Consider the following 72089-nt stretch of genomic DNA (forward strand, 5'->3'; position numbering starts at 1 on the left):
AATGCCTAGAGAATGCTTTTGAGTAGTGCCAAACAAAGGATTTCACATTCTGTCAATACATATTGATTTGCTTCATTGTGCTTTGTCTTTGTCGTGTTTACCTCTTGTCTATTCTTTTCCTTCTCTTTCATCTCCTACCTCTACTTTCTTCTGTCTCTAATCCCCAGTGGATACGACCTTTCGACAAAAACCCCTCTGATATTGGTGAACCCGATGTGAAAGGTCGTCAAAAGAATGAAAGACAAGATGGGAGAACCTTCGAACACAATCTCTAGTGATGTTTTGCAACAGTTGGTGCAAAATATGAATATGCTTATGCAAGTACAACAATAACAAGTGATACAAGCTTCTGCTCAAACAAAAAGTGTTGTGATGAATGCTTTGCAAGTAGTTGAGCATGAGGTGAAGTTATTCAATGGCAAGAATGTATCTGCATATGTACATAACTATGCTCAAAAGATGAAAATTTTCGGAGTCGGTCAACTCGTATGGAGTTGGTATTTTGTATGTGTTATTGTACATGAACTAAAAGCGCGGATTCCTAAATTATACATGCAAGATGTTGACTGGGTAGCTTTCAAGAAGACACTCACGGAAGAATTTTACATTGAAGATACCGGTTTGATTACGTACAAGACTTTTCAGGAGTGGGTTTTACAACCCAATAAGGGTCTTGTGGCTACATAATTGTTAAGAGAATTTGAAAGTTGATTTGAGCAGTTGGATCTTGCAAAACAGCAACCTCTTGCAAGTCAAAAAATTGAATTGTTTCTATAGGCAGCTGATCTTGAGCTTCAAGAGAAGCTTGATGATTTGCTAGAGAATTAGACTGCAGAGACAGGTTTTGAAACAAAGTGGAGACATGTCAAGGAAGTTTTTACTGCACTTGTGAAGAAGCATAGAAGAAGAGAAAGATTACATGTCTCTAGCTACCCATTGTTATGGGCAAGATAGTTGATGTATCGAGTAAGCCACCCACTTGTGTGGATAACCCTATGGCTATACCTGCTATTTTTTCCTCTATTAGGGAATATGTCTTAGGTGAATTGGTCAAAGACATGCGGGATCTTCAATTGAAGGTTGCAAAATTGGATGAAAAAGGACAAGAGGAAAGGGGACCGGCAGCAGCCCCTAGGCCAAGAAAAAGATATATGTGGTGTGATAGTTTGCAATATGAGAGAAAGGATTGTGCTGCCTATTAGGAGGCCTTGGCACGACAGCTCATCTTTTGGAAAGATAGCAAGATCCATGCACAAGAAAGGGGATTGCCTCTTGCTTTGAATTTTGGAAAGGGAGGTATGCTGAAGTTGTTGGAAGATTTGTTTGTCTGAAATGCTTATGCAGTGGTACATGCTTCTACTTTTGGTCTACAGTTGGATAGAATGCATGGCCAAGTGATGGTTAGTCCAAATGTTGAAATACAAACACATGCTTTACATGCAACTGAAACCAGTTATGTCACGAATGTTTTTCCCTGAACCTTCCCAGTCTATTGAGGCATCCTCATGGCATTACTACAGAGGTACTGAAGTGTTCTTTTAGTGCTTTTATTCAGTTCTTAGGTTGTAGTCAACCACGGCAGACATAGCTCAAACCCTTGGAGCTTTTATCTTGCTCTCTCTTACATTTGGGCACTTGAGGCTTGTTGTGTGCCTCCCTAGGCACCCCTTGGAGCCTCTAACCACTTTCATTGAGGCCACATGGATGCACAGTAGAGTAGAAGTAGACATAAAAAAATTTGCACCATTTTTTGGTAGATCTGGATAGCATATTATAGTAGCTCACCTACTCCTCAGTGATGGCTATGTCATGCTTCTTCGGGCTTGACGATGCACTTAGCAATGGTCTCTAACATGTGTTGAAGCCTCCTTGATCATTGGCATCAGATTTGGGTCTAATTTTTACATTTCCAAGAATTTTTATAGTAGTCCCACAGTCATGTTATGCAGAAATAACATTGGCATCTAATGCTATGCTTGTTTGGGCACTTTTACTTAACTGTTTTGGTACCTATTAATGTCCAATTATTTGGGGGATGCAAGGCACATGTTATCCCATCATTTTAGACTAATTTTCTTGCTAAAAATACTCAATTTTGAGTAGTAAATCACTGCTGTACAACAGTGGGCTATAGCCTATTACTTCGTTATGCCTATTGGTTTCAGGCTATATCTTTCGGATATGCAATGAAGTATTGACCTTTGGGGTATGACATCAAGCTTGTCTTTGGTTTTGGATCTTTATTTGAGCTTGAGATCAACTTTGGAATGCATAACAACTTGGATAAATATCATTCATCCTCATAGGTGCCACCAAGGATATTAGCTCTACATAATGGGTAAATATCATGCCTAACCATGTGCCTAGCAAGCATCACAAATGGAAGACATGAGCACATGGCACACCAAACTACACTATCATATCAAAATCAATATGATATAAAGCACATGTGGGATTGTAAAAGGTATCGACTACACTATTCCCTAATGCCCATCTAGATAGGTACATATGAGGAGGAGCAGGATAAAGAGCCATACTAGGCTCTATGTGATGGTATGCTCCATCTTGGATGTACATATGGCATGTATGTTACCTATGTCTGACCGGTCTTAACATGATTGGCCTATCCCACTACTACATGCTAGTTACATTGTTTGGAGTCGATTGCTACTAGTGCCTTGTCTTGGCTTGCATCTGGCTTTCCAAAACTTACTTGGGATATTTCTTGGCTTGCTAGAGTTGTATTTGGGATACAGCTGATGTCTTTGGATGTTATACTTGGAGGCTACAGAGCTTATATGCTCATGATGTCTTATAGATGTCTGGTCTTGGAGCTTTCATCACTGGTGCTCTTATATGCCTTTCTTGAGCTCATTGGCTTGATCCATATTACTTTTGTGCCAAAGGGAGCATCTTTGGATACTTGACAGACATTGAGCAGGTGGTTTATACTATTGAGCTTTGAGTCTTCTAAGACTGGGATCTTCTTCACTTGGATATTGCATGGATGATATGTCGTGGTCCGCATACATGTACTTGGGCTGATTTGGGATTTGCACTCCCTGAGGATACACCTCTTTGTGTCAGGTCTTGCCAGTGTTGTGTACACTTTTCCCTATTACACAGGGGGTGTGCCGCTTTTCTAATGGATTTTTTTGACATGCTTGGGTGTTTGCGTAATATCTGTATTATTGTCATATGCTAATTTATGCTCGCTTGATGCTGGTGATGCTTTGATAGCCACTGGTTGACTTGGTGCATTCATTTTGCCTACAGTTTGCTCTCATTGTACCTAGCTATAATTTATTACAACGAGCAATTATGTATGGACTGATGTGGAATTTTTCATGCTCAATCATCCTGATTTTATGTAATTTTAATGGTACTTGGTGGGCAGCATCATTAACTATAAGTTCATGGTCATTTTGCCTTGTTTTCATTGCATTTTGGTTGTTTACAACAGAAAAAAAACAAGCAGTTTTGACTTGTTTGCATTGTTTTGGACTGCATTATGGATTCTTCTTCCACTGACAGTGCTATCTTCAACATCATTAAGCTTGATGGCATGATTTATGCCTATTGGAAGAGCCAAGTTTGGCAGGTATTGGTGCAAAAATCACAGATAAAGCCACTAAGGATCCAGTTTTGCTTGGGACTCTAAGTGAGTCATGGGATATATTATGCACTGCCTTATGTGCTCCTGCTACTACTTTGAACTTACATGATGTAGAGAGTACTCTTCTATAGTAAGAGATCAACTGTAAGAACTTGGATGCCTCTTGTGTGTCGCATGCTTTGACTATTCGAGATAGAGATGATAATGGCAAGAATGACCATGGGAATGGCTATGGTAGAGATTCACAGAAGTCTAGGTCTAAGTTGCGTGGTAAGTCGCGCAGCAAATCTCATGGGAGAAATACTAATGTGACACGTCATCATTGTGGCAAGAAGGATCATATATGTCCACAATGTCATGAGTTGTGCAATGATAAGCGGAAAGAGAAGGGGAAAGACAAAGTATAGGAATAGTCCTTTGATCGCAGCATTATGCCTACAAAATCTAGTGTGAAAATTGAGGAGATAACTGTCATGCAGACTGATGATTCCGATGGGGAGTACATACTTGCATCTAGTTCTTGTGATGCTACGTCGTTGACTGATGTTCACTCTATATATGCGCAGTGTTGGTTTTTGGATTCTGGTACTTCATTTCATGTTACACCATGGTGTGAGTGGTTCCACTCCTACCACAATGTCTCTGTTTCAGTTCGCTTGGGTGATGACAGGTCACTTGCTATTGTTGGCATTAGAGATATTGTAGTTCTCTACTAGTAGTACTTTTCTATTACAAGATTACGTCATGTACCTGCACTTACATGTAGTCTTATGTTTGTAGGGTAGCTTGATGATGTTGGGTTTCATGTTTCATTTGGGGATTTTGTGTGGAAGATCACCCGTGGCAGACTTTTGCTTCCTGGAGGTGCCAAAGCTAGCAACCTCTATCCTCTTATAGTTGATGGATCCTCTGTTGACCATGTTTTGTCTGTGGGTTCCATCCCACATGTATCTCTTTGGCATGCCTGTTTGGGCCATATGCCCTTGAAGGGAATGAAAATGCTTTTTGGTTTTTGCAGTACTTACCGCCCGTTGACTATGCATGTTTTGATTCATGTGAGCATTGTCTTTATGACCAACAGACTAGGAATACACATAAGATATCTGGTAGGACAAGCATGAGTGAGCCCCTGGCATTGGTACATTCAGATGTCTATGGGCCCAGGCCCTATCATTCTATGGGTGGTGCAAAGTATTTTGTGACATTCATTGATGATTATTTGTGTAAGGTCTGGGCTTACCCCACTAAGCTAAGTCAGATGTCTTGGCTGTATTTCAGAGATGGCTTGCATTTGTTGAGAACCAGACTCGACATAGGCTGAAATGCCTTAGGACTGACAATGGGGGAGAATATATGTCACATGCTTTTGAGCAACTATGTGACAAAAGGGATATTAAGTGTCATTTGACCGGCCCCTATACCCCACCCCAGAATGGTTTGGCTGAGCGGATAAATAGAACCATCCAGGAGCGTGTACACAGTATGCTTAGCCATGCAAGCTTACCACAGAGCTTTTGGGCTAACGCAATCAATACAGCTATGCATATCATAAATAGATTACCTTCTAGTGGTTTGTATTTCGAGGTTGCAGAGGAGGTATGGACTGGAACCTCCGTCTTATGTGCATCTACGTGTCTTTGGATGTGAGGCATTCTGCCATGTGCCCAAAGACAAGCGTAGTAAGTTGGATCCTAAGAGTGTCAAATGCATTTTCCTTGTTTATGGGGATGCAAGCAAGATGGGTTTTGCGCCTCTAGGATCCTCAAGCACAGAAAGTCATCCGCAGCCATGATCTAGTCTTCCATGAAGACAAGATGCATAGGTAGCCTGAGAAGGTGGTAGAGATATAAAGGGTTATATTCCAGGAGAAGCCACAAGCTCCTACACAACCAGTTGGATAGCCTATAGAAGGAGTTGGTATACATGTCCAGGGTGTTGGACCCCGGCCCCGTAGAGCCTGCCGTGAGATGGTCTACTAGAGATATACGTCCATCTGATAGGTTTGAGCCCTTGATGCATTATGTCTTGGTTATAGATGCAGGAGAGCCTCTCACCTATGATGAGGCTATGTGCAGGGGTGATAGTCACTCCTGGGAGAGGACTATGCAGTCTGAGATAGACTCCCTATACAAGAATATGACTTGGGATTTGGTTGCATTGCCTCAGGGCAAGAAGACTTTGCCATACAAATGGGTGTACAAGCTGAAAAGTACCCCTAGAAACCCCAAGCTGGCTTATAAGGCAAGACTTGTTGCTAATGGTTTTAAATAGGAGCATGGAATTGAATTTGATGAAGTCTTTTCTCCTGTGGTCAAGTTGACCACCCTATGCTTGGTTTTGGCCTTAGTCCCACAGCTTGACTTGCACATGTATCAGATGGATGTCAAGATTGCATTCTTGCATGGAGATTTGCATGATGAGATATACATGGAGCAACCTAAGGGCTTTGTAGAACCTGGCAGGGTGCGCCTAGTGTGTAAATTGAAGAAAAGTCTTTATGGCTTTGTAGAACCTGGCAGGGAGCACCTAGTGTCAGGGGCTTGCAGAGAAGTTAAAAACCGGCTCAGGAGTTGTTGTGTGTATGAACTCCAACTATGTGAAAATTTAGAACTTTGGGAATATAAAGCTTTAAACCTTATAAAGCTTTAGGCTTTAACTCTTAAGCCTTAAAAAAAAACGTTTTTTGCCTAATTTGAAACAACTAGGACGTCAGTATGTGTTGGACAGTGCCATCGAACGATAGTTCTTCATCCTGCTGCCACAGGGTCGTCAATTTCCAAGTGTTAAGATTTTTTTTAAAGCTTAAGTATAAGCCTTAAACACTAAACAAACTAGAATTCTTTGAGAAGAATTAAACTTAGCAATGGAACTTCTCGGGTGGTCCTCCACCTGTAGAGGTTGGTTCTTCGCGATTCAATTGTGTAACAGGGGGTTCTTCATTGCCAGAAACACGCTGGTATTGATGGATTGTCGTGCAATTAACTATAGAGCTCAATCGTTCCAGGAGATTTGCCTTTACGTGAGATGGTAAGCGATTGGAAGGCCTCGATCTCAGCTTTATTCCGATACCACTAGTGTGCAAATCGGATGTCGTATGCGTATATAGCAAGCGCTGGAACGTTCCCAAGAACAAAGAACTCTACTTTTTGCTCAAAAACCAAGAGAGAAGACTTGCACGACATGAAACAAAAAGACTAATTAGGTACAATCTCCCCGATGCCTTATGTGAGTGCTACACAAAGCATGTATTTAATATATTATTTATCTCCAAGCTCAAAAATAGCCCAAATTTACAATTAGCATGCTTTAGCTTTTGTGTTAATAAAACAGTTAGGCGTCCCAAGAGTCTGGCTGTGCCCAAATACAATGTCCAATAATGAATATTTAAATCGTGCACCCATGCGCATACAAAATAATAAATATATATCAAGCGCTTTAATAAATAAGCATGTCAAAATAAATATTGGTGCCACGTCTAAGATGCACATCCATCAAAAATGATAATTTCTTCTAAATAATTTGAATACACACGCTATCGCCCAGTGCTTCCCAGCACCGCCGCCACCTACTCTACACATCAACTGAAGCATTCACAATTGTTAGAAAATAATAAAATTAAACCGACAAAAGAGAATACCTAGCAGTCTTCAGCTACAAAATAAATAAATAGGTTGGAACTTTGTCCTAACCTTAATTTAATACGAGTGCACACTCTAAACTCATAAACATCCATTAATTTAAATATGTATTTTGCGGAATCACCCACTTGCACATTAAATTAACGAGACACTAAAAAAGGACATGCGTCCCCATCGACTTTTCGCACAAGGAATCTACCTTATGTACGAGGCCCGATAAATAAATATAATTTTACAGAATCCACCGCAAAACCTCATGGAATTCACCATGGAATATGCCTCTTGGCATCAAATGCATCCTTTTCGTTCGTATTTTTTACTAAATTTTCCTTATTGCTTTGCTTTGAACAAGGAAGGAGACACTACAAGATATAGACCTTATAGCGACGTTTAAAGCGACGAAAATACAAACAACAAAATTTGCCCCCGTCGTCGCAAAAAGCGTCGTTATTGGCGACGCCATAGAACCGTCGCTATATGCGTTGCTATATGTGTCGCAACCGTCGCTATATGCGACGCATATAGCGATGGTTACAGAGAATCTGCGACGCTGATACCGACGGCAATAGCGACGCGTGCAGGTATTTTGCGACGCGAATAGCGACGGTAACAGAGAAAAAAAAAATTTTGTGGCAGGGCAGCCATATAGCACTGTGTGTTGTATGAGAGCCATACAAAATAGTTTCTGCACTGCTTCATACAAAGCGTTTGCAAACAAAAAGAATGTATACTGAAATTGATACATGAAATAAATACATAATTGCATAAAATGCGATTGGTACAATCATGAAACGATATCACTAATACATAGAAAATGTCTACATAGATCAGGCGACTAAAAACTAAAGGTGTGTGAGCTCTAAGGATCCAAGGGCGAGCTAGAAATCCTCGTCCCCCAAAAGCTCGTCCCGCCGCAAAGGAGCATCAAACAGATTCTGCAGAAAAAGAAACAACATATCAATCCACCATACAATAATGCATTCAAATATCTCATGGTAACTACGGACAAGAAAGATGAGTGACTTACTGGGCCGCCGCGTCTATACAATCGGTCGATCAATGATCTGAGACCGTGCTTCTCCGCATATCGAGTCTCAAGGCCTTGCGGATCGCGATTTGTAATGGAGTGCTGCAAAGAAAACAAAATGCTAACTGTTAGAAACATGATTGTCAGTACAAAGAATATCTCAAAAAAACAAATAAGAAAAACAAAAGAGAATCTTACAAAGTCCTCCAAATATGTCCTGTGACCGCCACTCCCAAGATGATGTATCGATCCGGCCTCGATTCGTGCCCTCGCCGCCTCCCGCTGCTGACTCCAACGTCCTGGCGAATTTGTAGTCTCCTCCCTCAGTCGGTGCCAGTCGTCTGCATCTAACCACTCGGGCTTTGGAGACCCACTCTTGATTGCCTTGCGTGCGTTGGATCGTCTATGTGACATGTATGCACGCATGCAATCCATCATCCAGCCCGTAGAGAATCTATCCACTGCGGCTGGCACCGGGAACTCCTCGTGCAAGGATGCTACTATGTACTCCTTGCTCCCCTCCGGTATGTTCCTCCAATGATCCAGGACGTTGTGCCGAAAAACTTGTTGGCACAACTCCCTCATGCGAGCCATCACCCTCCTCCCCTCATCATTCATGATGATGGCTCCTGACCTGCCATCCACTAGGTATCCATAATCCCTAGGAGTGTGCCGTGTATGGGCCCTCTCCCATCTCCGTCCACGCTCCTGGGCATATCCAGGAGATCCTTGAACATCCAGTGTACCGACGGGGGTACCCTCTCCCGGAGTGCCACACAAAGGGGTGCCGCCAGAGGGTGTGCCACCAAAAGGAGTGCCACCAGAGGGGGTGCCACCAAAAGGAGTGCCACCAAAAGGCGTGACATCTGCCGACGGCTGCGCAAAAGCCGGAGTAACTGGAGTGGACGTCCCCACAGGTGTGACAAATCCTGGCGGTGACCGATCTCCAGCTGAACGACGAGACGGAGACACCGCGTCCGTGTCTCCACACCAGCACCCCCCTGATCCTCCTGCAGTCGCAGTCCCTCCCTCTCGCCCAAGTCACGAGCGTCGAGATCGTCTACTCGAAGCTGAAGCATCTGATCGCACCGAAGCTGATCTAGCAGAGCGTCCTGACGAAGAACGAGACAGCTCCTGATCTGCTATCTCTCTGAATCTCGCGAGCTGATCTGGAGACATACGTGCCATCATCTCCTGAAACTCCTCATCGCTCATCCCTCGACTCATCCTGAAAATGTCGATACCTGCACAGATAAAAAACAATGTTAGAATAATCAATTTAAACTATACAAAGGACATTAATAAAATCATTTTTGAAAAATCCCTCTTAAAATGCATATCTTATTTACCTATATGGAAGATCCAAACAACGAATTGAGTAATACAATTCTCCAAGAATGAAGTATTCTATGGTCCCATGTTAATCTCCTGACACAACTCTGCATACACTGGAAGGTCGATAGACATGTCACCGCAAAACAACGAGTCTGTCTCGTTCTCAAAAAATTCTACGACTTCTGTATTTCCATCATTGTTAGCCGATGCAGGCTCCAAGCTTGCGGTGGCCTCCACCCCTTGTAATTTCGATCCCTCTATTTGCATATTTTCTTCATCTATGCCTGGAACATCGCTTTGATCGTACACTCTCGCACATCGAGGAGTTGAAGGTATAACATACCACCATCGAGGTTGTCGGGGATTTGGATAGAAGATTACCTGTTCACAAACACTTACAAACCGTCTTCAAACCATTGTGACATAAACCATGTCGTATTACAATTAGCAAGCAAATGCCTAGTTGCACATGTTCACAATGGGCCGGCAACACAAAGGTGTCGCGTAAATCCATCCATTTTTTTTCGGAATGTATTTCGAGAAATCCACATGGACCTCGTCGAACTGTTGCGCCAGCTCCTCCAAGTACCACTTTGAACCACTGCACGTCGAATATTATCATGGAGAAGCTACGGTAATCCACCGTAATAATACTTTGCAAATTCCCAAAATACTCGATCTCATCCACAACCGTGTTCGGATCCGTTGCTCGTCGCCGGCTCTCTTGCTCAAACCTTGCCATGACACCACAGTCCATTGTGGAGCGCATTTTGTCAATACGCTCCACCCGAAAATGCCGTCCGCGCGACCACGCTGCACTATATATTTTGTACTGTACATTGAAACACTCAAATTAGATGTAGCAAGCAAATTTAGATACGACACATTCTAAACCCCTCATTACCTTTGGACTACATCCCCTCGAGAACTCCCACTCCTCCATTGAGACCTCTGTCCCTTCGCTGGATGCTGCGGTCAAGGCTCCATGCAACCATCCTGTTGACATAAACCGCGGCATCTCCTCCATGCCTTCGGGATATCGAATCGGTCGGTGACGCGTACTGCGTCGGAATTCGGCTCGTGCTTCCTCTCGATCTTGCCTTGCAATCTGGTACTTGGCGAGCCACGTCTCCATGGAGGCATGGTGCAACATACAAAAGCGATTCACCTTCTCTTCCATTGAGGCATCCATTCTTTTTTCTACCCCATTTCCAACCACCACATCTCCAGTCAGCCTATCATCGTCCTTCAGCGTCCATAGCATTTCATTGTTTGGTTCCACCGTTGGTAGCCATTGTGAGATATGCACTAACGCCTCTGACACCAACCAACCTTCCGCCATGCTACCTTCCGGACGAGCTCGTTGTCGCACAAAGCCTTTCAGGGTTTTCATGAAGCGCTCCAGGAAGAACATCCATCGCGTATGGACAGGTCCAGCAATCTCCACTTCATCCACAAGATGCACAAGAAGGTGAACTTGTATCGTGAGCATGCTAGTGGGCAGGTATTTCTCAAAGAGACAGACCATCTCAACTGCTCCCCGCCTTGCGGATTCAATAGAGGACGTCTTAATCTCTTTCTGTGAGATCCATTGCACCAAAGTCGACAGCTTGTAAATGGCCCCGCGAATTTCTGGAGTTAGGCATCCCGCGATCGCGATCGGTAGGACAAACTGCCAAAAATGAGAAAGCATTATGAATAATGGTCACTTTTCAAATTTCAAAATGTCCACGCTAATTAAAATCCATTCTGTTCACAAACCTGACATATCTTATGCCAATCATGGGATTTTAGCCCAGAAAGCTGGTCATCTTTAGAAAATGCGGACCTGAGAGAACGCATCATACCCATCGGAGTGCGGATAGACTTGATTACTTGCTTCACAATGCGCTCTTCTTTGGTAGACAAAACCCAAGGAGCGCGAGGAAGCTGCACTCCCCCTTCAACACTCGACTGCGGCCAAAGCGCCTCCATCTTACCTACCTCCTTTAAATCCATTCGTGCCCCTATAGTGTCTCTCTTTCCTGTGATGTGGTCCCATAGCAAGCTGCCCACATTTTTGAAAATATGCATGGGATCCAACAAGTGGTTGACCTGTAAGTGGGTCCAATATGGCAACTCGTAGAAAACTGAGAACCGCCGCATTCCATTTGGATGTGAATCCGGGTTTACCATTTTCAGCTCGTACCAGCTTGCAGCGTTCATACGTGCTGGAGATCATTGCCTCCATCTCAGGCTCCAAGATTGTAGGCAAGTCGGGAAGGTTGTCTGTCTCCTCTGGCATTGACGGTATAGATGGGCCTTGCGAGTGGTCGATTGGCTCCTGCAATCCATCCATCGCACGTCCACGAACTCTTCTAATTGGCCGCAAAGGGTGCACTCCCCCTTGGGTCGAGACATCACCCCCCTGGATACAAAATTTACCAACAAGACCCAATCTTATTGTGTATGGTTTTCAATTAGCTTGAGAGTACAATGCATGAAAAATGCTAACTTCAAATTACCGTACCGTTTGCTGAAAGTCTGCAATCGCCTGATCAATGATCTCAGATTGAAACTCGCCAAATCGTCGTACGTGTTCTATAGACAATCGGCGTTTCCGTCTAATTGCCAACTTGCTTTGAGAGCAAGGACATGGGACACGCTGATTAAGATACGACTCGCGGTCTTGAACAATAGGACCTTCTTCGTTTGCCATCTTATCTACATTACAGCAAACAAGGCTTAAATGGATAGCTTTATGGAGATGTACGTCAAGTTGCAAGCTAACCATAAACCTTGCATTGTATATAGTAGTCGAGAGATTATCCGATGTTATATCTCGGCCTTGTATCATGCTCAACGATTTGTTTGTCCCGGTAGATAATTTTTTGTTATATCTCGACTTTGAGTATAAGTAATCCATTTTAAAATTAATGCGCGCCATCTATGAAAATTTATAACTATAGTAATAAAATTTATTTCAATCAATTCTACTCATAGTCATAAGACCTGAGAGAAATTATCCTATACTCAATTTAAGGGTTTCTTTTTCCATAACAATAATTTTGGGTTCATTTTGATGAAGTACATGGCCGTATGCAAAGCACATTGCATACCATTATCAATACGTATATTATCTTAAATTTTCTTCCCTTCCCTCTCCCTCTCTTTCTCTCCCTCTCCCTCTCCCTCTCCCCCTCTCCCTCTCCCTCTCTCATTTCCCTCTCCCTCTCTTTCTCTCACCCTCTCTTCCTCTTCCTCTCCCTCTCCCTCTCCCTCTCCCTCTCTTTCTCTCTTCTCTTTCTCTCCCTCTCCCTCTTTCCCTTCCCATCGTATACTCTCATTTCCCTCTCCCTCTCTTTCTCTCTTCCTCTCTTTCTCTCACCCTCACCCTCACCCTCTCCCTCTCCCTCTCGTTCTCTTTCTCTCCCTCTCTCATTTCCTCCCTCCCCCTCCCTCTCCCTCTCCCTCTCCCTCCCTCTTTCTCCCTCTCCCTCTCTCTCCCTCATTTCCTTCCCCTCCCCCTCCCTCTCCCTCTTCCTCTCCCTCTCCCTCTCTTTCACAATAGTTCCCTCTCCCTCTCTATCTCTCTTTCTCTCTCATTTCCTAAACAAGCAAAAAATATTCTCTTTCTCTCCCTCTCCCTCTCTTTCTCTCTTTCTCTCACCCTCACCCTCACCCTCACCCTCTCGTTCTCTTTCTCTCCCTCTCTCATTTCCTCCCTCCCCCTCTCTCTCCCTCTCCCTCCCTCTTTCTCCCTCTCCCTCTCCCTCTCCCTCTCCCTCTTCCTCTCCCTCTCCCTCTCTTTCTCTTTTTTTCCCTCTCCCTCTCTATCTCTCTTTCTCTCTCATTTCCTAAACAAGCAAAAAATAAAGTGATTTAAACATCCTCCAAGCAAAAGGGAGAGGGAGAGATACAATGCACTCTCCCTCTCTTTCTTTTTCTATCCCTCTCTCATTTCCTTTCCCTTCCTCTCCCTCTCACTCTCTTTCTCTCTCATTTCCTCTCCTAAAAAAGTAAAAAATAAGGTGATTAAAACATTAAACAAGCAAAAGGGAGAGGGAGGGAGAGAGAGAATGCATTCTCCCTCCTTCTCCCTCTCTTTCTCTTTCTCTCCCTCTCCTATTTCCTCCCCCTCCCTCTCTCTCTCCCTCTATTTCTCTTTCTCTTTCTTTCCCTCTCCCTCTCCCTCTCCCTCTCCCTCTCTCTTACTCTCTCGTTTCCTCTCCTAAACAAGCAAAGAAGAAAGTAATTTAAACATTAAACAAGCAAAAGGGAGAGAGAGAATGCACTCTCCCTCTCTTTCTCTCCCTCTCCCTCTCTTTCTCTCACTCTCTCTCCCTCTCCCTCTCCTTCTCTTTCATTTCCTCTCCTAAACAAACAAAAGAGAACGATTTAAACCTTCAACAAGTAAGAGAAAGAGAGAGGGAGACTCACCAATGAGATATGGCGAGCGTGGGCGGCTTCTCTTTGCAACGAGGGCTCCTCCTCTCCTTCACGAACAACGACGGTGGCGGCGGCGGCGGCGGCGGCAAGTCTCTTCCTCCTCTTCTCCCACAAAGCCTTGGCTCTCTCCCTCGCTCTCGCTCTCAAAAGGCGAAGAAAACAAAATGAAAACGGCGCTCTGGTTTCGGCCGCGCTTTTTTTCCCTGCGGCGTCGCAATTAGCGTCGCTATATGCGTCGCTAATAGCGACGCATATAGCGACGCCTATAGCGACGCCGATATCCGCCGTCGCTAATCGGCGTCGCTATTGCCCCATTCCCTTGTAGTGAGGGCTTGCAACTTAAAACTGATATTCTTCTGGGGACACCAAAGTGAACCACATGGCTGCTCTCAAAGTTGTCCTAGCTATCTTCTTGTATCATATCATTTTCTATTTTTGAGTGCTCCCATCAAAGGTATATAATGAAGCTTATTAGGAGGAAGAGAAAAACAAACACAACTACTTTAGTGGAGAATGACTCACTTGTTGAGAGTTCTAATGAGTTGTCCCTAAGGCCCCTTAATACATATGGCAGTACTTGGGCATTTTTGGAAGCCACACAGACCCTGTTCAAATGTCTATTGTCCCACCGGTGTTTAAGCCATGGTAGTAACACAGCTAATGCAGGTCCCACCCATAATCGTTGGACTTTCTTAATAGATTGTCGAAGGGGAGGCTCCTCTTTTTTGCAATACCCTATAGGGTGGGCACCTATAATATTTAGATTCTCCATGTCAATGGGGGCAAGATAGTCGTCTTGTGGCATGTTTTTGACCTCTTCAATTTGACTTTAGGAGAGTGCAAAAGGTGTATCCTAGGGGTACTGCAGTAATAAGGTTCCAACCCACTAAAGGGGCAACTCAAGTTTGTCACTTTGATTATTAGAAAATAGAATATTTGTTGAATAATTGTTTGATAGGTCCATATGACTAGCCAAATAAAGTGGATTATCACTAATACATGTGGGTGGATCTTCCTTTACTTGTAGAGATTTTTCCCTCTCTAGAGGTCAATTCATTTTCTTCTTTTGCTGTCTAGCTATATCAAGAGAGCGGTTAAATTCAAAGGGTCCCTTTCTAGTGTTAGGAATATTCATTCAATCGTCCATTTTTCATAGATTGGTATTAGAAATACTTTGGTGCCTACCTTTATTACGAGAACATACCAAAGAAATTAGAGCAGGGGTTCCTCATATTGTATTGAATTAAAATCTACGAAGTATTTGGGGTCAAAAGTCTACCACATGGGTAAGACATAGTAGGGTGAAGGGAGATTCATGAAGAGGAGTAGATAAAAGAGAAGGGGTTTAACGAAATAGAAGATGTAGAAGAATACTCATAGAGGTGAAGCCCGCCAATTGATTTCTGCATCCTAAGAAGATAAATCTCTTCTAGACAAAAAACGTGCATTAAAAAAATAGCTTCCTCTCTACTGCTTAGACCTCCAATCTGATGCTTTCGCTTGCTCTAAAGGGGGGGTAAAACACCAAGACACTTGGTTAGAATACTGCTAAGTCAGTGCTTCTTCTTCTCCCAATTTCAGAGTGTTGTTTGTTGCCCTAAACTATGATCGCACGTCGTGTAATTTTTCCCATCCTTCTTTTGCATAAAATCCCCCAAAAATGGTTAAAAGCCACTTACTTTTTCTTACATGTCATCTTGTTCTAGAAGTTGTCTATAACTTTTGGATATTTACAAGAAATAATATCAAAAATATCAAAAATAGTCTAAAATTTTCCAAAAATCTACTATTATTAAACCATCTACACTACGGATACCGACACTAAATTTTTGTGAAGAGCCCTTGCTCTTCTTTGAAAGATATTTAAGGTATGCTTTCTATTGGTTTTCTTCAAATAGGCATTGGGCTAAAATTAGCCCCTAAATTTTACCTTCAGTAGAATTATCTTATTCATGAGATATATGCTATTGTGGATATTGATAAACCTTAGAAAAGACCATAGATAGTACATTATCTAATCATGGTTAGGTATGTAACGCATTTCCATAGTTCATGAACTTAGTTCTTGATTTTTGAAAACTCCTCACGATGTTTGATAAATTTACTCATAACAATTCAAACTTACACAATGATTCTTAATGATTCCTTTCCATGTGCTAATATGACTCACAATTTAGTCTCTTTCATACATACAATGGACAACAATGATGCAAGGTTTCTACCTCATTGTTAACCAAAACTAGCCAAGCATTGTATCTACAATTTGCGATAGCGATGCAAGGTTTCTACCTTGTCATTAACCAAAACTAGCCAAGCATGCCAAAACTTACGAGAAGTTTCAAAATGTTGCTTTCTGGCAAAAGTTTCCAAATGCACACATTGTTCCACAAATTGAAGAAATGAACCTTTAAAGGATCGTGTGAAAGGATTTTAATGAAATGATCATCATTTATTAATATTAATGGAAGGTGGGGAGCATGTGCCATGTGGCAACCCCCACTCTCCCCCACAAATACATTTAGCAAGTGGGGGTGGATGCCACGTGTTGACCATTTGCACCCCTACTTGCCCTCTCTCTCTCTCTCTCTCTCTCCAAACTTTCAAAAACTGTAGTTCAAGATTGACGACTGCATTTTACGCACCCTTTTCTCATGAGCCCTAACCTCTCATAGGGATGGTTTGTCTGAGACCAAAGACTATAACAACCACGTGATTTTCATGGAAGAGGATCTCTATATGCTCCATGCATTGAAGGCATGCACATGCATAGATTACTATGCGGCAACCCTAGGGTCTGTGATCTCCACTATGTAAGCTCAACCATAGGTACAAAAGTGCCTCGTGGTGGCAAGAGGACAAGCATGTATGGCATTAGATATGCTTTTAATAGGATAATATGGAGGAAGATTCATTTTTTTGTAGAGTGATTCTATAAATTTGATTATAGGAGGTGGAGCAAAACCATGGGAATGGCAATATCTTTGACATGGGGGGAAGCCATGTATGCACTAAGAGGTACAAGTGCAAGTATGAGGCAATTGGGCAAGTGGAGCCATGGATCCATGATGGAGGGAAGAGGAGGGTGGCCTTCTTATATAGTAGGTGTGTATGGTGGTGGAGGAAGAGGACACGGTCCCCAACATCAATACCTTCAAGGATTTTTAAGAGTGAAGGGTTGGGTTAGCAAGTTTAAGGCTACGACATGATGGAGGGTGAGATGATAAGCACACACCTCTTTCTCTCTTTGTTGCAAGTAAGCTCCAAGTTTGAGGATAGCTGCAGTGCTCCTCTCTCTCTCTCTCTCTCTCTCTCTCTCTCTCTCCACCATAGATTTATTGACAACCTTGCCAAATTAGCCCATGGCTAGGGATATGACAGTACTCACTTGGTAGCTAACAATGCAAGGAAGGAGCTAACATTTGCCAAATGGTTGGAATTGACCCGGCATTGGATTGTTCCTCTGTCTCTCTAGGTTGGTGGCACTATCTTAGCTAGCAAGGGTTTGCTTGATCGTGGTAGAATTATGTTGATTGTGTGTGCAGATGGCTAGGGGGACTATGCAAGAGGGCTAAAATATTCAAGCATCACTTATACGATGACGGGGCTGTCGCATAGGTGACTTTATCATCGTATAAGCAACATAATTTTTTTTAAAAAAACTTGGCATCGCATAAGCGATGACAAATGTCTGGCATCACTTCAGTGAATTTTAAAAGCGACGCAAAGAGCAACGTTTACACACTTCTTTGTGTTGCTTGAGTGATGCTACAAATTCATATTAACCGCGAGAGATCATTCGACAAGGGATTAGTTCCATGGGAGATGATTAAACAAGGAACTTCATTCGACAAGCTAGGAGCTCCGTGGGAGATTATTCGACAAGGGAGTAGACAAGCAAGTCATCATCCACAATTCTCTCTCTCTCTCTCTCTCTCTCTTTCTCTTGCATGGAAATAATCAAATTCACTTGTTCCATGATTTTGATGTTCATTCCAAAAATCATATTTTCTAGTATGAAGAGCCTTTCCCATCATTACATATCGCAACAATAGCATCCACAATTCTCTCTCTCTCTCATTCTCTTGCATGGAAATAATCAAATACACTTGTTCCATAATTTTGATATCCATCCCAAAAATCATATTTTCTAGCATGAAGAGCCTTTCCCATCATTACGTATCGCAACAATGCCAATGCTTGTGTCCATCAAGGCAAGACATGTGATGAGACTGATAATGATACAAACTCCTGTAGCATTGATAGAATGTCCAAAAGACACTACTCCACCACTAAGAAGACTTCCTTTGCCAAAAAATGTAGTGGGTAACCCGTAGATTATTGCTATGGTGTGAACAAAATATTTATTCTTCGCAGTTTGTTTTCCACTCCAAACTAATTGACTACATTTAGCATTGTCCACTCCATTGTTATGGCCTACATACAAATTTATTTTCCATTGATATCCTAGACTAAAGTGGCCATCTTTACCTTCATGTCGCAAGCAATGGAATTGTTATAGAAAACTTAGCCGAAGCACAAAGCTTTACATTTGCTAAAAGCAGCTTGGAGATGTGGATGCATCTTGCTTGGAGTTATTTGGTCAATGTTTCTGATTAGATAGATTTATCTCTCCCCTAACAATGTATCTCTAGTCTGACATATAATTTTTTTAAATACATAGATACAATCAGTGTGACCACACCTGTAAAGTGAAGTTGGTGATCATCAAGACTTTGCTACGATCAGGCACTGGACTTTTTGGAGATACATTGTCAAATGCCATGGAAGATTATTTGGAGATGGATGATGTTGGTTTAGGCAATGTCATCACGATTCTTGGGAGATTCAGTATCCCTGTAAATCATGAAGAGGGTACATCCTCCCAGCCAGATGCAGAACTGGAGACTTTTTCTCATGCACACACTACAGCACATCGGTAAGCTTCTTGATTGATAACATAGTAATGTCATCCTTTTTTTACACATAGAATTATTAGTATATATATCCTTTTGATGTATTTTTTTGCTTAGGACTCCACTCCCGAGTACATCACATCACAAGAGTCAGTGGCTTACTCCTGATGTACCTCCTCGAACTCAGGTGACACTTGATTCATAGGCTAGTGGCCGTTAGTCTCATAGCTGGTATATCTTTTATGACGATTATAGATTAAATATCAAGTAGTTTTTAAAAACTCACATCTCAATGTATCATATGTTTGTATTGCATGTAGGTGTCAGTGAAGAGTTGCCCACCACTAGCTGGATCGATTGGCGAGACACCATCAGTGCCCCCACCAGTACCGATACGCACACGCACTGGCACTTTGGGTGACACATGCGACATCACGCTTGAAGGGGGTATCCTTCAAGTTGGAGCTAGCATCACCTTCAGACGTCAGATGAGAGAGCTCTACGAGTCTTATCTACGGCGAGTTCATGTACCATGGGAGTAAGTATTATTTAACATAAATAATATGAATTAATTTTTTTATTTGAATTACTAATTGAATTTATTTTGCAATGCAGGGATCAGCTTGAGGATGACAAGAAATATGTCATCAACACACTAGAGATGGTGTGGCACGGGATAATTCGTGCAGGTTTTGTGAATGTCACTAATCGCAGGGACGCTAAGCGAGATGGGAATTCCAAGTACAAATCCAATCAAAACTCTATCAGGAGAGTTACAAGGAATACATACTAGACTAGGTGTTCATACATCAAACATGAAGGGAAATATGGTTAGTTAGTTTGGATGACTAAGTCGATAAAGAATACTTATACATGGCAAGATAGCTCCATCTCTTTCACAATTTGAAGTAGCATCTTCTTTAGAACCGCATCTCCGTTCCACGTAAATTCATAAGAGATAATAGATGTTCACACAAAAGAAATAATACATAAACTCTCAACAACTTATTTTCTATTGAGTCCTTTCGAGAGGAGTAACCTCCACATTATTATCATATAATGTTACGTCTTTAAAGAGGGTGTTCCTTGCATCTTTGTCGAATGTTCAAAAGGCTGATTGGCTTAATTCTTGATGTTCATATGTTTTTGAACATGATCATTTCTCCTTTCACACCTTGGAACGTAATGAACACATCGTCAATGCTTCTTAGATATGCCTGCAGCCAAACAACTATTCCTCATCGCCCCATTCATCCGAGATTCCGTCGTGTGCCACGTTTGTCATCACAGGGGCCCTCTTGTTCATCTCAGCATCTTTTTCATCACACGTTTTTCGATTCCTCCCAGCATGAAGATTAGGTGTCCATGGTCGCTTTAAATGGATGTTGGCAACAGTTACGGTGGAGATCTTGGCTATGACGGAGTGGGCTTTGTTTTTACGAGGAGGAGTAGAGGCTAAAGTAGATGGAAGCGATCTTCTGCTTTCGGCTCGTCCTTTGCCTTGTTAGTCATCCTTCCTCCAAAGCTCGCCCTTCGTTATCCTTCAGTTTCCTCTTAATCCTCGGCTTCATCACCTTCCACGTTCGTCTTCTATCGTCGTCACTTTTAGTCGTCGCCTTTGCTGCTCTCCATCATCCGTGTCTTGTTGTGCTCGCTGATTCCCTCTCGTATTGCAGCAGCTTCGTCGCTCCTTAGTTCGCGCCATCTTAGTCCGTGTCGTCTTCCATGATCAGGACTACGCAGCATTCCTGCTTCTTCGTCTTCTAAAGACCTTGTTGATCGTCTCTTCGTCACGTTCTGCTGTTTTGCAGCTATTGTTGTTGGATTCTCCTCCTCATCTTCCGCTGATGTCTTTCCCCCTCGGCTTCTCCTCACCACCTTCATTTATAATGAGTGCCACTTAAAACAAATCACGCAGTCACAATGGAAAGCCATGGATTTTTTGTTTTAGATTGAAGATTTTCAAAGATCGTTCGATTTTTAGCATGCTTTTATTAGATTCCCAGTCGTCTCACTGACCTGCTGACATAATTGACTATGTCAATCATGCTGCCTCCACCAATATTAACCCGATTTGACCAGTAGCGTAATTCTCTCTGTTAGCTTCTTTTCTAAGACTGCCTGTCCGTCGTTGCTTTGCAGAAGTTCAGCCTTATCACCCTTCAAAAAAACTACTATAATCATGTATACACCATACAATGGCCCAATGTTTTAGAGGAGCTATTAACTAAGATTGTTGCACTAAGGGTGATTAGATTTGATCAGGGTTTAAGTTCTTCGCAAAGTGATTTTGTAGACCGGACGTTCTGGTTACAAAGCATGTGCAACATGTTGATATTTGTCTAAGGATTATCCATGGGTATAAACTATTCTTCCATTATACGAAGTGCAATAGCAAGATTGCAATGGTAATTTATATCTAAATAGATACCAAAAGTGGCCATTATCCAAGGTATGTGTAATCTCGATGAACTTTGTCAATATCGAATGTATCTTTTTTCAAATGTGGCAAGTTATTTCAGTGTGCAAAATACATGTTATCGATGCTCATATTGAACACACAACAACATTCTTTTTGTAGAGCTTGTTTTATCATCATAGCAAGTCTCTACCATCTTCACAAAGAATGTAAGTGTCGGATGTAGCAATAGTCTACTTAAATGTCCATGATATGAGAGGATAACTTTTAGCTTTCGTGGACTGCAAAAATATTGATCCAATTTTTCTTATGAAGAGACATATCATCTACACTAGCAACATCCAAATCACAATCTTTTCCTTAAGTCCTCGAGTCTTTAGAATAGAAACCTTCACGTGAACCAATTTTCCATGAATTGTGTCCTATCAAGAACATGCTTTGGAAAAGAACTTCATGCCCAATCACTCGTGCTAAGCAATCAATCGATCCATGCTAAGCAATCAATCGAGCGATGCTTCCACACAAAAAATTATGAATGCATTGAAGAAATTGTGCCTAGCCTAACAACAAGTGCTCGTGCATCATGCAAATGCAAATAAAAAGACAGACACAATGAAAAATAAATTCCTAATGACGCTGACTAATGTGGTCAATTTCTTGGCAGAGAACTCTGCCCTCAGATTTACAATGGTGAGCATGCAGCGTCATGACATCCGCCCCCTCCAAACCTGCGCATCCTTCGGATGGGCCACAACTACCCATCCTCATCACCGCCAAGCTCATCTGTCAATGCAATCTCTTCATCTTCTGTAAAAGCATCTACAATGTCCACATCGGCATCTTCATCATTGCATCATCCAACTCCTCGATTGCATAGGCTACTTCATCTCTTTTCTTGAATAGTTTGATTCTCTTCCCTACAATTGGAATCCGCAAGACTGTACCATCAAGCTTTGCCAAGGAATATGTAGCATTGTCATGGACATGCTACACTAGATAGGGCCCAAACCATCGTCTAGAAACCTTGTAGATAGCACTATAGTTGTTATCTAGATTGTTGTCATAAACCAACACCCAATCTTCTTCCTTAATTTCTTTAGGTCTCAATCTGTGTCTGCTATCAAAGTGGTCTTTGTTGGAAATCCTAGCCTCTTTGAGTCTTTGAATTGCTCTCTCAATATCTTCAGGTTTTCTCTTCAACAGAGGAATTCGAAGAGCCAAAAGAACTTCTCTTGTCATCTCTTCTTACTGTCATCGTAAAGCACTCCAAGTAAGTGTGCAAGTCTCCATACGCATGAGTGGCTTTTGCCTATGCATCAACTCAATTGGCATATAACCTGTACTCACACTATGAGTAGTGCGATCAACCCATAAGGCATAAGGCAACAACCTAGGCCACTCCCTAACCCGCCCACCACATGCTTTGGCCAAGGCTTTCACAATTGGCGGATGGCCTCTTTCGCTCTTCCCATTACCTTCTGGATTATATGCTGAAGTCAAAGCAAGTTTAATGCCAAGGCGAGAGAAAAACTCCCTAGCCTCATGAACATCCAGCTCACCTCTATCTGCAGTAACTTTTCTAATGCATCCATACTTGCAAATAACATCTTCCAACAGAAACTTACAAACCACTGAAGTAGACTTCGTTCATAAAGCTCTTCCTTCCACTTGATTTGTGAGATCTTCTCATGCTAAAACAATGTAGTGCATTTACCATAAACCAACAGGCATAGTAATCAAATCAAGAATCCACTTGTAATGAATACATAGTGGGTGGGTAGGATGAAGCTCATCTCTATACCTCACTGAAGAGAACAACTGGCAATCAGGGCATGTCGCAACAAACTATGAGTGCCTCTCCACCAATATGGCTCTTTGATCTTCCCATAGGTTGCCCAAACAGCTCAATGGCCAACCCAAAGACTTTCATGGAATTCTTTCATGATTTGTCCATGTGAAGCTCTATCACAGACAGCTCTCAATGGTTGTCCTCCTTGCTTTCATGGATGCTTCCAAAGTAGCCCACTTTGCAAGAAGAAACTATAAGCTTTTCTTCTAACCTTCTTAAAGTCTACATTAGTCCATCTATCCTGTCTAGACATGGTACTCAAATAATGTCCAATCTGTAAATACTCTCTTGTATACAAAGACTCATCAAAGATTTCCAAAGCAGATACATGACAAATATGATCAGCATGCATGGCTGAAAGATCAACCCCATCATCAATATCATCAATGCAAATAAAATCCATATCATCATGCCTCGCTCCTGAAAGCATATCCTCTACTGGGATGTCTTTACCTGCTATGTGTTTGAACTTAGGATTCATGGATTTTATGTACCCAACCCACCTGAGCATGGCAATATCTGGAGTGGAACAACTTGTGATCATACCTAGAAGAGGAAAACAATCAATCTCGACCACCATAGCAGCTCCAATGAAGTACTCTCTATCATTATTGAGAGTCGTGACAACTCCCAAGAGTTCTCTTTTAAATTGTCAATACCTAAGTTGCTGCTCATTTAGGACTTTCGTCCCAAACCGAATAGCATACCTATACCCATTTACATTGTCTTGGCCAACAACCCATCCAATGCTGATAGGACTAGTATCAATAGTAAGAACAATAGGTCTCCCACACTCATAAGCTGCCTTTCAAAGAGTCGGAGTAGCTCTCAATAATTTATTCAGTTTTTGCATGGCTTTAGTATGTTTTATCTCCCAAGAAAAGTATTCCCCTTTTCTCAAGAGCTGGTAGAGATCATCTACAATATGAGAAAAATGAGGAATCCAAATAAGATACAACACACAAGCCCCAAGAAACCTGTGAACCTCTGAAGTAGAAGAGCAAGTCTCTGCAATCTTTTATATGGCATCAACCTTCGCAGGAGAAGGCTTCCTGCCATAATATCCACATATATGTCAAACAATAAAAAACCCTGATAAGGTCAAATTCACTTCCTCCGGTCTACAAAGAATCTTTTCAACATCTCTAATATCTAAAGCTACAAAGAACCTACATCCATGATTGTCTAAAGAATCATATTTTTCTTCTTCCAAGAAACCCTTGATAGGTAAGTCATCAATAAAAGGCATAGTAAGCTCAAGAATAAAATCTCTAGAACCTTGTTCATCCAAATAATCATATGGGCAAGCGAATTAGTAGCTCCTTGCAAAAGCATACACATTCGGACAAGGCCTAAAGGTGTCTTCATCGTAGTCAAAACTCTACTCTCAAGGGCAAGCTTGAACTGATCATATCCGGAATAAAGATCACCAAGTGAATAGTTAGCACGTCTAGCAAAAGCTTTGGAAAACTCATCCATACTAGGTCTTGTACCAACATTTCGAATAGTGGCGTTGTTTACTAGCTGTAAGTCTTGTATGAATCTAAGTGTCCCATTCTTCTTAGGAACTGTGAACCATCTATTGGAATATGGAGCTGAAGATGGCTCTAAAATCCCCATCCTGATCCACTCATTCAAAAGCTCTACCAATTTGGGAAAGTGAGCCCTTGGTAGAGGAATAGGTCATAGATTCCAAGGGTGTGGAATGGTAAAAATAACCATTGGCGTCACAACCCTAGGATGAACACATCCAATCTCATATGGAAAGAAAGAAAAAGATTTTTTATGTTTGCATAACATCTCTTCAAAATATCTTACCTCTTCAAGAAGTAGGAAATCTTCAGTCCCAATCTTCATCTCTTTCAATGTCCCAGCTGAAAACTTATGTCCAATACCTACAGGATTACGTAAGGGAGGTTGCAAAGTAGCTCTCCTAACCATCTCATCACTATCCAAAGGTAGCGATCCTGCGCAACTGGTCTAACCTTCTTGTCAACTGTCTTATATTTTGTCTGAACTCTGGCTTCATTGCTACAACTTGCAAATTTCAACCCTTGTTGAAAATACCCCAATAAACACCAATTTTGTTGTGTATAAAGAGTAACATCTAACTCTTTTTGCTGAATTCTATCAGCAAAGAATGCTTTTTGTTGAGAATCCTCAGCACCCAAATTCTTTTGAAGCATGAAATCAACAATTTCATAATACAATGCTAGAGAATGGACCTCTAAGACATATGAAAACTCTTGATTATTAGCATTTAGCAATACCAAAAGTTCTTCCATGGTATCTGAGAATGAAAGGTCATCATAGAGACCATCTATCCAATCTTCTTCCTTCAAAACACCTGCAAGCATCGATTCTTTTTTTTTTCTTTTTACATATTGCCTAGCAACTTTAGGCATATCAAAAAAATGCTAAAAACACAAAGTACTTACAGTGGATATACCATAAACACATGAGGAAAATTTGATGTTGCCAGGAGGTGAGAGCTTTCATTGACTCGTACTACTATCCTCTCGCAAGACAGTGGTACCGAACAAAAATCTGTCTCTCTTACTGGAAGAGGGGAATCCCTCAAAGAATCTTTATTTTGTTGATGGTTGATACAAATGGTCATGAACTAGACAGCTCTCTTTCCATCCTTGCTTCGGATTTGTGCTGTGCATAGGCAAACCCATCATTTAGAACCTTAGTCTCCATCCAAGACTCAGCAATAAATGGCTGCCCCAAAATAATAGGATAAGAATAAGAGTTTTGTACAAAGAAATGATAAGACTCACCCACATCTCCAATAGAAATCTTCGAATTCGAACAAGCAGCATACAAATCTCCTACAATATTGTTGGCCGCACACATGCGCCAACCATGATCTACATCAACTGGCTATCTATCACACACTATGACATAATCTTGGAGCCATGATCCAAAAGAGCAATACAAGGAGTCTGAGTATCTCCAAGCTTGACTACAGTTTTTGTAGTCACACCAGCCCAATGACTTCGAGAAAAATGGCTACGAGGCACCAATCTAGGCGCATCTTCACTCTCATCATATTGTACGGGCTTAAGTAAAGGATGAAGAGACTTCTTGGACTACATACACAGAGCTCCATCTATGGACTCCTCAATAGTCTCCTCATCAGAATCTTTCTCCTCAATCGGCAACCCATAGAGAATAGCCTCAGCACAACAGGTAAAGCCTCTCGATGGATTATATCTTACGTTGGCTCTTCAATAACTTGTCGTTTTCTTTTTATGATGTCAATGAGAACATCATGAAATTATCTTTTGGCAATCCCCAAGACTTCTCCAAGAGTAAATTCAATTTTGCAATTAAGAATCTGATCTTCAAGTACCTTTTTCAAGTCCGTGGACATCTCGATGTCGCATAGCAGCTTGACTCTAGGTTGCTTTTTCGGCTTCGGATCGTTTGTCTTTGGGGCCTTCTGATATGCTTGTGCTTTTGGCTTCTGTAAATTAGCCATACTCTCTACTCTAGTCCTGAAGAAGAAGATTGAAGAACTGGTTCACTTCTCCTGGTTGCCTCTTTGATCCTTCACGTTGATGATTATCTCTTTTCCACTTTTCTAACAAGCACTTCAAATCCTTGAGATTTTGCAATGTAAGCATAGATAGAGAAGACATATACATTATCATTCCATCCAGTCCCTTTTCTGATTACATCTCCTATGGATGAAAGTTCGGATGATGAAGCTTTACCTTTCTTTTTTGCATGTAGTGCATAGGACCATAGTCAGTATAGTAGGATTTTTTTTTCCATTTTATGTCTCTTTTTGTTTGCATTTTGCATGACGCACGAGCACATGCAATTAGGCTAGGCACATTCTCTTCAGTGCATTCATAATTTGTGTGGACATTGTTTGATTGGTTGCATATCATGGATTCGACATTGCATTTGATCTCAAATTATGAGTGGATGAGCGTGAAGTTCTATTCCAAGGCATATATTTGTGAGGGAAGTGGCGGCTTCTCAAATTTGACCCCTAGCAACCTTTGGACACCATGTGCACATCAAAATAGAGAGTGCATATTCTTGAAGATAAGGTTATTAGCAAAATCATGAATATGGCTCCCTAACCTTGAGTCCATAGAAGTAATGTTGTCTTCATCAAAAGTGATTATTCCACTAGCAGTTTGTAGGTTGTTCGACAATTCTAAAGAAAACCTTGACCAATGTTGATTTTCCACTCGTAGTTCTTCATACAACACCTATCTTATGACCATTGGTTATTGCTAGACTTCCTTTTAGAATTTTGAAGAGGCCTTGATGGAAAAGTTGTTGGGAAAAGCTACTTGAGAAAACTGACTGAATGGTTGACATGGGGTTTGAATATCAAACAGGATGAATTGTAAGGGCACATGAATACCTAGTGGATGGTTTTGATTGATTTTCCTAGGGCCACCTTATCACTTTGTTTTTTGCTACTAACTACTATGGCACCGAAAATGATGCGCGGACAATCTTGGTATTGGGAAGGGATCTCATAGTTGTTCCAAAATTGATACATCCTTTGCCTCCTGCCATTACGTCATCAAAGACATCACCAGATGGTCACTTGGAAGACACATGGATGCAGAAGCTAAATACCCAGAGAGCACCTACACCTATCTCTGGCTGCCTTCAACCTTCTAATGATTGTGGATCACTAGCATGGATAAGATTAGTTTAAGAAATGTATGTAGACTGTTAATATTTTTTCCATGAAGGTATACATTCAGATGGAGGATTGTAACTATTCTTGTGTGAAGAGTAGAAATAGAAACTGAGAGAGTTCTTGGCTTTTGAATGGAATTACGAGCAGGTTGATGATGAAAGCCTTGATGCGGCAATGCTACAGAAAAAGCAACAACACTATGACATGACGAAAGCCTTGATGTCAGTGACATGATTAATGAAAGATTTTGTGAAGCTTTGCTGAGGAAAAGCACTAAGCTTTGTGACTAAAACAAGCGTGTCTAACAAGCATATAAAGGGGCCAAAGAGACTGAGATGACGAGCATTAACAACATTCAAGAGAGCTGAAGGTGATGCAGTGTGAGAGAGCTAAAGATGACGACAATGTGCCGCAGAGAGCCGAAGGGAATACTTGCGACATCTTCTACCCCGGTGAAGAACAATGTGCTCGTAAGCAGTGAAGATAGGAGAATCGAAGGCGGACAAAAAGCAGAAGGTAACCTATCGATGTGACATAGGAGAAGACAAAGAAGCTAGTGGGTCTGCAAGAAGGTGATGCGATGAAGCTGCTGAGGGTGACAAAGACAAAGAGGAAGAAAAATGAAGCTGTAGATGACGAACCCGAACACAAAAGATGACGACGGAAGCATCAATAGCCAAGAGCTTCTTTGCAGAGTTTCTAGGAACGTTCAAGCACTACACGGGGACTGAATTTCTTTGCTTTCCATCGTGTTATCTTCTTTAGCCTCTGCTCCTCCTCGTAAATCAAGGCCTATTGATCCCCTCCATCATAGCCAAAATCTTCTCTATAACTACTACTATTTCCAGAATAGCTGTGAGGATTGGTTGTGACCTTCCTGCATTCAAAAAGAAGCAAAAAGGAACAACAAAAAGAACAAAGACATATTATTGAGGGTGGCATATTTCAACTAGATAAGAAAATGGATGGGCGAAATCGGATTGGTAACGTTCTGAAGGTGACGACTTGAAAATTTCTCTTCAAAGACCTCAAGTGATAGTGGCTTGCCTGGGCGGAGATCAAGATAGCCAATAATGCTTGAAGAACCATTCATATGATAAGGGAGCCAAATATTCCAAGCTTATTCCTTCATGCTCGAGCAATTGGTTAATACCTATAATCACATAGAGAGAGAAAGACGACAAGATCATTGCAATTTGTGTAGATGATCACGAATTTTGACTTATTTCTTACCTTAAGGAGCTACCTCCACATCAACTACAAAGGTGGTATATAAGCTCTTCAAGAAACATTGGGTTTTTATCTTCTCACTCTCCAAGTTGTTACCATGTGCCTTGTCCTTTATGGATTCCTATTCTATAATGCGCCTTGTAACTAACCACTTGAGATGCCATCATTGAGAGCATCATTGATTCAAGCTATGCTCACAAGTGACGATAAAAACATCAAAGCAAGGGCTACGACGTCATGAACTTCAAAAAAATCGACATCTTATCGAAGGTTTATGCAGCTCCTTTCTACTAGTGGTATCATCAACCATTGTGTAAATATTGCATGGAAGAAGAAGCTACTTATAAGAGAAGATTGGTATTCTTGATGCTCCAAACTCGATCATTTATGTGTCAACATATGTGAAACCACCTTGTTGTGGTTCTTGATCCATAGAGCACCAAAGAAGATTTGCATGAATTTGTTAGTGTATATGAAGGTCCAAGCTTTATGATTGGAGGAGTATATCTTTTCGACAACTTACATAAATCTATGTTGGCTTCATCTTCTTATTCCAACAAAAGTTACCCTTAGCTCATGAACTTTGAGAATTCTTCTTGCATCTAAACTTCTTCTTTTGTGAATTTTCCTTGAGTTAAGTACTCTTCATTATCTTTTTCTCCCAGCTTGTTAAGTGTCCCTGCGGCGAGTGACTTTCACGAACCTCCCGCGCATATTATTCGGTGCGACAATGTAGGACTAATAGTCCTTACCGTCATCTCTAAGATTAACCGTCAATAAAATTTCATTTTCATTATCCTTCTTGACTTCTTCAAACTCCTCCATCGTTAAATTTTTGTTGATGTTCATTTCCTCCGTAGGCTCGACATCCATTATTTCTTTCTCTTCAATGTCTGTAGTGTCAAAGTCCAGATCGTTGTCGTTCTCATCATCTACAATCTCACCATGATTGGAAAGAAAAATTCTATACCTTTCTGACACCAATGTGTCAAGGATGTAATCAATTCATCCTGATCTACTTCCTCATGGTCAATGCTATCAAACAAGTGTCGACCTCTAGGTTGGACATGCACAACTTGCCACCATGGATGACCATCTATATTCCTGTAAAAGAATGCTTGTTCAACATGAGTTGGAAGAATGTAAGACTCTTTTGTTACACACAATAACTTCGAGCAGTCGAAGGACCAAAATGCAGATGGTTCTCTTTTCATTGTCGCATTATTGCCTTTATACTCAACACAAAACCAATCCACCTTCAAAACCACCTATCAAAATACATGAATCAAAACTTTAGAATTTTGTATAGCTTCAAGAAATCTACATGTCATTGTTGCATGAAGAGAGATTTCATTTACTTGCTTGAAGATACGATACGATACTTCATAAATGCCAACTATGGTTCCCACATAACCAAGTTCATTGTCAACAAGATTTGTGTCTCTTGAACTTGCATGTGATAATCGCTTGAAAGAGGCAACACACAAGAGTCTTGAGTTAGGCATAAGCTGTCAATAGCTTTTATCCAAAGATGTTGTCCATAAGCCCACATGTTGGTATACATTTGAGCCTAGACGAATAAATAAATTATTTAAAAAAAATGAAATCCGCTTGTTTAGTTCAGACTTTTCAAAACCCAAAAAGTTACCTGTCTTTCACACCCAATCATAAACTCTCTGTGTTCCATTGAAATTGGCTCATGATTACTAACTGCTTGTTGCATACGAGTGTATAACCAATCCATGAAAGGAGGTATCTCCCCATTGTTATTTACATCATGGGTATGACTTTTGGATCTCATCTTTTTATGTCTACCAACTTATTTTCTTGCAAGTTCCTCCTTGTACTCATCAAGGAATTATTGCATGCATTCACTATTATAGACAATGAAAGTAGAAATATCCAATTTATCTTGGACCTTAAGTCGAAAAGGGACTCCCTTATATCAGACAATACCTTGTTTGACATGGTAGAAGATGACTCATTTGTCCATATGCATAGCACTTCAGAAATTTTTTTCTCAAGGTATTCACAAACGTAATACATGCATTCTTCAAGCATCCATCCCTCCACCATAGAACCCTTTGGTCTTGCTTTTTGACATACATAACCTTTCAACACTCCCATAAATCTCTCGGCCCAAAATATACATCGAGTGCTCACAACACTAGTGAGCTCTATCTTGTCCACCAGATGTATTAGAAGATGAACCTAGATATCAAAAAAGGAGGTTGGAAGTTCCTTTTCCATTAAACAAAGAAGCTCTATACATTCATGCTTCTTTTATGGAATTTACCCTTTGGCAATATCTTTAGATGTAATCCATCTATCAGTGAAAGAAAGAAGATATTAGAGATGTATTTGAATTAAGATGATATCAAATAAATTTTTATAATAAAAATTAACAAGCGATAAATACCTTGCAAGCAATCCAAGGCGATATATTATATCTAGAACTCCTCTTGTAGTACATCCATCAATAACAAGGGGTAGAACATGCTGCATACATGATTAATCCAATCAACAAAACATGCAAGAAAATAAATACTTACAAAGATCTAGATAGATTTACCTTCACAAAATTGTGCCAATCACGTGTTTTTAAACCAGACAAGTTCTTGTCATCTAGAGTGACTACATGCTCCATATCTTGTAGGCATACAAATTGACTAAATTTTCTTATTGATAGTCTCCAGCTCTTCTGTCGTGAGCACCCATGGGACAGGCTTGTAGGTTGTCTCACGTCAAGTTTCATCATAAAGTGGCTATAGATTGGGCTTTCATTTTCGATGTTTTAAGTCATTTCTTGTTGTTTTGCTGTGTCTTTCAAGCTAACGAGGTGTTGCCATAACGAATGACCAACATTCTTGAATATATGCATAGGATCAAGAAGATGACATATCTTCAAATCCTTCCAATATTCCAAAGTATACCATATCAAAGGACTTTGAGCTAGATCATGTTTTCCTCTCGCTCGTTTCTTCAGAGTGTCATCATCATTGTTGCTCATGATCTCCGACTTTGGTTTGATAGCGGGTCCAACAGTCACTTTTTAGATACCAATCCTTTAGTGTCATTGGTATTGGACATCTCCCTTCTTCTTCATTTTCATCAAAATGTATGGCTTGCCTTTTGTCTCATAGATAATGATCTTTAGATAAGAATCGTCTATGTCAAAGATATATATTTTTGTTGAGGTTTTTGCTATAAGTCCATCTCAACCAATCGCCACAAATTGGACAAGCTTTGGTACATATCCCTGCATGGAAAACATAATAAAGGTGATTAGAGCAATGAACATCATAAAAAAGTATGAGACAATATTTATATTTAAACAATTTACCTGAGAAAAAACCATATCCTGGAAAGTCATGGATAGTCCATGCTAAAATTCTATGACCAATGAACTATCTTTGACCAATGCTTCTGGACATATCCATGACATCAATCCCTCTCCACAAATCTTGAAGATCGTTGATGAGAGGGGCCAAATAAACATTTTGGTTTTTAACTTGTCATTTTCCTAGAATTAAGAGTGAGAGCAATAAATCCTCTTTCTTAATGTTGAGATATGGGGGTAGATTATAGTTAATAACTACCACTGGCCATGTAGACCATTTACTTGATTTCATTGAAAATGGATTCACACCATCTAATTCTACACCCATCTTTAAATTGTGTGATTCTTTTGCAAAATCTAGCCATCGCAAATCAATATGCTCAAATGCACGACTATTTGACTGAATTCACATTACTCTATCTTTGCTCTTGTGCTCCACTCCCCCTGTCATAAGTCTAGCTAATCTAGGACTTTGGAACATATGTTTTATATGTGGAACCAGGGGAAAATGTATCAATACCTTTCTAGGGACCTTACATTTCTCCTCTTTATAATGAGGCACTTAACATTTTGGACACATCACATTATCCTTGTACTGACCTCTATATAAAATACAATCATTGAAATATGCATGTATAGAAGAATAGTCAAGTCCAAGACTGCTTATCATCTTCTTCACCTCATCATGTGATGTAGGAAGGGAATTGCTTGTGGGCAAGAACTTCTTAGAGAGTAGTCTACAAGTTCATTGAAAATATGATCAATAACAAGCAAACATGTTTAGAATGTAACAAAAAAATATGTTAGATTATTACATACTTCAAAAGTGTTGAAATGGAGAGATTACTCCATCCAAAATGGTTTTGAAGATTAAGAATAAGTAAGCTTGCACTTAGTTGTGTCAGTTGGCTTCCTACGTAGATACGCTTTAGAGCTTCTTCTCAAAGATACTTCTCATTTGTTAGGAATATCACTCGCACTATCATTTTGATGCCAATCCTCGATAAAATCAAACATGCCATCGTCGTGATCAAATATATCATCACGCCCATTAAAGTCCTTAGAATATTGTTTCTTTAGTCTTGCATATACATTAGGATCACTCCTACGTAGGATCCTCATGCACTCTATTGACATGTCAGATACATCATGTGAATGTTGATTTGTGACATTATCGATGTCATAATCCGAAATCTACATATTTGAATGGAAAGATGATTGTATCAATAGCATGCTTCTATGTAAAAGTAAAGAGAGATGTGCATCGAATTCAATAATTATCACAAATACAAAACATTTAGAGACAATAAAAGACAATTATCAAATTAAATTAGAGAAAGTAGAGAACGTGGTGCAAATTAAAGTGTAGAATTAAGGCACAAGAGGCCAAAATAACATTAGGAATTGTATACAATGATGCTCTGAACCTTCATCCATTAAGGGTACTCGTGAAGGTCTACGCCATCCATAATTAACTAGCAACTCATCACCAGCTCGTAATGATATAATAGCATTGACATCTATGTATCTTTGTACATCCCCACTCATATGTCCTGGTTCATGATTGTTCTCACACTCCAAAAACGTGGAATTGGTTCTTACACTCATCCCTTAACGACTATTGATTAAACCTACTATGTTTCCTTGAGAGTAAGGTCTTCCGTCAACATAGAATCTTTTTCATTTTGCATGTATAATCCCTCTATCAGAAAGAGAGGGTGCATTGAGACATAACCTGTAAATACTCCTGCTCTGAATGTAGCAAGTAAGCTGATGCCATGGACCCCATCTATATAGGTCCACAAAAAGACATAAGGGTGACCTCATGCTCTGAATGTAGCAAGTAAGCTGATGCCATGGACCCCATCTATATATAGGTCCACAAAAAGACATAAGGGTGACCTTTAAACAAGGGGGCACATGCAAATCATGTGCAATAAGGAGGTGTCATCCTGCTCCACTAATGGTAGATGAAGTAATCATGTAGTGATTGCCCCAGAGCCTAAAAACCACTCCATCTAAAGGAAGTGATCCTCTCTGCCATCCTCCATATTGTCTTCGATCATATGTCTGGTACTAGAGAATGAAAACAAGTAGGCAACGGATGATCTCCACCCATCTCAACCTCCAAAGCAAGAGGTAGAGGATGTTGAGAAACCTCGAGCTGCAACTAACAAGTGACCTATCTATGCCGTGTGCGAGGGACATGCGCACCGTTGATAGTGAAGTCATCCTCTTCATCAAGTGAATATACCTACATATATAATGTGGTTGCATTATATATGAGCCTTTGATTTATAAAATAACCAATAATAAAACTAAGGGAGAACAATCATATAACATAAGTCAATGTCGCTCCTCAAGTGGTGGTGCTCACTCAAAAGTACCATGAGTCATCTCATGTGAAAAGCACTCCCATCGTGGCCTTTGATATTTTCCACGACAACGAGCGCACTAGCACATAATAGACTCATCGTAGTCAAAATCATCGTAAACAGGTTCATGTGCAATATTGGAACTCTATGCACCCAAGCACCACCAGTAGGAGTTGGTGGTGTACCCTCTAATCAGTCAAAATATGATTTTCAAGTACCATAAAAACATGAGATATTTATCAAATGATCAAAGTTAAAAAATCAATAAAATTAACAAAACATTGAAATCTAGCAAGTTCTTTGGTATACTCTAATGCTTATTGTAATATGAAAAATAAAGAGACGCTAGTGTATGGTGGAGACAAAAAAGAGGAGGGTTGATATGTGCATGGACACATGGCAATACTTCCACAAGGAGAGGTGCCTATGCATTAGTTTTCCTCTACTACAGAAGGTGTGTGCCTTTGCTAACGTATATTAGAATTAATATGAGCTTTGTTAGATTGACTCTAACTATTCTCTAATCTATGGTATTTTGTTTAATCAAATTTACATAGGAGGCAGCACAAAAGAGAGTGATAGCTGATCACACATCTGGACTAGGTCGGATGGGGCTAGACCATTCAAATTTTAACTTTCAAAAGTAATATTATTGAATGAAGGAATCAATCAGTCTTTGGTTCTGTCTTGATGCAGACCAAAGACTATGGTCGCGCACCTATGGCGCAGGAGATGGAGTACGCCACATACTGCAGCTACCACACTTTGCAAGGGACACTTACTGACATGCCAAATCCACCTGTGAGTATCACTATTTTTTTTGTTTATTTTCATGTTAAGTGTAATATATTCTTATTTGATTTCACTAACTAATGCATGAGCAGTATGGCGAGCACAACATGACAGAGCTGACTTGACAAGAGGCCAAGGGGTGACGTCGAGAGGCTAAGGGGAGCGGCAGCCAAATCGTTGGCCATGGCGGTGATCATGGAGATGGGGAAAATGGTGGTATTGCGGGTGGGGGCAAGAGTGGTCATGAGTTCGATACTAGTCACTTGTATAGGTGATGACTCATATAGTGATCATTCTACCTAGGGATCTGTACTTATGTATATTTGAGGATGAGACTTGTATTATATATGTGAGGATTCATCACTATTCATTGTATAGACATATGTGAGGATGACACTTGTTTTGTACATGTCACGATTGATCATCACCACACACTCTAATGTACATGTATTTACTAATGATATATATTGGCGTATGTTTGTTGCATCATTGAATTTGTCTATTGTCAAACAATTAATTATTTGTCTATTGTCTATTGTCTCTTAAATAGCTAGATAGAGACAAATCAGAACTTTTATCACAGTTTAGTGTTTTTCTATGTTAGGCTCTAATATTAACAAGCTTTTGATTTCCATAGTTTTCTGCAGAGGTCCCAAATTCTACTTTACGTAGCAACTCAAGCTAACTTTCAAGCTCAAAGATTCAAACTATGAAGTTTCAAAGCACATGATTTCAAAGTATCAAGCTCACCATAGTCTATTGTAGTTACAATACCTGGTTTCAATTTATGTACCATGTACCAATTGCAATTATGAGGTTTCATTATGAAACCTGATACCAAATCAAGTACCAAGTACCAAGTACCAAATCTAACATTAAAAAGGTTTATTTATTTCCATATTTATTGGTTAAGGTACCACAAAGTTAGACCAAACCAATCAAGTACCAAGCACTGAATCAAGTACCAAGCATCAAATCTATACCAAGTACCGAATCAAGTACTAAGCACCAAATCTAGTACCATGTACCATGTACCAATTGCAAAAATGAAGTTTCATTATGGAACTTGATATCAAATCACATACCAAGTACCAAGTACCAAATCTAACACTAAAAATTTTTATTCGTTTTTATGTTTTTTGGTTAAGGTACCACAAAGTTACACCGACATGTACCAAGTCATATGAAATAGGGACAAAAATGTTGAACCTAGATACGATACTTGACGTCTTATAATTTTCAATATTTATAATTTTTTTGTTTTTATTTTTGGCTCATAATTTAGCAAGCTAATGTATTGGATGGTAAGTCCGCAATAATCTCTATCTTTCTTTCTTTCATCCTATTTGTATGTATATACAAGAGTTGTCAGGGGCAGCCATGACAAAATATGATGTTATGGAGAAGAAGTGATACAGCTATAGATGCAAAACCTAAATGCACCATCTTCTTTCTTCACTAAATGAGGCTCAAAAACCCAATCACTACATGAAGGTTGAATGATTCCCTTTTTTGAGCATGTCTTGAATAGCATCATTAATCCTTTGTTGTTCCACTGGAGACCGTCATAGAGATGCCATGTGGACTAGGGAAGCATTGCCCATTGTCGTGATGTTATGAGGACACAATGTGAAAAAATATGGAATGCATCATCGTTCAACTTCTTTACTAATCTAGAGAGTCAATGTGATCTGAGCCATTAGTACTAGTGTGAGTTGCATGGATTATCCAAAAATACTAGATTTTTGGATAATTTTAGCCTATTTTTGATATTATTTATTGTAAAAATCCAAAAAAGTTAGAAAAAAGCTTCTAGATTAGGATGGCATGCAAAAAACTAGTTGCTTTTTCAGCCAATTAGGGGATTTTCACAAGAGGGATAGATTGATGAAATCGCGTGCGTCGCAATCGCTGTAACACGTTGAAAACTACAGATTGAACTAAAAGAAGAAGGAGTGATCTGGGAGATCCATGATCAGGTGTCTTGGGGTTTTACCCCCTTTCGAAGCCAACAAAGCCATCCAATTTGGGTTCCGAGTAACAGAGAAGGAGCTGTAATTTTTATGCATGTTTTGTTCTATGAAGAAGCTCTAAGAGATCTAATGCCTAGAGATTGCTCTGAATAGTGCGAAGATTCCAGGTTCTTTCAATACTTATTGATTTAATTCATTGTGCTTTGTCTTTGTAGTTTTTACCACTTCGGTATTCTCTATTTTCTCTTCCATCTCCTATCTCTACTTCCTTCTACTTTTGATCCCCGATGGATTCAACCTTTCGACAAAAACCCCTCCGACATTGGTGAACCCAACGTGAAAGGTCGTCAAAAGATGGAAAGACAAGATGGGAGAATCTTCAAATACATTCTCAAGTGATGTTTTGCAACAATTGGTGCAAAATATGAATATGATTATGCAAGTATAACAACAACAATAGGTGATGCAAGCTTCAGCTCAAACATAAAGTGTTGTGATGAATGCTTTGGAAGCAGCTGAGTGTGAGGTGAAGTTATTTAATGGTAGGAATGTATCTGCATATGTATATACCTATGCTCAGAAGATGTAATTCTTTGGGGTGGCTCAATCTGCATGGAGCCGATATTTTGTATGTGTTACTGTTCATGAACTGAAAGCATGGATTACTGAATTATACTTGCAGGATGCTGACTGGGTAGCCTTCAAGAAGACACTTAGAGAAGAATTTTACATTGAGGACACCAATTTGATTATGCGCAAAAATTTTCACAAGAGTGGGTTTTACAACCCAATAAGGGTCTTGTGGCTACGGAATTGTTAAGAGAATTTGAAAGTCAATTTGAGCAGTTGGATCTTGCAGAACAGTAAGCTCTTGCAAGTCAGAAAATTGAATTGTTTCTACAGGCACCTGATCCTCAGCTTCAAGAGAAGCTTGATGATTTGCTGGAGGATCAGACTACAGAGATAGGTATGAAAATAGAATGGAGACATGTCAAGGAAGCTGTTACTGCACTTATGAAGAAGCATAGAAGAAGAGAAAGATTGCATGTCTCTAGCTTGCCCACTATTACTAGCAAGACAGTTGATGTATCTAGTAAGCCACCTACTTCTGTGGCTAACCCTATGGCTATACCTGCTATTGTTCCCTCTGTTAGGGAAGATGTCTTAGATGAATTGGTCAAAGGCATGCGAGATATTCAATTGCAAAATTGGATGAAAAAGGACAAGAGAAAAGGGGATGAGTAGCATCCCCTAAGCCTGGAAAAATATGTATGTGGTGTGACAATTTACAGCATGAGAGAAAGGATTGTGCTGCCTATCAGGAGGTCTTGGCATGACATCTCATCTTTTGGAAAGATGGCAAGATCCATGCACAAGAAATGGGATTGCCTCTTGCTTTGAATTTTGGAAAGGGAGGCGTGCAGAAGTTGTTGGAAGACTTGGCTGTACGAAATGCTTATGCATCGATATATGCTTCTACTTTTGGTCTACAATTGGATAGAAGGCATGGCCAAGCGATGGTTGGTCCAAAGGCTGAAATATGGACACATGCTTTACATACAGCTGAAAAGAGAAAGTTCACTGATAGTGAAATGTCTCATGCAGGGCAAGACATTCGTGGCATAACTGGTTGCGAATCACCGGTAGAGAATCACCGGTAGATGCATATTCAGTGTATGCATATTTAGCAAAGGTACAAAACACGGATGTGCTTGTGGAAGAAAAACGAAAAAGAGATGAAGATATTGTAGGGACATCTAAAAGAATGACAAGAAGAAGTGTGGATCAGCCTAAAGTTGCAAATCAGCAACCTCCCGAGCATGTTATGGAAGAGGTCAGTCAGGAGTAAAAACAGGATAATAAACAAGAGGGCAAAAAGAAGGGCAAGCAGTTAGGATATAAGCTGCAATCTGACATTGAGACAGCCACAAATCTTAAGAAGGTTCTTGAAGAACGAATCTTAAATAGGCGGGTGGAATTTACCTTGGGAGAGGTGCTTGGCATTGCCCAAGCGAGAATTTCATGATGAGATCATTAACATAATTAAAAGGAAGCGTCAGTTTCTTGGTGATACCACTAGTGCATTGCTACAATTTGAAGAGGAAACTGGTTTGTTGGGTGTTCGAGCTCAAAATGAGCATGAAGTAAGTATAGGATTGTCTATGCAGGATGCTACTAATCAATGGATAGCATGTGGAAAAGAGAAAAAATTGGCTGAAAATGCATTGTCTTGTAGCAATATGCATAGTGGAGTAAGGCAAATGCAACAATATGGAGAAGAGACTCTAGGATTTATTTGTCGAAGTCATTACACAAAAAATCATTGGGCTAGAGCTACCACTGAAATGGTAGTGAAAATAGGGAAACGTGAAACTCCTTGTGTTGCTTTACGTGACCATGGGTCTGAGATAAATGTCATTGAGCAGGGATTGTATGAAAATGGTGTATGGCCTGTAGACACTAATCATGGTTGGTGAATGAGGGCTACAAATAATTCTTCAAGGGAGCTCTATGCTGCATGTCCTAATGTAAAATTGACGATTGCTGATGTACATGAATAGCAACACTTCTTTGTGCAAGATAATTCCTCATATGCAATGATTTTGGGATAGCCCTATATTACATGCGTGCATATGTAAACAAAGGTGATTGATGATGGTTCTGCTTATGCAAGAGTCAGAAGCAAGGATGGGAGAAAAGCAGTCCAATTTCTTACTGTTCATGTTAATCATCCTAGAAATCGGGATACGCTTCGAGAGTCTCCTTTGGTTCCAAATGTAAGGGAATTCAAAGACCTGGATTTTCATTAAGCACTACTGTAATGCGAGGCTATAGTAGTGCTATTGAGTGCGTATACTTGCCTCTTGATGAAACGAAGCATGTATTTACTATTGGTAATTCTCAGTTTACAGGAAACAATTCATGTTGGTTTAACTTGCCTATGGAAGCTATGTGTAGGGCTGAACGCATATCTATGAAATGGGCTACTAAAAACTGAGAGCATTGGGATTGTTAGCTGAAAATGATGGCATTTCATGCATCTTTTATGGGCTGAATATTACTGACACTATGGCTAAAATTTTAGCATTTATACATGCAGAAAATGAGGCTAAAAACAGAGTGTTGTCAGTATGTTCTTTAGATATGTATGATGTTATAGCATTGTTTACTGAGCAGGAAGGATTACAATGGGCTGAAGCACAAGGCAACCAAGCTTATGGGATCCTAAAGATATACGTCATCAGTTTACATCTGAAACAGTACAGGAATTGAAAGTTGCTGCAAAAGGGTTTCTTTTGCCTGCTAAGAGAGACTGTTTTATGTGGATGTTGGCTAGACATGGAAAGGCATTTGCATTTCAGCCAAGTGAAAGAGGTTGTGTGGATCAAAATGTTGTCTCTCCTATGGTCATATTTACTATGCCACATGTACCATGGAACTTGAGGCCTATTCCAGTGCCTAAAGCTTACTTGCCAAAGTTGATGGATTTGCTAAATGAAAAGATACGCATGAAGATCTTGGAGCCTTCTGCAGCCCCATACTCAAATCGTTGGTTTACTGTGCCCAAAAAGAATGGGGCTTTTAGATTTATTCAAGACATGCAACTGGTCAATAAAGTGACCATAAGAAATGTGGGTGCAGGTCCTGTGGTTGATGAATTTGCAAAGGCTTTTGCAGGCAGAGCGATCTATTCTTTGGGTGATCTTTACTCGGGTTATGATCAGTTTCAACTTGCAATTGAAAGCATGGATATCACAACCATGAAGACTCCTTTGGGGTTATTATGGATGTGTACTCTCCCACAGGGTGCAACAAACTTAGTGGCACACATGACAAATGCTATGAATAGGGTACTCATGGATTTTATTCCACAATTGACTATGCCCTTCTTGGATGATGTTCTAATCAAAGGGTGTGTAGTGGATGAAAATAATGAAGAGATGGATGCTCATGGATGGAGAGAGTTTGTTGCAGACCACATTGTGGATTGTGAGAGGATTTTGACACGTCTAGAAGAGGTGCATTTAACTCTTTTGGGGCAAAATTTTGTCTTTGGAGTTTAAGAGGTTTTGATTGTTGGGCATATGTGTGGGCCTTATGGGCGAAGGCCATCACTAGCAAAAATAGATGCGATTGATAGAATGCAAGATGTATGCACGAATGTATCAGAGGTGCATAGATTCTTGGGTGCATGTGTGTTCTATTTGATATGGATTCCTCACTTTGCACATGTAGTCAATGCTCTTTATCAGCTTCTAAGAAAAGGTTAGAAATTTCATTCGGAAAGGAAGCATCAGAAAGCAATGAAGAAATTGAACTCTTAAAATCTATTCCTACATTGAGAAAGGCTGACTATTCACATGGAAAGCCTATCATTATTACTGTTGATACAAGCCCAATCCGGATTGGATGGGCAATCGAGCAAGATGATGAGGAATGGCAAATATATGCAATTCGCTTTGGTGCTAAAGTATTAACTAAACGACAGAGAAGATATCCACAGGTTAAAAGAGAATTATGGGAAATTGTGATAGCCCTTAAATGTGATAAGGAGTATTTAATGGGTGCTCATGTAGTCATTGAGATCGATTGTTTGCCAGTATTGGGTATGATTACTAGTTGTGCTACACCGGACATTTCTATGCTCCGATGGATTGCATACATCAAATCTTTATGAGAATGAAGAGATAACCCAGTGGCAGACATGTTATCTCGAGCACGTTATGAGAATGAAGATGGGATGATGGATGAGGAGAAAGAAGATGACTTTCTTATGGTTGAAAATGATGTTGTAAGAGTAAATTTAGCAATGCAAGGTGTTGCTATAGCATTAACAGAAGCTTGGCCAACAAAGAGAAGACACTTTAGATGTTTTGTATCTTGTGTAGAAGTGTTTCTAGAAGACAAAGATGCATGAGAGTGGCTGAGAATTGGTCAATACCTTAGTACATTAACAAAGAGAGATGAATGGTCATATATGAGGAGTTTAAGAAAATCAAGAGGAAAGTATATGGGTTTTTTTTAAAGATGGATACTTATGGAAACATGCTGAAAAGAAACAAGGTAAGCCATTGAGTTTTGGGTGACAGAGCTTCACAAGTAAAAGTAATGCAAGAATTTTATGAAAGCTTGTGGGTTGGTCATAGAGGTGTTTGGGGTACTTTTACAAAGATCAAAGAAAGATATTGGTGGCAAGGTATGTATAAGGATGTTGCTCACTTTGTGAAAACATGTACGACATGTCAAATGTATTCATCTATGAGACATCGGGATGGATTGCAACCCACATATCCATTGTCTCTTCATTTTAAGTGGGTGATGAATTTGGTCACAATGCCTACAGGTCTTTGGCAAATGAGGTATCTTGTGCTTGCTTGTGAAGACTTGACTAATCAAGTGGAAGGGAAAGCTTTACGTACTAAGATAACAAATGATGTGTGTACTTTTCTCTTAAAAGAGATATTTTGTCGGTATGGCTGTATGGGAAAAATTACAACAGATAGGTGTGAATTGGATGCAAATGAAGCTCATGATTTCTTTTCACGGTTAGGGATAAAGTTTTCTTTAACTTCAGCCTATAACCCTAAAGGAAATGGAAAAAATGAAAGAGGTCACCCACCTATTGTGAAGGCATTGGCAAAAGCATGTGGAGAGAAGGTAAAAGAGTGGCCACGATTGCTCCCTTATGCTTTGTGGGCCGACATAACAACTCATAGTGCTGTTATAGGATATATGCCTACAGAATTGATGTATGGTCAAAACCTATCATGCCGATAGAAGAGATGACAATCACATGGAGTGTGTTATCTTGGGAGGAGGAGTTGAATCGAGAGGAGTTGTTGGCCTTACGCATTAGAGAGTTGGAAAGAAAGTCAGAAGACATAGAGGCAGCACTGCAAAGTTAAGGGCATCAAGGATACAGAACAAGAAACAGTTTGACAAAAGACATAGACTGAGACCAAGAACCATACAAGATGTGGATTGGGTATTGATTTATGATAGCAGTTTAGATAACCAGCATAGTGCCATGCGTAAAGTTTCCAAAAGATGGTTTGGACCCTATATGGTAAGACAGGTGTTTGATAATGCTACTTATGCATTAAACGAGTTGGATGGGACAGTCATCAAACTTTGATAGCAGGGAAAAGAATCAAATTATTCAAAAGGCGGGAATCTACTACCTATGAGTTGCCAGAATTAGAAGAAAATAGTGGTCTTGATATAGGGGCTAGCAAGGAAGATATGGAAGATGAAGAAGTAAAGGATATGGTTGTAGAGGATGAGGAGGACTCAGAATTCGATGACAACTAGGATTTTGGCACATACTGGAGGATGTGCAGGTTCAGAGGGGGTGGATGTTGTGATGTTATGAGGACACAGTGTGAAAAAGTATGGAATGCATCATCATCCGACTTCTTTATTGATCTAGAGAGTCAATGTGATCTAAGCCATTAGTACTACAGTGAGTTGCATGGATTATCCAAAAATACTAGATTTTTGGATAATTTTAGCCTATTTTTTATATTATTAATTGTAAAAATACGAAAAAGTTAGAAAAAAGCTTCTAGATTAGGATGTCATACAAAAAGCTAGTTGTTTTTTCAGTCAATTAGGGGATTTTCACAAGAGGGACAAATTGACGAAATCGCACGTGTCACGATCGCTGTAAACAGGCTGAAAACTGCAGATTGAATTGAAAGAATAAGGAGTAACCTGGGAGATCCGTAATCAGAAGTCCTACAGTTTTACCCCCCTTTCAGAGCCAACGGAGCCATTAAATTTGGGTTCCGAGCAGCAAAGAAGGAGCTGTAATTTTTATGCATGTTTTATTCTACGAAGAAGCTCCAGGAGATCTAATGCCTGGAGATTGCTTCTAAATAATGCGAAGATTCCAGGTTCTTTCAATACTTATTGATTCAATTCATTGTGCTTTGTCTTTGTAGTGTTTACCACTTGGGTATTCTCTATTTTCTCTTCCATCTCCTATCTCTACTTCCTTCTACTTCTAATCCCCGGTGGATTCGACCTTTAAAAACCCCTCCAACACCATATTAATGGAGTGATGGATTGGAAGATTGATTATGGTGGTCTTTTCGGGTTTGAGAAAGAGCCTAGGGAACTTGTGTAATAGAGAACCAATGTCGTTCATAAGTACAACTATATCAACCAATGAGCTTTGTGTCTCAACAAAGTTGGGGCCTCGTGAACACATCATGGACATGGGAAGAGCTTGGCAAGATTAAGTGCTAGCTATCAAAGTGCAAATGGGCTCGAGTTTTGACAAACCAGTCACAACTTTGAGTTAAAGGAAATAATTGACGCGGTAATACATAAAAATCATATGTGAATGTCTTATGTGATACATGAAAGGTGCAATGGGCTATAGTGTGGGAGTGATATACTGCTTTATTATCTCCAAATAATATGTAGATGGGAGTGGTTGTGCTTGTGGAAATACCTAAATACTCTACTAAAATTTGGCTAATATAGGATATGGTGCTATCTGAATCTAAAGGTGCTTCATGGGGTGTGTCCAAGATCTAGACCAACATTGAATACACCATGTATATGGAAGTTGTTGAAGCATGAGTATGTAGGGGATGCCCTTCCATCAGCCACCCACGTAGATGTTTTTCGAAAGTGTTGGTAAGGTTGCCACATCAACTAATTGGACTTGAGCATTTTGTACTTGATGATTTTCTCATAATCATCGAAATTGCTTGGGAATATGTTCATATTGATTGCAATAGAAACATTTTCGGCAGCCTTGTGCATCCCGAACTGGTAGGTCACGACAATTACTGACTTGAGCGTTTTGGATGTCGATGTCCATGGAGGTAGGTTGATGATCAAATAGTTGTCATGGAGGAACAAAATGTGTTACCAAGATGTTATTTTTTGCACTGTGTGTTGTGCTTTCAATTCGTTGTGCAATCAGGATTGTTGCGTGATAGGAAGTCGGCGGGCCTTGGTCGAAAATCTAGCGGGACAAATCATGGTGAAGGTGAGGCTAAAGGAAGAACAACTTCATTTCTACAAACGGTGGTTTCAGCACATAGTAATAGTTGATTTATCTTAACTGCAAACTATGCTACTAGTTCGAATTCTTGTTGCATTAATGTTTTTAATTGCTAGAGAGTAGTCTGTGTGACATTGTGATTAGCAAAATTTTGAATTAACAAAGATTTTTTATTTATCCAATCTATTTTGATAGCATCCTCTTGTTACCAGACAAACCATATGGCGGCTATGCCTTTGAGCAGAGTGCAAGCCTCCATTGCTTTGTGGATATCAAGCCATTGTTGATAGCTAACAACATTCTCAAAATGATCCAACCATGTCAAAATATCTTCTATGTGAAGGTCGAAAAAAGCTTTGGGATGCACCTTGGGGTCAAGCTTATGTGTCAGAGCCTTTCGTGGATAGATAATTGAGAAGGGTTTGATTAGTATTGTTGATCTAAACCACCATACTAAACACAACCTGGAACATTTGTTCCATTGGAGTTGCATGGGAAAACTCCAGATTCAACGAGGCATCCTCATAAGGAGGGCTTTGGGGTGAAATTGGGTGACTCATGTGGGAAGAGCAATAGCGAAAGATGACTCGATTTAGTCTATGTAAAGCAATGGATGGCATGATGAACAGAGAGCTGCTATGTGAGTTAGGGGAGAACTGCTTGCCACCTCCACCAATGTGGTGTGCATAGGTTTAGTCCAGAACTGGCCCTTATTCTAGGCATCCCCTTCTCTCTTTATTCCCATTTGTCTCTTTATTCCCATTTGGTCATACATCAAGAATCTCTCCACAACTGAACTGTTGAGGCCGTTTTGGGAGCTATACCTACGTGGCAAAGTCCATTCCTATAGCTTAGTTAGCATTACATCATGGGCTTGGACTAGGCTCGATCCTATGGTCGTTAATATATATATATATATATATATATATATTATAGTGCCATATTAAAAAACTTGAGATTCTTCCAATTCTTAATTTTGTATATACTAGATAAGTGACAACCGATAAATATTTCTATATATTTATCAAAACCCTATAATGCAACCTATCATTAAAAAGCACACTAAAAATGAAATCTAATGAGCCATCAGGCTCATGCATTTAGGTACATGCGTTTTGCCACTTCGATGTCCTACTAAAATACTCTATGTATATATTTTAATTTTTGTTTTCAATAAACAAACACAAGAGTCTAAATTTCATTAAATTTAAAGTTTCAATTTCAAAAATTAGCAATAAAAGAGAGATAGTGTTGTTTACCATAACTCATGTTCAGGCCGAAACTGTAAATTTGTATCACTTATGCGCTAGTCTAACCAACCTCCAAAATATTATGTGGAATAGAAACAATGAGAGCACCGAGAGCAATCACAAGTGCAAGAAAGTGAGCGCCAAATGAGAGAGAGAGAGAGAGAGAGAGAGAGAGAGAGAGAGAGAGAGAGAGAGAGAGAGAGAGAGAGCACACTACAAAGAGCTAGAGAAAGAGCTAGAGAAAGAGAGATGAGAGAGAGAGAGAGAGAGAGACGTGATTTTGAGTATGTATATATATCGGATCAATTTCTAGTCGTTGAGACGAGGTATCACTTAAGCGACATTCGTCGACACTAAAGGGTTGCTAGGTGCCTCACTAAGAACCCATGAGCAATAGAGAATGTAATTGTATTTCCAAGTGCATGAATCAATACTTTGAGAAGACTTGTATTATAAGCCGCATTGTTTTAAGCTCCACATATTGACAGAGTAGTGCCCCATTCTAGCATCATACTTTGTAGATTGGTAACCCTACAAAGCCAACACTATCATTCATTGATGTTCTTGGAGGGAGTTGAGACTATTGATTAGTCCTAAAGCTAGGACTTCATCCCTTCTAAAATTATGACAACAATACACTTTTGAATTGTCATAGTAGTATGTAGTTGTTGAACTTGATCTCAAAACCCATTTCTTTCACGGATAATAATAGCATGACTTTGGAGAGTTGTATAGGTTTGAAAAGCCCTTTCAAAATTTGGAACTTTTCGAAGCTATAACCAAAATAATACAGCAGTAAGATAATTTTACTTTTCAATACATAAGTGAAAGCTAAATATATAATTAAAAAAAGTGAAAGTTTACATGAAAAGGGGTTCCTCTGCCATCAGGGGCATATCATGCACCCGTGTAACTATTTAGGAAGCGAGCCGAAAGAAAAGATAGGGGACATTTAAATCGTGACTTTTAAGGAAGGGGGCCAGAAGAAAAGAGACAGGAGATCATCAGGTAAGAGCTGGCGGTCGTCGACAGGTGAGTACAGCTGTTTTTCCCGACACGGGGAGGAGAGCCGTTGCTGATTGAAGCCAGGTTGCGGCTTGGGTGGGGTTTACGACATCCGGAATGGACAGGCCTGAGGGTCCCTGCAGCAGACAAAGGAAAGGAAATTCCCCGCCCGTGGCGTAACGGCCCGCCGTTGGATCTGGATCGCTGGCAGCGGAAGCTGTCGGACGGGCCCGATCGTTGCTTGTCATTATGGACTGCAGGTGGCGGTAAGCCAGCTCGCAGGCAAGCGGCCATGCACTGACGATCCTGGGTTGTGCTTGTTGGACGTACCGCGGCTGGATCAGTTGGTCTTCCGATAGCAGGAATGGCCGGGCCTGGCCAGGCTTGAACTCCTGATTACTACTATCCGACGGCGTAGTGCTATCGTCGGTGCAGGATAACGACGTCGTGGACGGTATCGTGGAGACAGGGATCCTGTCGCATTTCCTATGCTGCTGATCGTCGTGCGCCCCACAACTGGCCGCAGACACAGCTGCGCTGATCGTATAAATCCTCGGCGGCCGGAGGAGGCGGCCCCGGACTGCCGACTCTAATCGACGGCGCGAGCAGACTGGCCTCCTTCTGCTGGTTTGGACCCTTGTGTTAAGATAAAAGCTTGCAGACTTCGCCAAACAGGAGGATGTCTCGCCACGCTGATCTGGCCGCAGTGCTTCGCCTGCTGGCCAGCGCCTCTTCTTGGCTGGGGGCAAGCCGTCAGGCGTATATTGGTACGTCACGCGGCGGTGGGTAGGCGGCGCTTCCCAGTTCCCCGTCTCTGCACCTTCGCATGCTCCCATGAATATGCAGGAGGGAGAGAGAACGGGGATTCTGGAACAGATAGCGGGCCACAGAAATTTGCGTTTCCTGAATCCTTATCAAGGAAGAGCGTCTCATTGCCTGCGTCCCTCCTACTTTTATATAGGCCATCAGAAAAGTTAGGTCGCTTGACTTGACACAAAATTCATGAGGTATGTGTGAAGATACCTGCTACTCTCCCCGGGGGCTCGAGGGCCCGGGGCCCGGTTTCACAAAGACCAGCGAGTATCCAGAGGCCTCTCAATTACTTCGCACTAACGGACACGGTATGCAACTTGCAAGTTTACGCGTGATGGACGGGACAGACAGAATTTTCGGCCTGGGTTGTGTGGACGGTAAATTTTAGGATAAGCCGGGGCCCGGGATTTATACCATCATTTTAAGAGAAAAGGTCAACACAACTAGGAATTGGGTTACACAAGGGCAGCAGCGCAACCTTGGTGCTTGTGATCTTCTACCGTCCCTTGGGAAAATTTACGGTCACACCAAGATTAGTGGTGCCAAGGGTCAGAGGCACTTTTTCAAGCTAGCAATCATTACATTGGTATTTTCTTGTAATGCTCCAAAAAAAGGGCAGCTTCCAAGTTCCAAATCAACATAGCCTTTTCCTACATGTCATCATTCAAAAGCAAGAACCCGGAGATTGCCAAGTTACAATATGTGAATCGTGATGGTTGGGCAAAAAGACTGTATTAATAATGACATTATAAAGGATGTAAGTGTTGAGGTCGACTATCTTTCATTTGCTTCATACATCCATTTTAGATCACATCATCCAAGTTGATGGGTGTTGACAAAGAAACAAACATGAGCATGTCAAGTGTAGATAGGTTCAAAAAACTTCTTCCAAAGCTTTTGATCTAATTTTGCTTAGGAAAACCTATTTCGCATATGGCCTAGCTAGATGGTAATGTCACAACAATTTGCCACTATTTGATTAGCTCCAGGTGCATTTGGTCCCATTCTATCTCCTTAGCACATTGATTCCAAGCATTAACAACAAGTCCTAGAGATGGATAACAAGAAAATAGTTCTGTAACAAACTAAACAATTGTAGCTTACATTATTTTTGGTCAATAATGGGCATTTCTTCTACACCAAATTCACTTGTCAATTGATCTAGGAACTTCCTAACTTGTAAAGCGATGAATCTCATCATCCCTATAGAAGTTTGGCAGTATTGAAAAATGAGAAATCACTAAAACACAATTCCAAGTTGGAGACAAGTCTCTCCACCATAAAAGATCTTCCTAGAATAATTGATTCATCATGGCTTCCACCAACAACATTTGCGAGAAGAGACATGTATGACAAAAGGTGATGTTGTTGCCAACCTTCTTTGTTGGTAAACACCATTTCTCCTTGTTTGATGCAAAGGAGCCATGATGAAAGAAGTTAAGAGCTATTACCAAAAATTTTCCTCTCATCATAATACTATCTTTCAATAAAGATATCAAGGCATACACATATTTTCCTATACTTGTTATGCCAACATTGTCGTACTAAAACTTCACACTTACTAGATTCACCTCCTTTAATATATCTACCAACAACTGGATAATAAATTGTAGCTCAAACATTGTGGCTATCTTGTAAAGACTTGGAAAATTTTCCTTCTAACAAGCAAGTACATTGCAAGTAAAATTCAATTGGGATGACTAATTTGCAGAAGATTTCAAGAATGTATGTAGACAAGTTGTAAAAGGCAAGCATATGGAAAGGATTCACATTGGATGCAAAGTACTTGAGCTAAAGGCTACTATGTTTGTATAAGGTGTAAAAGCCATGGACAATATTGACATTTGGCACAAATGTATTAGCCATGTAAATGTGCAGCACTTGTAGAATGTGTAGTTATGTGAAATTGTGATAGGCTAACCTATGTTCAAAGTGGCTAATATGCAAAGATTTCATAGAACATGCCAATTTGAAAAATAAACAAGGCATACACTTTCTCATGATAGATGAGTAGTTGATATACTATTGAAAAATAGATTGTTGCAATGATATAAGAGAAAAAGGTGGCTGCAAAAAAGTGGATCCATAGTCACACACACTGAGTGAGCTAGAAGAGTCCTCTTCTAGTAGGTGTATTAATAGACCACGGAATGGTAGATTGCATGCAAATTACACTCTTACAAATGCTAAAAATACATCACAAAAGGAAAAAGAAAAAGTGGTTGGGCCCTTTGGTGTGCTAAATATTTGTGTAGACTATTCACATATAGATGGCAAGTTTGATGGCTTAGATAAAAGTATGGATGAGGTGTTGGGTATTCTAATTGTTCATACATCTAGTGTAAGTGAGAATAGGGCTAATGTAAAGGAATCATAGAGTTCTCCATGAGTGTGCAGGTCAATAGGAGTAAGGTATCATGAGGGTATCATGTACATAGGTACAGATATGATGGTTATATTGCTTGCTATTATGTATTTATAGCAAATGTCATAAGATAAATTTAGTGCACTTATTTTGAGGAAGCCATTGATTATGTGCATTGGAAGAAAGCCATGGACAAAGAAATAATGGCAAAGGATGTAAATAAAACTTGAGATTCAGTACCATTGTCGAAGGAAAAGAAAGATATAGGCTACAAGGGGTCTATAAAAGTAAACTATAATGTAGATAGATGTGCAAGTAGATATAAATTAAGATTGGTTACATAATGTTATGAAAATACTCATTGGATTTATTATCAAGAGACATTTTCTCCAATTTCAAAGATGTCAATTGTTAGAGGTATCATTGCAATGGGTGTAGCAAAAGGTTAGGTCTTGCATCAAATGGATGTAAATAATGCATTCTTACTTGGTGACTTGTAAGAAGAAGCATATATGGAGCACCCATATGGTTATGAGTATGATTGATCCTAGTTATATGTATAAGCAACAAAAAACATTGTATGGGGCTGAAATAGGCATCAAGAGCATGGCATGACAAGATAACATAGTATCTTGTCTCTATTGTTTTTCATGTTGAAAATACAAATCCCTCACTTTATGGACAGTAGAGTGATAAGGGGCATTGTTGTGATTACCTTATATGTGGATTATTTCATTGTTGGGGGAGACAATGTACAAGATGTGAAGTATATGAGGAGTTCTCTCAAGCAAAAATTTGACATAAAATATTTGGAAGACCTAACATAATTTATTAGCATTAGGTGATCATGACATATAAGGGGATATGCCTCTAAAAAGGACAATACATCTTTGATATGTTGATGATGTATGACTAATTTTAATCCAATATCAGTGCTATTAAATGAAAATATGAAGTTAAATGCTGATATGGATGAGATGTTGGAGGATTCCACAATGTACAAGGAGATGTTAGCAAGTTTGATCTTTACTACTATCACCAAGTCAGATTGTACTACATAATTTATATAGAGTCAATTTATGTAGGTGACTCATAAGCCTTATTTGGATAGTATGAGATGTATCTTACAATAGCTTAAGGACACATTGGATTAAGTTATCTTCCATGGGGCTAATTCAGTGGTGAAATTATTTGGTTATACTAATGTAGATTGGGTAGGTAGTGTGCCTCATAGGAAGTCTAAGAGTGATTATGTATTTTCCTTTGGGAGTGGGGTTGTGGCTCTTGGAATAGTAAGAAATGGCCCACTATTGCATTATTGAGTATAAAGGTAGAGTATATGAGTGCTACTATGGCAGCATATGAGATAGCTTGGATACAAAAGCTATTGGATGGTCTAAGGATACTGATAGATATGAGAGCTCTCATTTATTATGACAACATGAGTAGCAGACAACTCGCAAGGAACTTGATGTTTCATGCAACATGAAACATCAGGTTATGCAACAAAAAGTACATATATATTCATTACCATTTCATTAGAGAGCATGTCTTAGAAGATGACATTGATTTCACATATGTGAGCATAGAGGAGCAGGTTGTCAATATGTTTACCAAGATCCTAGAAGCAAAAAAGCTTCGATGATTTTGAAGCTTACTTGGAGTACATATCAGGGAGTTGAGCTTAAGAGGGAGTGTTTAGATATCAAGCTCAATACAAGCTGACACTTATGTATGTGGATGAGTGTTTTTATATTCATATTATTAGCATTGTTGATACTTGCATCTGCATTGCTTTCATTGATACTTTACACTTGGACATAAGTTAGTCTTGGACTGTTATTGGCATGGTACAACATAGATAATTTACAAGCAGTCATCTTTCTATTATTGGCATAGTGGAGATACTTGGTAAACTATTTTTGGCATGGTTGAGTAGTCATGTTTCTAACTAGTGTATTCATAGTATGGATTGCTTGTAAGTTATCTATGTTGTACTCTCTCATTATTCTTGGTAGACTATCATAGTGGAGAAGCATAAGAAGAAGAAAGGTTAGGGTTTTTAGCTTCTCATCTTGTGTGCATTCTCTACGTGTTGTGTATCTTGCAAGAGTTCAAGCTTCCTCTCTTTGTCCCCCTACTTTTTACTTGGGCTAATATTTAAGAACTATTTAGCATAGTTAAGAGGATAAGCAAATTGGTATGGGAGGGGATACGATTTAGATTTAGGAAAATATAATGAGATGATGCTTGGATTTGGAGAAGGTAAAATTGGAGTGAGTGACTTCAATGAAGGATATGTGAAAAATTGGTGAAAGTGAGAGTTGATAAAGGGTTAAAGGAGGAAAACGATAAGCTTAAGTTGTAAGTAAGATGGCGTAACAGTAATTTTCTAGTACTTGATGTTAAGTAGTCAATAAACCCAACTAACATTATATTGGGAAGTCAACAAATGGAGGGGGAAGGACTATGTGTGTGTGTGTGTGTGTGTGTGTGTGTGATTTAGAAGCAAAAAGATCATTCTTAATGGCTTAACCAAAACTATTTCTATAGCCTTCTCTCCCATTATTATATTTAGGGTGATGATAAGCCTAAAAAGGTGTATTGATAGATAGAATGGGGGTAAAGTGCTAAGATCTGTTATGAAAAATAGACTTTACTTATCCTTTAGTGTTTTTTGTAGGTTATAAGGATAAGAATGTGATAGGGAGATTAACTTATACCATGGGATCACATTATAATGATTATAGAGAATATAATAATAATAATATAAATTTAGATTTATTTCTTTGTAAATTATCATTGTCTACTTGTCCCATAATCGTGATCTCTTACATATAAGTATTGTGTGTTACATTGGCCCCATTGTGCTTAGTAGATAGATGGTAGGGAACTAATATATTTAGTATTACATTGAATATGTTATTATATAAAAATAGGTAAATTAATATTTTTTAAAATTTATTGAGTATAAATAATCTTTAGGTGAATCTATATAGTAAGTGTAATGTATAATAATATATATTTACATGATATTATTATTAATTTTTTTGTGAATTACCAGTTTAAGTTTCTGATGTGATACTTTTTAATGAATCACTACTATTTACTTATTAAATTATTTTATTTAATATATTTTACATAAATAATATTATAATATTAAATTAAAGATATGTTTTTATAAGCTTTCTTCATATAAAAGGTTTGTTATTTCTTTTTATGGTTCAAACTTTCCTAGCTTTCCCTATAAAAGTAGCAAGATTGTGCTAAAAAAATAGAAGAATAGGGTTAAACTTAGTTTTGTTGTTTCTCTCTTATCTAGAGTTAAAATTTAAAACTTTTGGAGTCATTTTTTGAGTTTTGGAATGTGTAGAATGTGGTGGTGATGTCAAATCATCATGATTTGGCATAGAGAATTCTCTACATGAATTGTAGCAAGTAAAAGAAATCTCCTAATATATAAAAATCTATAATTTGATTGTTTGTAAATTCTTTGTTAAATAGATATCTACTCAATATTTCATAATAAAATATGGAAAACCATGGATTTTGTCATGGGGAGTTTGGGCCCTACCATGTGTTTTCTCTTATTCTTTCTGAATTTCTTAACTTGTTCAATTCTTTTATATTTCATAATGTCATATGTATTTAGTATTTAAGATACTAGATTCACCACATGATATGCTATGCAATAATGGTATCAAAGTTTCACAATGCTTCAACTTTTGATTGTTTGTGGCATCTTATGCAAAGGCGGGTACTGTAGCACAATCAAGATCTATAAGGCAAATTGTTACAAGCAAAAGTTGTGGTCATGTTTCTCATGCTTCAAAACCTTCAATTTTATTACTTGATTACCTTGGTTGATTTACATTTTATGTTTCTAGTTTTTGAAAAGAGTTATTGAATTTTGAATGATTATATGGATTGCCTAAACTCCAAAATCTCAAAGGCATCATCATGACTATTTGCAAGCACTATAGCTTTTTCATATTCAAAATTTGAGGATAATATTAAAAATATATTTTAGATAATCAAAAAAACTATAATCCTTCTTAGATTCATATTTTCCAAAAGCTTAATATTTCATGAGATATTTTAATCCTAAAGTAACCCTAAATCCATATTTCACAGCATTAAGCAAACATTTATCCTCTAACAAACTTTGAGCTCTATTTTCTCATTCTTGTGTTCTAAAACAACAAACTATCAATATGAGATTATTTATATAATTTTGTTTCCTAAAACTCCCTAATTATATCTTTAATTTAATTTGAATATTTAAAAAGTGATTCGCCTTTAAAGAAGACCTTCAAACTAAACCAGATAGCCAAAATTTTCAACTCAAGCCTATAAAGTGACCTAGTTTCTCCTCAAAATAGCTTTTGATTATTTGTAATGTAGATGTACTACAAAAAATAAAGGTTTAGGTTATAGAAAGATCTTTAACTTGTGTTGGAGATGGTTTTGATTAAATACGCATAGTGTTCAAGTTACTCTTAACCAAAGTGAACATATTAGTCTAATTTTATATTTTTTTCAAAAGTGCATTGCAACCTATTTATGACAAGTAATCCTATTTTAAATTTTAACTTTAGTTAGAATATGGATATAATGATTTATGATCTCTTAAAGTATTTTTTGTGTCCATTGGTAACCCTCTTAGAAAATTGCTATAGGAGGCAATACTAGTAAATAGTGATGTAGATTCACTGCATGAGGGAAACATCGACATATTTCTCCATATAGATTTGCTGCTTGAGGTAATATGAATGATTTGTAGTGTAGATTCACTGCATGAAATAGCATTGATTTGTGCTTGATCATCCATACCTATTATGGAGTTTAAAAGTGCAGATTCATTGCATGAGGCAACAGTCATATGTTAAATTTGAATTTTATCAATTATATTCTAATTTATTATAATATGGCACATAGTTCATACTTTAGTGGTATGGTACACTAAAATGTCTTGTATGTGGGTGACAGAGTACTTGAGTTATTTATGCTTTTACCATGAGCATCTAAAATTTGTAGTACTTCTTGTTTGAGTACTAATTCTAATTCATGTTTATTTTAGTAGGAGTATACATTTGTGAGTATAATTACTCCTCGACGAGATGTTATGCTATGAAAAATAGAGTTTACTTGTCATTTTGCAAGTTTTTTGTAGGTTATAAGGCTAAAAATATGACAGGGATCAACTTATACCATGGGTTCATGTGCAATAGATATTATAGAAAATACTATTGTAATCATATCATTTTAGATTTATTTATTTATAGATTATCATTATCGATTTACCACATAATCATGACTTGTTACACTTAAGTAATGTGTGTGATACTGTTCACATTGTGCTTAATAGATAGATAGTAGGAAACTTACCTATTTAGTGTTACAATGTGTATTTTATTAAGACGAATTGAAAAAATTAAAATTTTTGAAGAATTATTGACTATAAATAATGTTTAGTTGAATCTATGTAGTAAGTGTAACATATAATAATATGTATTGATATTATATTATTACTAGTTTGTTTTGTGAACTACAAGTTTTATATTTTTTGTGATATTTTTAAATGAATGATTGGTCTATACATTATATTTTAGATATTAGATTTCTTTATGGAATGCTTTTCTCTTTTCTTTATATGGTTCAAGCTCTCTTAGCCTCCTTTGCAAAAGTAGCAAGATTGTATGCAAAAATAAGAGAACACAATAAAAACTTAGTTTTGTTATGTCTCCCTTATCTGGAGTCAAAATTTGAACTCTCAAAGTCATTTTGGGGGTTTTTGTACGTTTTGGATGAGTTGATGATGCTAAAATGTCATGATTCAACATAGAGAATTCTTTGCATCAACTAGCAAGCCACATGAAACCTTTTGACATATAAAACTCTATAATTTGATTGATATTTGTATTTTTTAAATTAAATAACTATGTAATCAATGTTTCATAATAGAGAATAGTAAAAAATGGCTTTTGTCATAAGGGAGGTTGGGCCCTATTGTGTGTTTTCTCTTATGCTTCTTGAATTTCTTAACTTATTTAATTCTTTCATAAATCATAACATTTTATGCATTTAATATTTGAGATGCTAGATTCGCCATATGATATGTTGTGCAACAATATCTAGTTGTCCCTCACTTGCATCAACATCTTCTTCTCTATTCCATACTATGATATAGTGGCAGCTCATGACAGTAATTGAGATGAATAATGAAGAAAAATAACGATTTTAAGCTTTATAAATAGTAAGTTCTTACTTTTCCTCTCAAGCTACACTTCACACATATTGTACTCTTATCCACACATACATATTCATATTTTACTTGCTTTAAGCTTTCTTATGATTTGGAGAGGAAGCGTGTACATGTGCAAACTAAGTTGTGATTGGATTTTGGAATATCAATGTAACAAGCTGATTTGAGCATTATTGTTAGATGTTTGGTGCTTGGGACATTATATTCATTGAACCCTCTTTCGTTTAGAGGAATTGAGATATCTTTACCTTGAGAAGAAATTAACAAGTTATTTATATAATGTTTCCTCATCAATCCAAGTGACATTCTCATATTGTTTTGATAGGAAGAGGATGGGCTACCTTGGCTAGCACATCTACAATGAGCATGACAAAGCTACTTATACCGTCCTTGAACTAAGAACAATCCTACCACAAAGGCCATACTAATGAATTTTCATTTAATTTAAGGAATGTAGAGTTGTTGAAGTATCTCTAGTATCTTAACACATTTTTCCTTTACTCTTTGGCAACTTAGATACTTAATCATAGTACTCTTTAGCTTGACCTAGTAGTAAATATTCCTAAGCTTGTTAAGTATCTTCCCATAAGTAGAAATGAGGAATGATGATATTCTCAAATAGTATTTTTCTTAAGCTCATGACTAGCTAGAATATGTAACCTTATTTTTAAATACACAAGTTTCTCCTCAATAGAGAGTCTTGATACTTAAGATTTGAGTTATGGTTTTGATCCTTGAGTTGAATATCCCATATTACTTGTTGATATTTTGGATCCTCCTTTGCTTCCTTCTTTGGAATTAGAATGATGGGATTACTAGGCATTGATACTATGTAGACCAGTGAATCCATTGTTAAGTGTTCTTCTACGATGAGAGTATTAAGGAAATTATTGTGATTTAATACATCCACTATTATATTTCCCTTGCATGGCTTCTATTTGATTTTAAAGAGTCATGTTTGTATAGGACTTCTATCGATCTTCATCGCCTCACATTTAACTTTCATTGGATACAAATCTACTTGAGAACTTTCTCACTACAGCAAACTTTTTTCCAAGTAAATAATGCCTCAAAAACTTGAGGGCATGAATATAACTAACAATTCCAAATCTTGAGTAGCATACTCTTTTTTCATGGAACTTTAACTTCCTTAAGGACTTAGGAGAAGACAATCGGATAGCCTTCATGCATAAGCACACATTAGTGTGCAAGACATATTACATCTATTACTACTTGGAACTCCTAGTTCAAGCCAGGAAGCTTTAGGATAGGGAATATTACTAGGATTTAATTGAGTTTATCAAAGACAAACTATTCAATTGAACTTCATGCAATCTAAGGTTTCTCCTTTTAGTAGGTGGTGTGAGATGAGGTAATCAAGGTGTAATCATAGATGAATATGGAGTACTGTCTTGTCAATCCCAAAAAATTGCACACTTCTTTCACCATCTTTAGAGACGGTGATTCTTATACATCTTTGATCTTATTGAGGTCCACCCAAATCATGTTTCTTGATACTATGAACTCAAGATACTCAATCTTCATTTTAAATAAACAAGCACTTCATAATGTCTCAAGAACGATCTCAAGCTACTATTCATGCTCTTAATCTTCTTCTGAGTAAGTCATAAGAAAAGGATAAACTCATCAAGATAGTGTAATATTTCCGTTGTAAATATTTCCAACCCGTATGATACTCATGCAAGGGAATGACGGCATTGAATAATTGGATAATGAAATTGTACATTCTCCATTGGCATGAACAAGACCAAAGACAAGGAAACCGCTTATGCTTGTGTGAACCCCCTCTTGGAAAGAAATCAAAATGAAATTTTTGATTTATGGTTATAAAAACAAATCCAGCCAACGATCGTGCTGGAGGAGAGAGAGGGGAGCTGCTATGACTTAGCTTCGGATTGGAGCTCGTAAGGGAATGTAGGCATGCATGATGCCGCGTGGGACGTGAGGGAGGACCCTCCCCCTCACTTATTTAAGTGCTGTGAAGGCTGCCGTGCTGGGGGATGAGAGGAAGAGGACGATCGAAGGGAGAGAAGGGAGAGTGACGACAGTCCGCCAGGCCGCCACAGTCCGCCACCACATTCCGCCACAGTCCGCCGCCACATTCCGCCAGGCCACCGCCAACATTCCGCCGCCCATCCTCGCCTTGACCACGACTTCCTTCCCAATCATTGGGACCCCCGCCCCCCCCCCCCCCCCCCCCCCGACGTCGCTGCTGTTTCCCAGAAGCTTCTTAGAAGGTTCTTTAAGAAGCTTCTAAGGTTAAGGCCATAGGCCTTGATCCTATGCGGGCTTCTTAGTTTTAAAACCGGGTTCGGGAAACTCCTATTCCTACGCGAGGAGATGGTATCGACCTCCTAGCCATCTCGAAGAGCAAGAGTAAAGGCTAGAGGGAATCTGCGGAGTCCGTAATCACGTCTACAATGGCTCCCAAGAAGACGCAAGGCGCACCTGCGGGAGGTTCTTCCCCGGACTTACACGTGGATATCACCGCGGATCCACAAATCCAGGTTCCGTAAACATATTTCCATATGAAGAGATGTTTTAAAATACGCTTAACTCCATAGGGAAATTCATTCTACGTTGTCATTAATTCGTCGGTAGTGTTAATAGTACATTCGATAAAATATAGATAAAGGGTCCATGCATATCATGCATCTATAAAGTTATGAAATGAAAGCACCTATGCATGTTCAAATTTACCAAGCCGAACTAAAAGGCAATTGAGGAAAATTTGTCTATTTGATCGATTACTAGAATTATCTCATGACATGAAATGGAGTTATTAACATTTTCAATATGATGAACGTGAGTTGTCTATCCATCTTACGACCTTAGTATTATGTTGCCTTATCATGCATTTCAAAGGACGAGCCTAGAACACCTACCGCCTATCATTATAGGGCTGAAGTTATTAAGTGTATTTTTGACTAGACATGGAAAGAATAAGCTTATATTGCAATTTAGGAAAAATCTTTATTGTAATGGTTCATGGGGGAAAAGTTGTTAACACCCGTAGGAGGTTATCCGAAAAGTAATGGTGGTGTATCAAAAATGAATCTATGGATTGGCATGTGGCATGTGCTTGCAAGAAAGAATATACCAACACTAACTCTACAATAATCTCATTTAACTACGTTGTAGTTATGAAAGGGTTGCATGTTGCACTTTCATCGTGCATAAAATTCATTCATCAAGTGTTGCATTTGGGAAAGGTTGCAGGATTTAAACAAAGCATGAGATTCTAAAGTGTAGATAACAAGGTAGTAGACATGATTATTTGAAGTAAGTCCTAGTAGGTCCTAAGAAAGTTGGTATCCAGCTTATCATGTATTTTTACTTTACCAATGAAAGATAGAGTGAGTCGGATGTTTACCTGTATGGTGATAGTCGAAACTATTTTTCTTCTTTAGATCTAGTTTATTATCTCTAGGGAAGGATTCATCCTTGTCGCGAGACAAGCATAGTGAATTACCCAAATCACCTAGCCGCAAGGGATTCGTATGGGCATGGTTCGGTCAATACGATAGATACCCCAAACACTAACTAGGTATTAGCACGTTAAGGATTCGGCCAAGTTTTCCAATTGTCGCTAAGTCGAAACCCTCATGCCCAATGGCCCTAACCACATTCCCGAAATGTTGAGTCAATTGGGTGCTCATGCAAACAATAATCTAGGGTTCCTACCCTAAGGACCAATCGTTCAAAATGATGAAACTCGAATTGAGTTGGAACCCTAGGACTAAACATTGTCGATCTAGTGAAATTAGGGATGGGTTGGGTAAAAAGACACCCTAAACCCTGCTTCTCGTCTGAAGATAATTCCGTGACCAGAAAACACCATTCAATAGGTGAAATGATCTCTTCGAATGGAGGCGACACTTGTGCAACAAGTTGCAACGTCGCATAGCCTTGCGATTTGATCGCAAGGAAGTTTTGCCATTCCTTGGAATGAGGTTGGCAGGTTCTTGCGCAAGTTTAACTTGCAAAGGGATGGTTAGTCATCCTGTTACTTCGTCCTCATTAGGGAAAATTTGCTAAGATAAGGAAAGCTAGGTATTTGCTTGGACGCAAATGATTAATCAATAAATTAAAGCGACCTGGCCGCCAGGATTTACTATTAACAAAACCTAAAGCATTGGTTAAGTTGGGTTAACAGGGTATGACCCTAACCCGAAGACAATAGGAATCTTGCCAAGTTGCAACTGATTCCGGATCGAATGCTAGATGCATTCGGAGAGAAGGATTTACTCCTTAACAGTTTGCCAACTAAACGACCACTGGAATTGATTGTGCTTGTAACAGTTTAGAAAGCACTGTTTGCATTGTTTGTTCAAGGAACTAAAGGATGAAAGATATATAAATGCTTCAGGTTGAAGGCCTGAAGGGAGTGGCAGCTCAGTTACCCCCGACTGCCTGCCTGACCCTAACCAAGGGGGTTGTTGACCGCACCGGGAACGTGGACCGAACCCGCCGCGTGAGGTCTTTCCGTTGAGCTCTACTTGGAGCAGGAGGACGCTTGGGTGCCAGGGGGGGCTCTGGCCGTAAATCCCTCGCCTTCCGGGTCCTGCACAAGAGACTAACGTGACTCGGGATTGGATCTCGAGGCCCGCATACTAGTCTACGGGCAGAAGCTTGGAATAGTGATCCCTAGCGGACCACTGATAGCCTTCGGGCGGATTATGAACAAGCCTACGGGCGGATTATGAACAAGCCTACGGGCGGAACCTTCTGTATTTCAAAGATAAAATGATGATATTATAATAAAGAAGTTGTTTGATATTGTTTTTCTATGTTACGTGATAAGATTACGTGAAGGAACCAGTGCTTAACAGGGCTAATCAAAGAAGCTGTTTGTTATATGTCAAATTAATGTGTTAGGTAATTACATAACTAAAACAAACCGAGGAAAGTGCGGAGGATGGACCATGGGTCCGTCCTATGGATGGGTGGTCCCGGTTAGCCGGGAACTTTTCTCAAAATCACTCGACGAATAGCGGGATGATCATCATCATCAAAGCTAATAATGAGAACGATGACCTAGAGTTACATCCTACCCGATTTACGCTGTTTTAGGGGAACGGAATGGGACTATGCTTTATGGCAGAGAGGTTGAGCCTTGCATCCCTCTCGTTTCCCATTCTCCTCGAACCAAGTGTAGCGTGAATCCGCTTCGGACCTGGCGTTTCTGTGTAAAGTAGTTCGCTTGGTCTGACGCTAGTTGCTGTTAGCTAATGACCAAACAAGAAAAACCCTAATTCCGGTCGATCCTAAGTGGGAAACGGCCAGGATACTTCCGCTACGTGGCAGACGCGGGAAGACCTAGATTGCAAAACCCGCAACATTCCATGGGAGTGCCGGGCGGAGTTTTCTAGACATCCTTCCCGATGGACTGCTAAGACGTGTCCTAGATGATTCTAGTGGACACGTTACAGTTGGTATCAGAGCCGACCAACAATGGAATTGTTTTGATGAGATCTCAATAAAAATGAAGTAAAGAAATTGTTACTGTCCAAACATTTCCTCATCTACAATACTGTCTTGCAGAACTATGAAGCGTGGAACAAGTTTTTGGTGTTCCGGATCATGTTTATGACTGCAATGCATTCTCCGCATTATAGGCAGAGAATTGAAATGATGAACATCCTGGAGCAGATTTATAATCCATCACCTTTATATATAGAACGAAGATGGACCGGGTCTTCAGGAATCTACTACATAGCTGCCCACCGGTTCGCTTATCTACAAACCAACCTAAAGAGGATCAAGTGGTTGGAAGATTTGAAAGTCGTGAAGCTGTTCATTTTTGTGGAAGCTCACGTAAATTCGACTTTGCATATTCAAGTTCGGAGGGTTGAATTGAACTCATATGTATATGAGGAAGTAACCCGTGTAATCCCAGCTGACAGGATTAAGGTGTTGGGCCGCCATGGGAAGTATGGATTCCAGCGGAAAGGATATCCTGAACTTCCGATGAATTATCGATTCCTAAAGATCCATGACCCAAAACCCTACTATTATACAGTTCCTGTAGACAAATCCAATACAATGTTGTTCTCCCCAAACTAAATGTAATGATTGGATTATCATCGCACGAGATGTTGTATAAGGCTACGCCCATGTAAATATAAATAAGGACTTCTTTTATCAATATCCGATTGTGCATCAGGGTTGTTACGAAAAGCTAAGTAGCTTCATGATTTACAAGATAGCTGAACTAAAGATAAGCTAATGTCAACTATCATATAATAACATTAAGAAAACTTTTACCCAGGCACAACCCCAGGTACAGGTTCCAAATTCGCCCCCTACATCAAGTACCACTGTGATCCAGGAGAAGAAGTTCCTCCTCAAGCAGATAAAGCCACCCGAGTTTGACGGGAAAGGCAGATTCGTCCAGTCTGATGCTGAAATTTGGATTGAATCTATGGAGGATTACTTCGAAGCAGCTGGTACTGCACCTACCAATCAGGCCATGCTCGCCAAATTAAAACTCACCGGTGAAGCTAGATTATGGTGGAAACAATGGTGCAGGGATCAAGGGACTTCAGAGGGGTCCGTTACCTGGGAGAAGTTAAAGCAAGCCGTGCAGGGGAGATATTTGCCACCTGCATATCGTACACAGAGAATGAATGAGTTCTATGAGCTAAAACAGTTAGGACTCACCCTTGACGCTTACTACTCTAAATTTGTCTCACTCTTAAAGTATGCGCCACAAATGGACACGACGCAGCAGGTGTCCAAATTTTGCGCGGGCTTAAATCCACCTGTAAATACCCGTCTCGAATCTATGCGACCATCAGATCTTCAGGATGCACTCATTCGAGCGGCACCTATAATTCAGGAAGTGCAAGCTAGACCGAGGGGTAACAAAAATTGGTCTTATAGCGACCCGAACAGAGGGGCATTCAGACCCCAAGTTAGGAGAGTTCAAGGCCACAATCAGGGACAAAGGAAGAAAGCAAGGACAAATAACGTCAATAACTTTGTTCCTACTCACAGTAATGGCCGAAACATCCGATGTTTCCACTGCAATGAACTCGGTTACTTCAAAAGGCAATGTCCCAAGCTCAGTGAGGGACACCGTCAAGGTGCAGGCCGTGGTCAGGGAGCCGCCACCCGTGGAAGAGGAAGAACTGCCTGGATTACCAATAGGCAAAGATGTGAAGCAGAAGAAGAGGAAGATCCGACTATGGAAGCGGAATTCGAAAGAGCGACAGTCCATGCCGCTTTACACAAGAAGGGGCCAAATCGCCAGTTCTTGGTGATTCAAACACCGTCGGACTATCAAGGTAAAGGTTTCAAAACCTTGATTGATTGTGGCAGTACACATTCCTTTATCTCACCAGCGTGTGCAAAAAGATTAGGAATAGCCACAGTAGAAGCTCCCACCCTACTTGTGGAATTGGCAAACGGTCGTGAGGTAACTTGTACCAGGCAAACTGCTAAGGAGGAGTTCTATCTGGGAGGAAAGAAAACCTCAGTCAAATTCAGAGTCATGAGTTTAGGTATCCATGAGTGTCTACTCGGGATGGATTGGCTTAAGCCTAATGACGCTCACATCCACTGTGGGAAGGGTCAAGTTTCCTTTCGGAACTCTGAAAAAGAGTTTGTTACGACTCAAGGTGAAGCGGGAGTGCCAAGAATCCAGTTAGCCAAAGTATCGCGGATCATAAAAGGGGCTAGGAAAGGATTACCTGTGTACCTGATCAAACTCAACAAATTAGATCAAAGCCAAGAGTCTCATGAGGAACCCTCTTGGCTAAAGGAATATGCTGACGTATTCCCTGAGGAATTAACTGAACTTCCACCTCTAAGAGAAGTTGATCATGAAATAAGGCTAATGCCTGGAGCTGCGCCAATTGCAAAGAGACCTTATAGAATGTCCATACCAGAAGCTATTGAGTTGAAGGAACAACTCAAGCAACTGTTAGATCAGGGTTACATCCGGCCTAGCAACTCACCATGGGGAGCTCCAGTACTATTCCAGAAAAAGAAAGATGGGACACTTCGACTATGTATTGATTACCGTGGGTTGAATCAATCAACAGTGAAGAACAAGTATCCTATTCCTAGAATAGATGAGCTTCTTGATCGCCTTCAAGGTGCAAAGTTCTTCTCCAAAATTGATCTCAGGTCAGGTTACTATCAAATCAGGATCAAGGATGAAGATATTCCAAAAACGGCCTTCAATACAAGATATGGGCACTTTGAATTTTTGGTTATGTCATTCGGGCTTACAAATGCACCTGCCACCTTCAATAGATTAATGCATGATATTTTTAGACCATATCTTGATGATTTCGTGCTTGTCTTCTTCGATGACACTTTAGTCTATTCTAAATAGGAAGAAGATCATGAACCTCAACTTCGGATTGTCCTTGAGACAATGAGGTCTCATAAGCTATATGCAAAAATGAAGAAGTGTGCATTCTTCAAACGTCAGATTGAATATCTAGGATTCATAGTTTCATCAGAAGGAATATCAGTAGACCCAGCCAAAGTCAGAGATGTGCTTGAATGGCCAATACCAGTATCTGTCAAAGAAATACGTAGTTTTCTTGGCTTGACAGGATGGTATAGGGTCTTTATCAAAAACTATGCTTTGATTGCAGCACCTCTTACCGACTTACTAAAGAAGCAAACTTCTATTACATGGTCAACTCCCGAGTAAAATAGCTTCGACCAATTGAAGCAATGTTTGGTATCAACACCTATTCTAAAACTTCCTGACCTCAATAAGGAGTTCGAGGTAGTAACTGATGCCAGCATTCTTGCCTTGGGGTGTGTACTCATGCAGGAAGGTCATCCAGTAGCATATTCTTCAAGGAAACTGAAGAGTCATGAAAAGAATTATGCCACGCATGATCTGGAGTTATTAGCTGTCATCCATGCTCTAAAGCTTTGGAGACACTACCTGTTGGGTAACAAGTTTACTCTAGTAACCGATCATAAGAGTCTCAAATGGATTTTTACCCAGAACGAGCTCAACATGAGGCAACGTCGATGGATTGAAGCATTGGAGGAGTATGATTTTGAAATCAAGTATCGACCAGGGAAAGAGAATGTAGTTGCCGATGCACTCAGTCGCAAGGCATTCCTAAATTCCTTAATCTTGCAAAATCCATCAACGGCCAGATCTCTGGCTACAAAGGTATCTATGCCAAGCAACCCTATACTCGAACTAGCTAGAGAGGAAGCATGCCATGATTTGGCCTACCAAACCATGATAAAATAAATATCTACCAAGGAGCAGAATCTGAAGTCACAAGCTAAGTATCAGGAATTTTCCATTGAAAATGGTCTTGTATACTACAGAACAAGGCTATGTATACCAACAAGCCAGTCACTTAAGCAGAAGATATTATGGGAAGCTCATGATTCCCCCTTCGCAGGACATCCTGGCTATGCAAAAACTCTTAACGCAGTTAGGAAGAGCTACCATTGGGAGAGGCTCAAAGGTGACATTCTCAAATATGTCACTGAATGTTTGTCTTGCCAACGTATCAAGGCTGAACATGTCATGATGCCAGGAAAATTGCAACCACTTGACATTCCCTAGATGAAATGGGAATTCATCAGTATGGATTTTGTGGTGGGCTTACCCCAAGTCCAAGGAGGATACAACTCCATTATGGTTGTAGTTGACATGCTTACTAAGGTTGCACACCTGATTCCAGTAAAGACAAACTATAAAGCCTCCGACATTGCAAGAGTGTTTATCAAGGAGATTTTCAAGTTACATGGGTTACCTAGAAGGATCATTAGCGATCGAGATTCTCTCTTCACTTTACACTTCTGGAGAGCTATCTTTGAAGCCATTGGAACTCAACTCTGTTTTAGCACTACCTACCATCCCCAAACAGATGGACAAACAGAGCGAGTAAATCAAATCATTGAGGATATGCTTAGGGCTTACTGCTGTCGAGAGCCGAAGAGGTGGATTCAATACTTGCCATTAGTAGAATTTGCCTACAATGCTTCTTACCAGCAGAGCATCTAAATGACCCCTTTCCAGGCATTGTATGGTCATGATTGTCGAAGTCCCCTAAACTTTTCTGATCCAACCCTAAGAGTTGAAGCTTCAAGACAAATGTTGGAAGACATGGATGACCAAATAAGGTCAATAAGACAAGACATACAAGCAGCCAAAGATAGACAAAAGGCATATGCGGATTTGAAACGCCAAGAGAGGGTCTTCGGAGAAGGAGACATGGTCTTCATTCGTGTACGGCCGAAAAGGAGTTCTCTATCTCTAGGACAATGCAAGAAGCTAAGTCCAAGGTATTGTGGGCCGTATAAAGTCCTCAAATGCATGGGATCCAATGCTTATAAATTGCAACTTCCGGATAACCTAAAAGTTCACAATGTATTCCATATTAGTCTCTTAAAAAAATATGTGCCCAACCCTAATCATGTACTTGATGACCAACAAATTGTAATGCCTAGTCAAGGAGTCCTTGAACTAAGACCGGAAAAGATTTTAGATTTTAGGGAGAGATAGTTGAGATCTAGAACCTTGAAGGAATACCTCGTCCAGTGGAAAGATTATCCCGAAGAGGATGCTACCTGGATGGATGAAAGCTCTCTCTATCTTCAATATCCCCAGTTTATCTCGAGATGAGGACATCTCGATTCTTCCAAGGGGGAGAGAATGTAATATTTCCGTTGTAAATATTTCCAACCCGTATGATACTCATGCAAGGGAATGACGACATTGAATAATTGGATAATGAAATTGTACATTCTCCATTGGCATGAACAAGACCAAAGACAAGGAAACCGCTTATGCTTGTGTGAACCCCCTCTTGGAAAGAAATCAAAATGAAATTTTTGATTTATGGTTATAAAAACAAATCCAGCCAACGATCGTGCTGGAGGAGAGAGAGGGGAGCTGCTATGACTTAGCTTCGGACTGGAGCTCATAAGGGAATGTAGGCATGCATGATGCCGCGTGGGACGTGAGGGAGGACCCTCCCCCTCACTTATTTAAGTGCTGTGAAGGCTGCCGTGCTGGGGGATGAGAGGAAGAGGACGATCGAAGGGAGAGAAGGGAGAGTGACGACAGTCCGCCAGGCCGCCACAGTCCGCCACCACATTCCGCCACAGTCCGCCGCCACATTCCGCCAGGCCACCGCCAACATTCCGCCGCCCATCCTCGCCTTGACCACGACTTCCTTCCCAATCATTGGGACCCCCCCCCCCCCCCCCCCCCCCCCCCCCGAAGTCGCTGCTGTTTCCCAGAAGCTTCTTAGAAGCTTCTTTAAGAAGCTTCTAAGGTTAAGGCCATAGGCCTTGATCCTATGCGGGCTTCTTAGTTTTAAAACCGGGTTCAGGAAACTCCTATTCCTACGCGAGGAGAAGGTATCGACCTCCTAGCCATCTCGAAGAGCAAGAGTAAAGGCTAGAGGGAATCTGCAGAGTCCGTAATCACGTCTACAATGGCTCCCAAGAAGACGCAAGGCGCACCTGCGGGAGGTTCTTCCCCGGACTTACACGTGGATATCACCGCGGATCCACAAATCCAGGTTCCGTAAACATATTTCCATATGAAGAGATGTTTTAAAATACGCTTAACTCCATAGGGAAATTCATTCTACATTGTCATTAATTCGTCGGTAGTGTTAATAGTACATTCGATAAAATATAGATAAAGGGTCCATGCATATCATGCATCTATAAAGTTATGAAATGAAAGCACCTATGCATGTTCAAATTTACCAAGCCGAACTAAAAGGCAATTGAGGAAAATTCGTCTATTTGATCGATTACTAGAATTATCTCATGACATGAAATGGAGTTATTAAAATTTTCAATATGATGAACGTGAGTTGTCTATCCATCTTACGACCTTAGTATTATGTTGCCTTATCATGCATTTCAAAGGACGAGCCTAGAACACCTACCGCCTATCATTATAGGGCTGAAGTTATTAAGTGTATTTTTGACTAGACATGGAAAGAATAAGCTTATGTCGCAATTTAGGAAAAATCTTTATTGTAATGGTTCATGGGGGAAAAGTTGTTAACACCCGTAGGAGGTTATCCGAAAAGTAATGGTGGTGTATCAAAAATGAATCTATGGATTGGCATGTGGCATGTGCTTGCAAGAAAGAATATACCAACACTAACTCTACAATAATCTCGTTTAACTACGTTGTAGTTATGAAAGGGTTGCACGTTGCACTTTCATCGTGCATAAAATTCATTCATCAAGTGTTGCATTTGGGAAAGGTTGCAGGATTTAAACAAAGCATGAGATTCTAAAGTGTACCAATCGTTCAAAATGATGAAACTCGAATTGAGTTGGAACCCTAGGACTAAACATTGTCGATCTAGTGAAATTAGGGATGGGTTGGGTAAAAAGACACCCTAAACCCTGCTTCTCGTCTGAAGATAATTCCGTGACCAGAAAACGCCATTCAACAGGTGAAATGATCTCTTGGAATGGAGGCGACACTTGTGCAACAAGTTGCAACGTCGCATAGCCTTGCGATTTGATCGCAAGGAAGTTTTGCCATTCCTTGGAATGAGGTTGGCAGGTTCTTGCGCAAGTTTAACTTGCAAGGGGATGGTTAGTCATCCTGTTACTTCGTCCTCATTAGGGAAAATTTGCTAAGATAAGGAAAGCTAGGTATTTGCTTGGACGCAAATGATTAATCAATAAATTAAAGCGACCTGGCCGCCAAGATTTACTATTAACAAAACCTAAAGCATTGGTTAAGTTGGGTTAACAGGGTATGACCCTAACCCGAAGACAATAGGAATCTTGCCAAGTTGCAACTGATTCCGGATCGAATGCTGGATGCATTCGGAGAGAAGGATTCACTCCTTAACAGTTTGCCAACTAAACGACCACTGGAATTGATTGTGCTTGTAACAGTTTAGAAAGCACTGTTTGCATTGTTTGTTCAAGGAACTAAAGGATGAAAGATATATAAATGCTTCAGGTTGAAGGCCTGAAGGGAGTGGCAGCTCAGTTACCCCCGACTGCCTGCCTGACCCTAACCAAGGGGGTTGTTGACCGCACCCGGAACGTGGACCGAACCCGCCGCGTGAGGTCTTTCCGTTGAGCTCTACTTGGAGCAGGAGGACGCTTGGGTGCCAGGGGGGGCTCTGGCCGTAAATCCCTCGCCTTCCGGGTCCTGCACAAGAGACTAACATGACTCGGGATTGGATCTCGATGACCGCATACTAGTCTACGGGCAGAAGCTTGGAATAGTGATCCCTAGCGGACCACTGATAGACTTCGGGTGGATTATGAACAAGCCTACGGGCGGAACCTTCTGTATTTCAAAGATAAAATGATGATATTATAATAAAGAAGTTGTTTGATATTGTTTTTCTATGTTACGTGATAAGATTACGTGAAAGAACCAGTGCTTAACAGGGCTAATCAAAGAAGCTGTTTGTTATATGTCAAATTAATGTGTTAGGTAATTACATAACTAAAACAAACCGTGGAAAGTGTGGAGGATGGAGCATGGGTCCGTCCTATGGATGGGTGGTCCCGGTTAGCCGGGAACTTTTCTCAAAATCACTCGACGAATAGTGGGATGATCATCATCATCAAAGCTAATAATGAGAACGATGACCTAGAGTTACATCCTACCCGATTTACGCTATTTTAGGGGAACGGAATGGGACTATGCTTTATGGCAGAGAGGTTGAGCCTTGCATCCCTCTCGTTTCCCATTCTCCTCGAACCAAGTGCAGCGTGAATCCGCTTCGGACCTGGCGTTTCTGCGTAAAGTAGTTCGCTTGGTCTGACGCTAGTTGCTGTTAGCTAATGACCAAACAAGAAAAACCCTAATTCTGGTCGATCCTAAGTGGGAAACGGCCAGGATACTTCCGCTACGTGGCAGACGCGGGAAGACCTAGATTGCAAAACCCGCAACATTCCATGGGAGTGCCGGGCGGAGTTTTCTAGACATCCTTCCCGATGGACTGCTAAGACGTGTCCTAGATGATTCTAGTGGACACGTTACAGATAGGGCCAAGAGATTTCCACTAATAATTTGTTAAAAGTGCATGAGCCTTTGTTACCTCAAAAGGTATTATGATGAATTCATAGTGACCACACCTCATGTTGAAGGTAGTCTTGAAAATGTCTTCTTCTTTGATACTAATTTAGTAGTACCTTTTTGTTAAATCAATGATCTTAAAAAAGATTCTTTAAGCCTTGAAGTCTATCGACAAGTTTGTCAATTTTGGGAATGGAGCAGTTGTTCTTTACTATGACCTAGCTTATCTCACTATAACTAATGCCAAGATGAAGAGTTCCAGCTATCTTCTTTTGAAATAGAGTGGGGATCTCCATGATGAATTAGTTAGCCAAAGGTACCCTTGATCTAGTAGTTGCTTAATATTTCTTTCATCTCAATAGAACCACAAATTCTCGAATTTCAGAATTTTCATAAAGTTTGGGAATTCCTAATGTGATTAATATTTTGACACATGCTCAAATCCTATCCCTTAGTTGAAGGTGATATTATTCCTAGATACTATATAAGCAATCCCCCCAAGTCCCACTCTCAAATATGGGGTTAAGATTTAGCCACTTGGTCAAATCTTTACTCATTTAAAAGTGGAACTTGGGAGATTCCCAAATTCTCTAGTATTGTATTATAGCCTTTGGGATAGACATATTTTCTAGTACAATGTTAGAGCTTTCACAAGCTCAATCAATAGGACTTGACCGAATTCTTATTGTTTCAAGTACTTCTCTCAATTAGGCAATG

General features: G+C 39.9%; 1 protein-coding gene and 2 pseudogenes across 1 annotated transcript; 1 reads left to right on the forward strand and 2 right to left on the reverse strand.

The window, feature by feature from the left end:
- Nucleotides 1-17639: 17639 nt before the first annotated feature.
- On the forward strand, nucleotides 17640-19750 carry LOC148030264 (uncharacterized). The gene is given in 5 exon segments (XM_087687375.1): nucleotides 17640-17659; nucleotides 18726-18980; nucleotides 19075-19184; nucleotides 19285-19495; nucleotides 19573-19750. Coding segments are annotated over 5 exon segments (774 nt in total).
- Nucleotides 19751-29871: 10121 nt separating this feature from the next.
- Nucleotides 29872-30347, reverse strand: LOC148030265 (uncharacterized; annotated as a pseudogene).
- Nucleotides 30348-31681: 1334 nt separating this feature from the next.
- On the reverse strand, nucleotides 31682-35885 carry LOC148030266 (uncharacterized; annotated as a pseudogene).
- Between the last annotated feature and the right edge of the window lie 36204 nt (nucleotides 35886-72089).

Source organism: Lygodium microphyllum, chromosome 10 (assembly GCF_053477565.2).
Source record: "Lygodium microphyllum isolate KBCC chromosome 10, Lygodium_microphyllum_v1.1.10, whole genome shotgun sequence".
In the NCBI taxonomy this organism is placed as follows: domain Eukaryota; kingdom Viridiplantae; phylum Streptophyta; class Polypodiopsida; order Schizaeales; family Lygodiaceae; genus Lygodium; species Lygodium microphyllum.